The sequence below is a fragment of the Corvus kubaryi genome, unplaced genomic scaffold (genome assembly GCF_017639235.1).
Source record: "Corvus kubaryi isolate FWS band 111438036 unplaced genomic scaffold, C.kubaryi_AGA036_p1.0 78, whole genome shotgun sequence".
Taxonomy (NCBI): domain Eukaryota; kingdom Metazoa; phylum Chordata; class Aves; order Passeriformes; family Corvidae; genus Corvus; species Corvus kubaryi.
In genome coordinates this window covers 6941791-7008936 of record NW_024582065.1, presented here as the reverse complement: position 1 = coordinate 7008936, position 67146 = coordinate 6941791, and the positions used below count along the sequence as shown (strand labels likewise).

Sequence of the window (67146 nt, the reverse complement as noted above, 5' to 3'; positions counted from 1 at the left end):
ATGTGCAGCCTGTAGGAGCCAAACCCAGCATCCTTTTTTCTGACTGCTGCAGGTTAGAACCAGGCCTAAAACCCTCCTGCTGTGTCCCCCCTACCCTGGCGTGAGACTCTCCCACTCCTCACTCAGCCAGGCCGGGTTTGCTGATAAGAGCTGTGTTTGCAGATATCTCTTATCACTCTGATTGCCACAGAATAATTCCTTTATTCCGCGTGCTTTTCGAAAGTGCTGAAGCTGTGCTGACTTGCCGTTGAAGCTAATTGGATTAAAAGTAACATTCTGCTGCCTAAATTTGCGGGGTTTTAATTGGTTTTGATGAATTATTGTGGTGCCTTTCTTTTAAAAACAAATAAAAGCGAACAGCTCAGTGAGGCGGCGGCGGAGTCGTGGATGGAGCCTGGAGGTGGCTCCTGCTCCGAGGAAAGGAAGGAAGAACAATAGTGAAAATCAAGCTGCCATTTCTAATCACCCTGATGCTTTTGTTTCCTCCCCTTTTCCCATTCTTTCCCTCCGTCTGCTGGAAGTTCCCCCGAAAAGCTGTGAGCAAAACTGGGGAAAAGGAATAACAGTTCCCATTTTCCAGGAAAATGTCCCAATAAATGTGTCATTTATGTCTGCAAGGAACCCTTGTTCCTTGGAAACAGCCACAGCCCTCTGGCTCAGTAGAAAGGAAGAGTTAAATTATTGCTTTCGTATCAATTAAAGCTTGCAAAGGCTTTGCAGGTCCTGGTGGTGTTATGGGTGGAAATTCCCATCTTGGGTGTGCTGTATTTGGGGTTTTTTTGCAGTCCCAAGTCACGTAGATGTTCCTATTAATATGGATTTGTTCAGAAAGGCATTGCCCATGTAATCACATCATCGGTGCCTTCTCAAGGGCAAAATTCCAGGCAGATAAAGAGCTGGGAAGATGCTTCAGTGCAGCCAAGGACTGCAGCAAGCTGAGTGCATTTCACCCCCCTGTTGCAGGTTTAGCAGGGGAGGGGGCTGTGGGCACCCACAGCAGAGTCTTGCACCTTCCCACCCCTGGAAGTGCCGTGGGAGCCAAGGGGAGCTTGGGGATGATGCACTCACGGCAATTCCTGCCTCCCACTTCTCTCCCTGGTCGTTCTCTGCTTTTGCAAGTGCTTAAACTCATTAAAACCTGCCCAGGTAAACTCAACTGGTGAAGCAGAAAATACAAATCCCTTGTCCAAACCCCCCTCCTTGTCGCCTCCTCTCCAGTACCTCAATCCCTTTTTCCATTTCCCTCTTGCAGAACTATATGAACCCCCTGAGGCTGGTACTGACTCCCCAAGACATGGAAGCTATTTTTATCAATTTGGAGGTAACATCGTGGGCATTGTGCCTTAAATCTTCGTTCTTTTCACAGCAGCTCAGCCCTCTCCCTGCTTAGGAGGAGGTTTTCTGATTTCCTGTTAGATTTGTGCATTCACCTGGAGAGCTTCAGCTTTTCATGTGCTGTGGAGCTTAAACTGGTTCAGGAGATATTCTTTAACACTCAGTTTTAGAGGTGGGGAATATATGAAGTCTAGGTAAGGAAAAAATTCTGTCCAGTGGATGTTCCAGGGCTGGGGCTGTGGGTTTTAGCTGGTTTAGCTGGTTTGGGCACAGGGTGATGAAGGGATTTGTTTCTACTCTGGTTTGCACAGGGTTTGGGTCCAAACTTGGCACTTCCTCCACTCCTCCCTCCCCATGGTGGGGCGTTTCTCACTGTGTAACCTCAGAAGAATTACACCCCTGTCCTCCAGGCCAGTCAGGGCTGCATCCCACTAGAATAACTTCCTTTAAAAACACCTAAAAGAGGGAAAAACCCTGCCTGATGAAGGAGCGGATGTGCATTTCTTTAGGCTCTGTTTGCCCACTTGCTTTGAATTTGTTTAAAGTATTGACTGTTGCTTGGTTTTAGGACCTAATTAAAGTGCACTTCAGTTTCCTGAGAGCCATCGATGTCTCAATGATGTCTGGAGGAAGCAGCCTGGCAAAAGTGTTCCTGGAATTCAAAGAGAGGTAAAGGAATTCCTGGCTTCAGGCTGCTCCAGTTTTAACAGATTTGGGTTAATATTTCCAGAGATTGAAACAGACCTCTTGTTACTCTCTGCCTTCTCACTCTCTCCTACTGCCTGAAAGGAGGTTGGAGCCAGGTGGGGATCTGTTTTTTCTCCCAAGTAACAACAGCAGGACAAGAGGAAACGGCCTCAAGTTCCACCAGGGGAGGTTTAGATTGGATATTAGTGAAAATTCTTTCACTGGAAGGGTTGTCAAGCACTTGAACAGGCTGCCCGGGGAAGTGGGGGGGTCACCAGCCCTGGAAGTGTCCAAAAAATGTGTACCTGTGGTGCTTAGGGACATGTGGCAGTGCTTGGCAGTGGTTGGAGTCAGTGGTCTTAGAGGTCTTTTTCCACCTTAATAATTCTGTGATTCCAGAAATGCCTTTCACAGCAGCCCAGGTTTGCATCCTCCACAGCAAAATGCTCTCAGGCAGCTGAAACATCCCTCAGTGCTGACATTAAGCAGCCAAATCCATCCACAACTGTGTCAGGTCACCCAGGGCAGAGGCTGGGACATCTCCCCTGTGACCAACCAGGCTCAGCCGTGTGGCTCCCGTGGATCCTTGTTCCTGCAAGCCCCTGGCTGCACCTGGATTTTTCTTGAGCTCAGCATCCCATAGGAGACTGAATATCCAATGTGTTTGTGGGGACACATCCGAGGGGATGAAGATGGGATTTGATTGTGGTGAGCTGGAATGGAGCAAAACCTCACTGGCCTTCAAGGGTTTCTTGTGGTCTCCTGCAAGCAGCAGAGGGCTGTGATGTGGTGGGGTGACTCCTGGGCAGGGGAGACTCAGCCCTGCTGAGATCAAAGTGATTCCTCACTCTTAAAGAATCTCATATTTGGCACAGAGCTCATCCTGCACCTTTTGCACGATGAATAAATGTAAAAGTTGCTTTCACCAACAGAATCGGTCCCGAGTTCTGGCAGCTGCAAGCAGGAGCACCCCAGCACACGGAGATAAGGTTGATAAAAGCCTTTAATATCCTTAATACTAATCAAAGGGTGATTCATTGTGGAGTGGTGCCAGGCTGTTATTTCACTGTGATTAAACCAGTGTCTAGACACAGAAATGCCATTCAGAAGTCAATAACTCCAGAAATACCATCTGCATTAATAACACGCCGTGAGGTCACATATTCCATCATCCCTGGGGCCTCTTGTTACAAAGGACCTTTTTTTCTGGATTAAATTTAAAAAAAAAAAAATCCAAAGAAGAATGCAAATAATTTTAAAAATACTCATAAAACTCACTTAGGTGATTTTGATCTCCTAATTCCTGGCTCAGCTCCATGCATGCCAGTGCCATCCCTGGGGCCGAGCTGTGGACACAGGGAGCAGGGAAGGGACACAGGAGGAGTTGTGGAGGTGGCATTGCTGCCCAGGGAGATCCCATGGCTGTGCAGGAGCACGAGGCTTGGTTTTGAGCTTTTAAATCAATGTTCCATGCAGGTGGGTGAACAAACTGACCCACTTCCTAAGGGAGCTTGCAGACAACTTCCTGAAGCACCTGAAGGTCTTGGAAAGATGTGAGTGAAGGAGCCACAGCAGCTGTGAGGTGGTGATGGTGGGTCTGAAGCTCTGTTGAGTCCATGGGGATTTTGGGGCCCTCAGTGCTGTGGGAAACTGCTGCTCGAGGGGGATTTTGCCGTGGAGAAGTCCCCAAAGCCGGATTCTTGAGGATGAAGAGTTTGGAGCAAGCTGATGTAAATAGTCACATCAGGAAAGTCAGGAATACCACATTTTACAGCAAGGAAATCGAGGAGGAGGAGAAAGTGAGCTTTCTGTGTTGCCCTACCAGGGAGGGAACATGGACCTCCAGAGTCCCCACTTGGACCCTGAATATGAGACCTTCCTTCATCAAATCTATCCATGACAAACAGCTCCTGCTTCCCTCCACATCCTTGGAGACATTCTGGCAAAATGATGCATTGCTCCTGGGCTTTGCAGGGGCTTTTTAAAGGAAATAGTTTGTAAATCTCTTTCTCTGGAAGCCAGAGGTTTGAATTTATGCTCCTGAAGCCTCTTTGAAGCTCTCCCCATGCTGACAAGGTGGATATTATTGTGCCTGTGCAGAAGTTGTCAGAGGGAAAAGGTGGAAGAATAATCTGTACTGGGCGTGGCTCTGCTGTGGCTGTGGCTCCATAAATCTCTTCATTCGCTTCGCTGCGGGGTGTGAGTGTCCCATGTTTATGGAGCAACGCTGGGTCAGTGGCTCCCAGATCATCTCCATGGAGAGACAAGGCCCCCAAATAATGGATGAGTTGCAGTGTGTGATGGAAGATGTGTCTTAGCAGCAGCAGAGCAGTTAACGGCCAGGAAGGGGGAGAAAACCCAAACCTGTCAGGCAGGATTAATGAGAGAAGTGAGGGAAAAGGGGGAATCCACCACAAAACTGCTCTCTTTTGTCAGGTGTTTAAATTTATAGCCCAGGGTGTCCATGCAGAGCTTCACTGTGTTTCCAAAGGCTGTGACAACCTTCTTTTCCCAATTACCCAGGCTCTTGACCTCTAGGTCTCTGTGGCTCTTTCAAGAAGGAATGTTTCTAAAATCTGTGAGAGAATCATCATAGAATGGTTTGGGTTGGAAGGGACCTTAAAACTCATCCCATCCCACCCCCTGCCATGGGCAGGGACACCTTCTACTGTCCCAGGTTGCTCCAAGCCCCGTCCAACCTGGCCTTGGACACTTCCAGGGTCAGCCACAAATTCTCTGGGCAACATTTGACAGTTCGTCACCACGCTCACAAGGAAGAATTTCATCCCACTATCTCATCTAACCCTCCAAAAACAGGCTCCTCTGCTCTGGCCACCTGGGCTTTTGGCTCATCATGAGCTGAATCACCTCCACAGGTTCTGGAAACTTCCAAATGTTCAAGTGCTGAAAATTTAAATGTCAAAAAGCCACACAATAAAAGAGTGTTTATACTTTGCTAAGCAGTTAAATGGGGGAAGAGCTGTTTGCCTGCTCTCTCGCTGTACACACATTTATATATCTTTTATAACAGGCTATAACTGCCAGCATTTCCAGTTAAATCTGTGATTTCCCCCTCTCCAGGCTGCTGATTTATGGCAAGTACTGCAGCCACATGGAATATGCCCAGAACACCCTGAACCACCTCCTTGCCAACCGGGAGGACGTCCGGCAGAAGGTGGAGGTGAGCGGGCGGGGGGACTGAGTGCTGCCCCCCACCCCTTATCAGGGGTTTTGGAAGGACTTTCTGGAGCTGAGAATGGTGTCTGGGGAATGTTTGATGTAGCAGAAGAGGAGAGGGCTGTGAGTGTGAGCATAGAGAGAGCAAAGCTGGGGGTTATCCTGTCCCGACCCCCTCGTTTTTCCCTCATCTCCTCACCAGACCCAAGCTCTGTCCTTCCACCCCAAGTTTCTCCGAGTTAAAACAAGCCAGTGACTTTATTTGAGTGGGACTGGCTGGGACAAGTTCTTTGAGTCGTGCAGGCCCTGAGCATCCCCAAGCCAGGAGCCACGTGGTTTCCCAAAGCCACCGGCAGCATCGGGGACCCTCAGAGGCGAACCCAAGTCCCCAGGCAAACGCCGGAATTCCTGCCCTGGCCTCCTCAGTGTGAATAGGGGCCGATCCAGGTATTAAGGGAATCAAAGGAGCCCCAGAAGGGATGCATTGTTCGAGCTGCTGTTTTTACCCAGCTCTAATTCCTGCTTTGCTCTTGATGCTAATCGGAATTTGCCAGGCTGTCTGTCCGCGTTACCTCGCCTTCCGCAAACGCGCTTTGATTCCCCGTGTAAACCCAATTCAGGGATAAAACTGCGCTTAGGAATTGTTTAAAATGTGTTCTCTGGGTCTCACATCAAGGCTGGAGCATCCAGTGCTTTTCCTGTCTGTCCCTCCCTCGTGGCAGCTCTGGCAGGTCACACAGCAGGGCTCAGCCACGTCACTGAAATGGGTCTGGGCGAAGGTAGTGGTGGCAACACTTCCTGGGACCACAATTAGCTCATCTTAGTGACTTAATGCTCGTCAGAGCCACAGGCTGCCTGCTCAGTGCCAGCCCCTCACAAATCAGCTGCTTTTAGTTTGGCCCAGCCAGGAGGTGGCTGAGGCAAATGTGTTTCGTTTGACATTTCCCCAGGTCTGAGAACATTCCTGCACTGCCCTGATGAGCAGCATCTCGTTAGGCTGGAGTAGCTCACTTGTATGGCAGCAGTGGCTGTAATTTAGGGTCCAGCCCCTGGGATTAATTCCTTGATAACCTCCATGGTGAGAGCCCCAGCCCTGGCTGGGTGGCTGCAAGAACCACAAACCCATGGGCATCAGAACTGAGTTTACAGAAACCAAACAAACATTCTCAAGACTTTAGAGACTTTTTTTGGGTGGGAAATTGTTGTTTTTTCACTGCTGATTTATTGATCTCCTTCCTAGGAATGCACGCTAAAGGTCCAGGATGGGAAATTCAAATTGCAAGATCTGCTGGTGGTTCCAATGCAAAGAGTTTTGAAGTATCATCTCCTGTTAAAAGTAAGGTTTTCAGCACTGGCACTTCTCTCTCTACTGTAGCATCTTTCACCTCTGTCAGTGGAGGGTGAATCTTTGCCAAATGCCGAGCAAGGGTTGGGGTTTATATTCCCCTTCAAATAAAATAATTACTAGAGCCACTTAACATGACATAATATTTGTGCTGTCTCCTAAAGTACGGTGACCCAGGATAATTCTGCACTTGTTATCCATGAGAGGCACTTAATGAATATAAAATAAGCTTGCATATAATCTGATTATGTGTGAAATTCCTCCCGTCAACTCCATGTAACAGATCTCTCAAGCAGCAGCCCTCGGTGTGTTCCCTGTCCTCTGGCCACAGCTGCTTGCCCGGGCATCCCTGCATCCCTGCCACCTCCCTGGTATCCCTGCTGTCACCCAGGCATCCCTGCCACCTCCCTGGCATCCTTCCAGTCACTCTTGGAATACCTGCAACCACCCTGACGCCCCTGTCACCATCCTGCCAACACTCAGGCAGACCCTGCCCGGTGCAAGCAGGGTCTGGGCATCGTTCCTAGCACATCCAAACTCTTCATTTTCATTCATTTATACTTTTTCAGGAGCTGCTCAGCCATTCCTCAGACCGGCCAGAGAAGCAGCAGCTGAAGGAGGCTCTGGAGGCAATGCAGGTACAGGAGGGTGAGAGTGGCGAGGGGGCTGTGCTGGGTTTGGGGTTAAGCTGAGCTCAGGATCCCTCTGCTATGTGAAACAAACACTTGGATGGAAAAACCAGCCAGGAACAGCTCGAGGCAAGGCAAGGTCTCCTCCTTTTGGCCACACCTGTGTGTATTGATTGCCATGTGATGCTACGGCCTCACAACAGATCCGTTGTCACCGCTGTCCCCCTCCCCCGGCAGCTGGGGGAGCTGGGGTTTGTTGACAAGTTATGACTTCTCCCTGATTGCTGTTGTGTGCACGGAGGCTGTGCCAGATCCGGCTCTTGTTCTCACTGGGAGGGATTTGGAGGAGCTCCAGAAGGTATCAGCAAGTCAGGGAGCATGGCAGCAATGAGAGCCTGCGTGTGTGGAGCGTTCCCTGTGTGCTGTTAGCCAGGTGCTGGGTGGGAATCCTTTAATCCACCTTTTTTTTTTTTTAATCAAAACGAAGATGTTTTTTCAACAGTTGATTTCTTTTGGCATCAACAGTTTGCTTTGTTTAAAGTTTTGTTTTCAACTTTTAGCTGAAGCCCCCAAAATCTCAGGAGAACAAGAAATAAAATCATAGGATCATAGAGTCATCCAAATCTCAGATGTGTCTCCCCACACACACATTCACACCACATCCCTTGTCAGCAGAACCTGACTGGATGGAGGATGCTCATTAACTCCAGGTTTTTCCACTGGAGAGCACCTCAGGATTCATCCCTGTGCTCGCAGTCACTTTGTTTTCCACCTCGGCGCTGCATTTCCTGGCACTTACATAAGTTGGGTGACCTTTCCAGCCATTACCCCTGCCAGCCCACGGATCCAGAGCTGCTGTGTGGCTCGCTGTAGAGTTGAGGTTGTTTGAAGGATGTTGCATTCCCAGCCCGCTGCTGTGGCCTCAGATGAACGCTGGACCTGGTGACAGCAGCTGAACCCCGCTCGTGGCCTCATCACCCAGCACCACTGCTGAAAAAGAAATGTGTATTTGCTCTGGCTCTGCTGCAGACTCAGCATTTTTTGCAGGAAGACACTGATAACCATCAGGGAGGTTTCTCTCTTCTCCTCCCCATCACCAGGAGAGTGTGGGAGCAGTTCTGACCACGCTGGGCTCGGGGGGGCTTTGGGAGCCATTCAATTTGGTTTTAATTGATCTGTAAACCAAGGCTTAACTTGCAAGTGATGTCTTTCATCACAAGTCCAGCCTTTCTGTCTGCTGTGCTGGCAGGCAGCAGACATTGCTGCTGTCTGGGCGAGAGCTGTGTAGGGGGGTGGATGGAGTGACATTCCCAAAGGGATTCAGCTCCCTTTTATTTTGCTTGAATAGTTGATTTTGCAAGGTAAGGGCAGGATTTGCACCAAAACAATCGTTTGTGCTGGGGTTTTTTTGGTGCAGGTACCAACCCTCTGCCTGAGAATGCAGTACCAAGTCCCCAGTGATGGTGGGGGAAAGGCAGCTCCCAGTGAAATTCCAGAGCCAACGTTTGCACATTGTTGTCTGAAGTCGTGGTTGATCCTGGGATTGTGTTTCCTTGGGATTGTGTTTCCCTGCTTCAGAAGGCTTTTAGTTGTGTCATTCCTCATCAGCACCCCTGCCGTCCCTGTCTCAGTGATGTTACAAGTATTGTCACATAGATCTGCGATTATGGGCTGTGATTAACCCCTCTTGTGTTGGGGAGCTGAGCAAGGTCTGACCCGGGGGGGATGTCTTAAAGAATCCTCTGCTCAGATTTAATCCAAGTTGACAAGAGCCGTTGTTGAGGTCAAGGAGGGAGCAGATAAGAAGCAAACAGGCACAGCAAATCCACTCTGAAAGGTACAAGAAGTTGTTCCAGTGGAAGGGATGGTTCTTTCTCTTTGATGGATACAAATTTGGGGTTTGGGATGGCTGTGCTGCGCTGGATTCACGCATTGCCATGGATTCATGCATTGCCATCTTCTGGGAAATGGAAAACATTGCAGCACCTGCCTGGCTCAGCGCTGGGAGCACCAACAGCCTCACCTGTCCCAGGCTGCCCTGGAGTCCTGCTCAGGTTCCTGAGGGATTCAGGGAGCCAGGCTCGTGTTTGTGCTCCTGGGTAAGGTACTGGTAAAGTAAAAATCAATATTCACCCTTTTTTTTAAGGACTTGGCCATGTACATCAATGAAGTCAAGAGGGACAAAGAGACTTTGAAGAAAATAAGTGAATTTCAGAGCTCTATAGAAAACCTGGTAAGCTGGAAAATATTGAACCCAATTTAGTCTGACTATTATTAACATATTTGCTTTTTTGGGCAATTACTACTTATTCTGATGTGCTGAAAGATCCCCATGTGTTCAGACGCGACTCTCTCATGTTTTGCTGATCGTTCAGAGGTGGATGCTCCATCACAAAGCTGCTTTGGCTGTGGTGGAGGGTGACTTCTCTTGTTGGTGTTACACTAAAAATGTTTCTCCAACTTTTCATGTTATTGGCGTAGGGAGGACTCAAAAATTCCCCAAGCTGGCTATCTGGCTTCTATTTGAAAAGAGGTTTTTTTTGCTGTTAAGAGGACAGAGGTAAACTGAAAGTGGAGGAGAAGGGCTCATGTAAAAGGGCACCTAATCCCCAAAAATCCCAACCAGGAATTTTAAGGAGAACTCATCCTCCAGACTCCAGAGGTGTCAAACACTCAGCCCCATTGTTGTGCATCAGCAGACCTGGAGGGGCGCTGGGTTTGGAGACTTTAAGCCTTGACTTCATTTGGAAACGATGAGCTTTTAATTGATGGTTATTTAACAGGGACAAAATCCTTAATTATTGTGGAAACCTCTGAAAAATAGCTTATTGGAGGTGGGAGGGGATTGCAAACGTGCTTGAACTGCTGAGCCTTGCCCTGGGGCACCAGTGCTGGAGCTCCAGGGATTTCCTGGGGTCCTGTACTTGTGTTCATGCCCAGGCTCCCCTTGGAGCATCCTCCCTCCCCTCGCTGAGGGTGATGCCGCTCCCAGGAGCTTTGGCAGTCTGATGCAGGGCTAGGGGGTTGGATGAAGGCAGCTTTGGGCTTCCCAAAAGCATCGTTCCAGGCCTGGCTGTGGGTCTGAGCGCTGCTTTGCTTCCTGTAGCAAGTGAAGCTGGAGGAGTTTGGGAGGCCGAAGATCGACGGGGAGCTGAAGGTGCGCTCCATAGTCAACCACACCAAGCAGGACAGGTGAGTGGCAGCAGAATGTCCCCACACTAAATGTGCCCTCATTTAGCAATTCTCCTTGAGCTCATTTATTTAATTACTGCCTGGAATTTCACTGACATAGCCCAGCATCGCTGTGAAATCACAGCAGGGGCCGGGCACTGAACAGCGCTGGCTGGGGAGCTCTGCAGAGCTTTCCAAATCCTTCCCCTTGGATTTTTTAATGAGGTGTTTGACTGGGTTGCTTGTTTATGTGCTTGCTTTGGGCAGGTATTTATTTTTATTTGATAAAGTGGTGATCGTCTGCAAGAGGAAAGGATACAATTATGAGCTGAAGGAAATTATTGAGCTGCTCTTCCACAAGATGACTGATGACCCCATGAATAACAAGGACATTAAGAAGGTAGGTGAACCAGGGATTAGCTCTGGAGAGCATTTTGGAGCTGTTTCAGGGTAGTATGTTCCCATTAGCCTTTTAAAATAGAAACAGGGCTCGCAAAAAGCTGGAAAATAAACGCTCAACTTTCAGGGCAGCCTTAAAGAGCGTTGGGAACTGTTTATTAACGTGGGGCTGGGCTGGATCCTTGACCTCTGTCCTGGCAGAACAGCCCTGAGGAGGCTGGGGTGGTTGGAGTTAGGAGGGAGGAAGCTGCTCCCTGCTTTCTGGCCCAGTGTCAGGGAGCAAACATCAGATGGGCAGGAGAGGAGGGCAGGGAGGGAGGGAAAGTCCAGGATGTTCTTGCTCCCACAAGCTGCGGGGTGGAGGAGCCTGGAAAGGTTTTGCACACCAAAACTGGCACTCGAAGCACTGAAGGAACATCATTTTCCTGTGGTTTGATGCTCACTCTGCAGCTGTGGAGGAAAAACCTCCCAGCTCTCGCTTTAGCAGAGCCCCGTTAGCTTAATCCACTTCCATGCCATGGGAAGAGCTATGGTGCAGATGGGATAAGGGCCACTGGGGTGACAACAGCCAGTTTTGCCACTTGGCTGCTGAGGGAATGCTGCTGGCTTTGTGTTTTAATGAAATCTGTTTCCACTTTGCTCTCCTATGCTTTCTAGTCTCACGGAAAAATGGTAAGCGGAGCACCCCCCTCGCTGTCGTGTGTTTGTGTGCAGTGTGCTGATCAGACAGGCCGAGCATATGTGCAGTGGGCAGGTCAGATGTTCCTCCTGGGCTGTCACTTGCTGTCAGCCACAGACAGAATGGCTGGGCAGGATCCAGTGGAGCAGAAGAACCTGGGTTCTCTTGTCTGCCACCATGAAATCCTGTTTGGCCCAAGTGCACAGCGCCGGGGCAGTTCAGGCATCACTAACTGCGATGTGTTAGAGAAACAGGGAGCTCTCCTTCCTCCTCCCCTGCTGGTCCCTGGCCACAGTTCGGCAGCAAGGGCAGGGGCAGGCACTCAGAGCAGTGGCTGAGGTGTGTGGATGGAAGTGTGGTGTGTTCTGCTCTGAGACCAGCTCTCTCTTTTCTCTTGCAGTGGTCGTACGGCTTCTACCTAATCCACCTCCAGGGCAAACAGGGCTTCCAGTTCTTCTGCAAGACAGAGGAGATGAAGAGGAAGTGGATGGAGCAGTTTGAAATGGCCATGTGAGCATGAGTGGCTGCTCTAGCCCTGGGTGCAGTTCCCAGGCGTGGGGGAAAAGTGTCTTGGGCCATCAGGTCACTGCAGAGCAGCTCTGCTAGCAAAACCTGTGATGAGGGAGCTCATGTGGACTTACTTGCTGGATGGGTTCCTGTGCAGAGGGAGCTTGGAACCATTCTCTGAGCATCCCCACCAAAGCAGCTCTGAAACTGGATTTTATCTCTGACACTGAGATGGGATACTTGGAAGGAATTCTTCCCTGTGAGGGTGGGGATGCCCTGGTGCAGAGAAGCTGTGGATGCCTCATCCCTGGCAGTGCCCAAGGCCAGGTTGGACAGGGCTTGGAACAACCTGGGATAGTGCAAGGTGTCCCTGCCCCCAGCAGGGGTGGAATGGGATGAATTTAAAAGTCCCTTCCAACCCAGACCTTTCTGAGATTCTTGAAAGGACACCTCACCGTGGTGCTGGGCCATGGGGAAGCAGCAGGCTGGGGCTGGAGGAGGGTGAAGAGGGAGCAGGTGCTGCAGGCCCTGGTTCTGAGCAGAGCAGGGCTTAGCCCCATGCCACAGCTCTGGGCTGATGATTGACTCAGGCAAGGGCCAAATCCGTGACTGTTGTCCCAGGGGAAGGTTGATGGACAAAATCCTCTCTCCACAACCCAGCCCTGATCTCCTTTCACATTGGATTTCGTATCTGTCCGTGTGGTGTCCAAGCTCGGACTGAAATGCCAGCAGCCCCGTGGGGACAGGCTGATAACCCCCAGGTCCTTTCCCTCAGGTCCAACATAAAGCCAGAGAAAGCCAATGCAAATCACCACAACTTCCAGATGTACACATTTGAAAAGACAACCAACTGCAAAGCCTGCAGGATGTTCCTGAGGTGAGCAACAACCTTCCTGCTGTTCTGCAGTAAAACACAGAGAGAAAAATCACAAAGCTGAGGCTGAATTAGGATTTTCCGACTTTTTTGTTGTTGTTTTTTGGTGCAGAGGAACCTTCTACCAGGGCTATCTTTGCCCCAAATGTGGAGCAGGTGCTCACAAGGAGTGCTTGGAGATCATTCCTCCCTGCAAGATGGGTGAGTTATTTCATTTTCTGAGCAGCTCGTTGCTGCACGTGAACGATCTGAGAGATTCACTCTACAAAGCACTGATGTTTGTTAATGCATAAAACAATACAAGTGTGCTCCCACCCACCTCCCAGGGCTGGAATTCATGTTGGCTGGGGGTTTAAAAAACAGACAAAGCAGCTGAAATCCTCCAAAATGCAGAGCTGCATGCCATGGGTGGCAGAGGATCACGGCAGCGCTGTGCAGTGGGTGGGATGCTCCAGCTCTTGGGGATGGGCATTTAAGAGACATGATCAATTCTTCATCATTTAACAGTGAAAGCAGGATGGTCTGCAGCAGGGAGAGCATTTCTGATGAGGAGAGAGCTCGTCTCTTGACCCCAGATGTCCCAAAATATGGCCAAAATTTGTGTCCTTGGTCTAAACTGGGTGAAGCTGTGACTCACCTGTGCTCACTCTTGGCAGAACCCTGGTGATGCTCAGTCCAGGGGGTGTCACAGGGTGGCTTTGGAGAGGTTTTGGGTGGGGAGTGGAGGGAGGAAGAAACAAAACTGCAGAACTTTGTGGCAGTGAGGAAATGCCCCTGTCTGGCTGCAGTCACTCCCCAGGAGCAGAGAAATGACTCAGGTGACCCCAGCTCTGCTTTGGGCTTCCTCCATCGAGTTCACACCCTGATGCCAGTCTGTTGATACTCAGAGCATCAAGAGGAGTAGAAAATGGGGTTTGTTGCCTGTTAAATTAACCCCTTATCCCACCATTTCTCTTGCAGGTTCTTCAGCAGAGCAGGTACGTGGTTTGGCCCTTCTCCTCACCCCCCGTGTCTTTGTCCACTCTGGGTGTGGGCAGCTCATGAGAAGAGCCAGCACTGGCCTCAGAGGGGTCCCAGCAAACTGTGGGACAGGACTGGGGACCAGTGGCCTCTTCTCCAGCCTAAAACTGGCCCAGTTTGAGCAGCACCAGAGCCCTCAGGAGGTGCCAGCACCCAGCTGGGGTGAGCACCAAGGGCTGGGGGGTACCAGGGGGGTCTGGGGAGAGGTTTTCTCATCCCAGTGGCATCAGGTGGGTGCTTGTAGAGAGAACTGAGACTAATGTGTCCTCACTGAGACTTTTTCCTCTTTCCTTGCAGGATTCACTTGGTGCAGGACCCGGTAAGGGCATTGCTGTGTGACAGGAGGGCAGGGAGAGGTTGTGGCTGCAGGAATCCCCAACACCGAGTGTGTGGGAGGGGGAGGCTCCTTCCCAAACCAGAAAAGAGCTTTAGGACCTGCAGAAGGGTCCTGTGCACCCTCATGGCCAGCGATGGGGCGCTGGGGGCTCTCCTGTCCCTGCTGCCACATCATTTCTTTGGGTGCCCTCGTGCCCCTGGCCAGCCCTGCTGGGCCAGTAAAGCTTCTGCCCACCACACCAGTGACCAAGGAGAGCCTGGCACAACATCCTTGTGCCAAATCAACCTTCAGAGCAGGCCTGGCATGTCCTGGCAGGGAGATTTGTTGCTGATGGGGAGCATCTTCCTGCTGGCATGTCCAGTGTGCTCAGGGCCTCTGATGGGCCATCAATCACAGAGGTTACTGCAATAATTTTTGACCTCCCTGTGTTTAAAGCTTGCCTGGACAGAGCTCTGGGCCTGCCCTGCCCCTGCTCTGGCTCAGAGGACAAGAACAGTTTGTTTTTGTGCTGTTTCTGATGGAAGAAAGGCCAAGCCTGGCAAAAAGAAACCTGAATCAATTTTGTGGTTAAAAAAAAACCCAACAAAACAAGCACAGAGTGCTCTTGCTGGGCGGGGAGAGGCAGAGGTGGGGAGGCATTTTGAGGATAAACACTGTGGGTTTGGTGCAGTGGGGGAAGTTTATTTAATGTGCAGTTGTTGGCGAGACAAGTGGACTTTGACTGGGAGCTTCAGGGGCGTTTGAGTCCCAGGTCCAGCTGACACTCAGTGGTAGCTGAGTGTTCCCTGGTCCCTTTTGCAATCGTGGTGTCACTGCTGAGCCTGGCAGGGCTTGGTGCTGGCCAGGCATTGCCTGGCAAGAGCTCCTCTGCCTCGGTGGGGCTCAGATCCAGGTGCAGGGCTGGGAGCTGGAGCTTCAGCTCAGCTCGGTCCTGCCTGGGTTTATTTTTGCTCAGGGAGCTCAATCATCCATGGAACTGCAGGAGCCAAGAACATTCACTGTGGACACCATTCCTCCCTGCTTTCATGTTTCCTGCCCCCAAATCCTGCCTTATCACAGGATAAGGAGTTACAGGCTTCAGGAGGGGTGGTTTTGTTTGGGTTTTTTTTCAGCAGGGACGAGGTTGTGAAACTGTTTTGCTTCTCTGCCAGGTCCTAAAATGGTGGCGGTTCAGAATTACCATGGTAACCCAGCCCCTCCTGGGAAGCCAGTGCTGACCTTTCAAATTGGGGATGTGATCGAGCTGCTGAGGGGGGACCCCGACTCACCGTGGTGGGAGGTGAGAGCAATTCCCCTTGGGAAACTCCTGCAAAGTTTTAAACCAGTGACTTCTGCGTTATCCCTTTTATTTGTGGGTTTTCCTGGTGCAGGGGTGTGCTGGGGGTTGGGAGGCAGGTTGGGGCCTGTCCCACCCCTGCACAGTGACACCAGTGCTCCCAGTGCCCGCCCCAGGCTGATGCCCAGCTTGGCTTTGCAGGGGAGGCTGCTGCAGACGAAGAAGTCGGGTTATTTCCCCAGCTCCTCAGTGAAACCCTGCCCCGTGGATGCCAGGGTAAGTGCCAGAGAGGAGATGGAGCTGGGAGTGCCAGGGGGGTGCAGGTGCTGGGGTTGTCCCTGTCACTCTCCTCAGCCTTCTCCTCGACACCTCAGTCCTTCCCTGGACCTTCAGTGAGGCCTCTGCCTCATAGGGGAGGTGGATCCCTCATCCCATGGGTGCAGGGGTCAGGTCAGGGGGTCCCAGCCCTGTTCCCAAGGCTGGGGTTGGTGTGATCACGTCCAGACTCTGTTCCTTCTCCGCAGGGCTGACTCGGGTCAGAGTGCTTGAAATCAGGCCCAGTGCAGGAAAACTGCATTTGGTTTATTTTAATTGCTTTTAGCTGCTTGCTGTAATGTTGTCAGCTGCTTCCCAATTAAAAACCACTCAGGTAAATGAACAAACACAGCCTGCTCATCCCAGCTGGGAGCTGGGAGGCGAATGCTCAGCTACAACACTGCCCTCCGCCGCCCAAGCCCAGAATCCAGGAACAGCTTGGCAGAGGGAAGCCTCCCGTGGAGAGGAGCATCCCACACATGATCCACAGCCCGAGGAGCTGCTGGTTCATCACTAACGAGCCATTCTCAATTTGCAGCCCCCCAACAGCCGACCGCCCTCGCGGGAGATCGACTACACGGCATACCCGTGGTGAGTGGGCAGGAAGACAAAGCAGCCTTGCCTTTCGGTGGTTACCTCCTCAGGAATTCACTCCAGCAAGGAATTCCAAATGCAGACCAGCAGTGCTCTGCATCTTGCCTCGCCTGTGGCTGTGGAGCAGCTGCCACGGTGGCGTTGGGGTGTTGAAAGCCCTGGCAGCAGCTGTGGGGATTTCTTCACTGATGGAGAGGGTCAGAGGCAAAAAGAGAGATGCTGGTCTCTCTTCCCATTTTCTGTGCCCAGAAAATGATTATGGGAGGAAGGAGGCAACTCCTGCCTTGGCACGAGAGGCTGTGCTTGGCTTGCCTGCTGCTCGTTCTCTCCAGCTCCAGCCAGGTTTATGAATTCATGGATATAAATTATCCCTGCTCTCCAGCTCTTGCTGAGGCCTCATTAACCCGGGGACTGATTCCCAATTAGTGGGATTTTCCAGGTGTCAGGTACCTCAAAGGGAAGAGGCTGCTCTCTGTGTGATTCAGTGGCTCAGCAGCTTCTTGTGTACCCCAGGGCACTTCCCTTCCTGCTCGGGATATTTGGGACATTTCTCTCTCTGCCTTCCAACCTTCATGCCTTTAAGAAAAAAGTATCTTTTTATCCAAAACATGCCTGTTTAAGGATACGAGTTTGGTTTAATGAATTAATTGAACTAATTGACCTCTGGGCTCAGGTTTGCAGGGAACATGGAGAGGCAGCAGACGGACAACCTGCTCAAGTCTCACGTCAGCGGCACCTACCTGATCCGGGAGCGGCCGGCTGAGGCCGAGCGCTTTGCCATCAGTATTAAGTGAGTGATTCCTCATTTAGGAATTTAATAATTCAGTATTTCTCACTGGCAGAGGAGAAGCCAGGGCTGGACCACGTGGCTGTGTTTTCTTGAGTGCCTTTGCTGTCATTGGCAGGTTCAACGAGGAGGTGAAGCACATCAAGGTGGTGGAGAAGGACAACTGGATTCACATCACGGAAGCCAAGAAGTTCGAAAGCTTGCTGGTGGGTTTTGGTTCCCCCTCGTAGCACATGCCCTGTCCCTGAAAGTCATGCAGGAGGTGGCAGAGACAGCCAGGTGCCTCTCCCTCCTTGCCAGGAGCTGGTCGAGTACTACCAGAGCCACTCGCTGAAGGAGAGCTTCAAGCAGCTGGACACAACGCTGAAATATCCCTACAAATCCCGGGAGCGCTCTACCTCCAGGACCTTCACCCGCTCCCCAGGTAAAGCCCAGCTTGGGTGTCATGGAAAACCTGCCCCTTCCAGCCAGCTGTAGGAGCAGTGGATGAAGGAATTTACAGCTTTGCTGTAGGGCTTGAGTTCCTCAGTTTGCAGCTAAGTTCTGCTGGGCTGGTGGCGTTTTCAGGATGGGTCTTGGTGGGATCAGGGGGGTCTGGCCGAGCTGGGGCTCTCTGGCACTGCTCTCTGAAGGGACAGTTTTTGCTGGGACGGGCTGGTTCCCCTCCAGTGGTTTTGCACCCTGAGGTTTGCCCACACTCTGGCTGGGAGCAGGGATGTGATGCTCACTTCGTGGGATTTATCCAATCTTTCTCACCCACGTGAGGTTTTTGTGTTTTAATGGATCCAGTTCCAGTGTGACTTGTGGTTTGAATCCTAGTGGGACTCCTTTAATGGAGGTGATGGGTGAAAGGGTAAGTCTGTAAAGAAAAAAGAAGGAAAAAAATCAAAACAAATGGAAAGCAAAATGTGCAATAATGGAAGATGATGTTTTGTCCAAAAGCCTGAGTGCAGAATTAACTGCTTTGTGGGGAAAAACACATGTTAAAAATTTTCCTCTGTGGTATATTTAAAAAAGAATACCAAAGGAAGATAGGGTTTAAAAGTTGATTAAATATCTTTTTGCATTAAATACAAGCCTAGGATGAATTTTGAGCCCCCACAGTGGCTGTGGGGCTGTGGCCAGACCTTCTGTCAGCTGTCCCAGCTCCGAGCCCCTGCACAAGACCCTCTGCATGCTTTGCCCTGTATTCCTCCATCGGCTTTTAAAGCATTGTGCCTTATAATATTTTATTTTCATTTCCTTTTTAATGCGTGTTCTGCCTCTTTCTGTTTCTCTCTAACCTCTTTGCAGCCTCCTGCGCTTCCTACAACTTTTCTTTTCTCAGTCCTCAGGGCCTCAACTTTTCTTCTCAGAGCTCCTCCAGTCCCTTCTGGTCAGGTACCAGTGCCTCTCCCTGCTGGAGAGACCTGCCACCATCCCCAGCTTGAAAACCATCACCAGTGGGACCTGCGGGGTCCCCCCTGAAATAATTCAGTGAATTAACCATGGCTTGGCTGGCAGCAAAATGCTCTCCCTCCCCTCCCCAAAATCAAGGCAGGGAGGAGATGGACTTATTGCTGTTTGAGAAAAGGGGATAAAATTAACAAAAAAAGTGGATGTAGCACTTTGGGATCTCATGATGTACTTCAAGCTCCACCTGGTTACCCCGTGTGTCTCACCCAACGAGCATCAGCATCGCACCCTCTCCCAGTCTGATCCTCCTTGTCCTCCAGGAGAACATCCCAGTGTCCTGCAGGTTTTGAGCTCTGGTATCTGAGGCTGCTCAGGAGCCCCTTGCTGAGGGGACAGGGACACATCTGTGCTGTCAGCTGTGTTCTGGGGCTCGGTCTCCCTGCAGAGAGTGCAGTGGTGCCCCAGCCTTTGGACCCCGTTGATTTAATGTCTTCCAGGCTGGTGTCATCCTCCCCACTGATGGGATCAGAGCAAAATCCTGCCAGTTTTAATTCCTGTTTTAGTTTTTATCTTACAGTCTCTCCTTTAGGCTGGACAGAGAAAATCAGCAGCAAAGCCACGTGTGCCTTCCTTGGTGCTGTGTTTGGGAAGAACGCTTGACTTTTCAAGCATAAATCTGGGAATTTGGGATTCTCTAACTGCATAGAAAGTATTGCAGGAAGTGATCTGTGTAGCAAGGGGCTCTGAGCAAGCTCCTGATGACAGAGCTCAAAGCTGCCGTGATTTTTGTGCGTTCTCCAGCCTGGCTGCCTGGCCAGGCCGGATGAACCCTCCAGTGATTGCACATTGTGTGTCCAAACCGCCTCCATCGCCATCCTCATTTCCTCCCACCCCGAGAGCTGAAAACCTGGGCAAAGCTTTGCCTCAAACTTCGTTCAACCTTGGTTTGCACACTTTTACAGTTGAAATTAACCCTTGGAAATCCCGGGGCAAAGAGGGGAGTAAAGCACAGCATCCCCTCAGGGTGTTTATTTCTTTTTTTGCAAACTGCAGAGAAAGTGCATTTTTCTGCTCCTCTGCCCATCCCATCCCTCCCACTGTTGCTCTCCAGCCTTTTTCCCTCTGCCCAGACCTTGGGGCAGGAATGCTGAGTGCTGCCCCTGCCTTCCCCCCCTCCTTGTGCGTCCCCTGAGCATCCCCTGCCTGAAGTGATGGAGATCTGTGGGGCTGGGGCTGTGCTGGTGCTGGCAGAGGTCGGCTCCCAGGATGGTTCCTGGGGTCATCTCCTCATCAGAAGGTGCTGGTCAGTGGTAGGGTTTGGCACCATGTGGTCAGTAATGGGATGAAGTTCCCAAGACAGGAAGGGACAGGAGCAGGGAGGTTCCAGGTTAGGAGCTTGTTGCACCTCATGGCAAAGCACACGGGATTTGCTCAACACCTCTGGGAGAATCCATTCCCAATAACTCCATTTTTGAGGTACCTTACGTCCAAGTTGATTTACAAAGCCTTTTGACCAGGTGGCTCCATCAGGTGCTGGGAGCTGGGTGGCGGCTCCACAAGGCAATCTCCCAGACCTGAGATTGAGAGCTGAACAGGATTTTTCCGTGATTTCATTGTTGAAGACTGTATATTCCTATAAAATCCTTTCTTTTACCACCTCACAAAAGTACCCTTCACCCCAGTGATCCCCACCAAGCCCCTGACCAGCGGAGAGGGGCTTCCCAAACCCACAGAGCCCTTCAAAGCCCAGCAGGAATCCAGTTTAACCCCGACCATTCCACCCTTGCGAAGCCGAGCAGCTCAGGCGATGCCACCCCTCCATCCCAGCAGCTCCAGCTCTTGGTACCATGCTGGAAAACCCAGGTTGAACCTCGCCAAGCTTTCCCCAGGCTTCAGCCGGTGTGGAGCTGCTCCCAACACGCTGTGCTTTGTCCCCTGGCAGTGTTCACCCCCCGGGTCATAGGCACGGCGGTGGCTCGGTACAACTTCGCGGCGCGGGACATGCGGGAGCTGTCGCTGCGGGAGGGGGACGTGGTGAAGATCTACAGCAGGATTGGAGGGGACCAGGGATGGTGGAAGGGGGAGACCAATGGAAGGGTGAGTGTGTCCAGAGACATTCCTGTCCCGTTCATGCAGTGCCAAATCCTCCCTGCTGTCAGGACAGCAAAGGGCAGGGGGTGTGTCCCGCTCCCTCTCGCTCTTTCCTGGGTTCTGGGTGGGCTGTCACCTCATGAGAGCCACCCCTGCATGGCCATTTGGTGTTTTGTGACAGTGACAGCGATGTCCAGGGCACACAGGTGGATGGGAGCCTGTGGTGGGAGGGTCTGATCTTCCCTAAAGCTGCCCGTGGGGGATGTGTGCAGGCTGTGCAGGGGGAAGGCTCAGCATCCTGGGAAAACCAGTGGGCTGGTGGCATGGCCTGGTGGCCCACGGGGTGTGTGGCACTGGGGACAGATTCCTCGTGCCCTGATCCCTTCTCTATTGCAGGCAGTGTGTCCAAGGGGATGCGGGGGAGTTAGCTCATCCCGAGTGAGGGCGATGGCTGACACCATCGGGATGTGGCACATCCAGCACTGGGAACAGCACATGATGGCAGGGGAATAACCCCAATGACAGGACAGGAGCTCCCTTACAGAACCACAGAGCTCAAAGGGCCCCACAACGATCATGGATTCCAACTCCTGCACAGGACGCTCCAACAATCCCACCCTGTGCTTGGGTTGTCCAAATCCTTGAACTCCAGCAGGTTTTGTGCTGTGTCCCTTGAGCTTCCCAGCCCCCAGCTCACCTCTCCTGTCCCCCCACAGGTGGGCTGGTTTCCCTCGACGTACGTGGAGGAGGAGGGGGTGCAGTGACTGCGGCCAGGGCCGGTGGAAGTCGTCGAGCGCCCAGAGGCAGCAGCTGCAGCCCGAGCACACCGTGACATGCTGTCCCCGTGCCGGACACCTCCCAGGACTGCTCCCGCAGCCCCTCACCACCCCCCTGTGTACAGCCGAGCCTCGGGGCCACCCGGCCTCGCCCCCGTTCCGTGTATAGAAGATTGCTGGGCTGTGGGATGGCGTTGGGAGAGCCCCGGGAGAGCCGCGCGCTCCCCTGCATGGACAGAGCTGAGAGACTCTGGGGGGCCCACCGGGGATGGGCGCCGCACCCGCCTTTGTCAAGGTGTTTTAAAAGCCACCCCAGGATGGTGGTGGGAGGGTGAGGCTGAAGGGTTGTGCCTGGGTGAGAATTTGGGGGTTTCCAGAGCGGGGAGCCCCAAGGAGGTAACGCAGACCCCCTGCCACACCACTCGGGTGGTTCCCCAGGTCGGGATTTTGGCCGTGGCCCTGGCAGCCATGGGCAGCACCGTGCTGTGGCCAGGGCGAGGGGCAGGGTGGGGACACCTGGCCCCGGAGGAGGAGAAGGCTGTGACCATTTTGACCCTCAGGTGCAGGCTGGAAGTGGACCTTTGGGTAAAACACGAGGGGAAAGAGCTGCTTTGGCACCCCCAAGCCCATTTTCTTTACAGCCACCTCAGTCCCACCAGCCTTGCTGCGGGCAGGGGGGGTGCCCAGGGAGCAGGCTGCTCCCACTGGTGAGCAGGAGGTCTCAGTGCGTTGCAGGACTGGAGATGTGCTTTGCCACACAAGGTTTTCCAAGGCCACCAAGGCACCAGGCACATGCAGAGGATGTGTCCCTGGGTCTGTCCTCCCCTCGCTCCCAGCAGGATTCCCCCAAGCCAGGCTGATTTTTCTTGCAGCCGTGACAAATCCCACCTCATGAGCTCAGGGCGAACCCACCTGAGTAAGGGCTACGGTGTCAACTCCTGACTGCTGTCCCCGAGCTGTGAAAGCACCTCCTCTTCCCAGCTGTGTGCACTTTTGGGGGCTGGGAGCGTTGCCTCCCTCTCTTCCTCCCACAGGCTGTTCCTGCTGCTGCTGTCAAGTAAAGGTCCGTCTGTTGTGACATTCCCACTGTGTCCTGAGCGCCGTCTGTCCGAGTCTGCCCTTCCCAAAGTGGAAGGGAGTCCCAGCCATCATTTGCTGGGCACTGGCTTCGCTCTTCAGCTCCAGAATTCTCTTCCAAAGTGCAAATCCGAACAAAATCCACCTTTGGGAGCGTCACAGGGAACAACTTCCCTGTATCTGAGCCCCAGGAGCTGCCTCTCTGAACACGTGGCATTTTGAGCTGGTGCTTCCATGCCCTGATGTCGTTCCCCTGGGATTTGTGGTGGTCCTGCTGTGCAGCATCGTGTTCCTGGTGTGGGATCCTGGTGCAAGTCTGGGAGATGCCAGCGTTGGGCTGGTGAGCGGTGCTGCTGCCCTCAGTCCCTGGCTGCACCCTTGCTGCCAACGGAGCAGCAGAGCCATGCTCTGTATAAGAAATGGAAGAGTTTGGTCCTCTCAAGGACAAGGGAATGATGCGAACTTGGGAATTCCACACTGCTGCTCAGTGGCAAGCCCACAGTCGCCCTGCTGGCTCCCTGTTCCTCCCGGAGCTCTGGGAGTGTCCCCGCTCATGGGGGGTGTGGGGTGGGTCTGGCTGGGGCAGGTGGGAGGTGACAGGGACACGGGGACTCAGGGCTTTCCCAAGATACTGTTTGGTGCTAACCCCTCCCAGCCAGCCCCTCCATGCTCAGTTTGAGGGGAGTAGCCAGCAGGGAACTGGCAATTCCCTGCTCCTTTGCAGAGCAGAGGGTCCCATTCCCATTCCAGAGGCTGGGCTGGAGCTGAGAGGGCGTTTGGGTGGACGGGACACACAAACTCCTGATGGCTCATGTGATGCCTCAGATCCTAAAGCCTTACAGCCCCTCCTGTTTAACGTGGCCAATTTTGTAAGGTGGCAAGGGCACCCCTTGGGAGAGCACAGCCCTGTCACAGGGACCAGGGCACCTCTGTCCCTTCCACCCCAAAAGGACCCCCACCCTCTGCCTGCCCTGCCAAACCCCCTCCCCCCAGAGAGAGCTCTCCCTCTTGTGTTTACTGGTGTAAGAAACTTGTTAAAGAGAGATTGTTCTGGTTTTAAGTAATTATTCAGCCATTTGCCACAAATATATCTGTGAATAAGAAAGGGAAATTTTTTTTTATGATGATGGCGAGAAAATTGTATATATTATTTTAGTTCACCGCAGGTCACTCGGAATTGCAATGGGATACGTTGGAAAATAATATGTAAATTCCTTGGGTTTCTCCTTTGCACTGCACTAACTGGGGTAGGGTGGAGGGGGTTTAAAGATGAAACTGTTTGTTTATGGAATAGTTCATAGCTGGGAATTTGGAAAATCATTTGGAATAGCTTGTAATGCTGGAATAGAAACTTTAGCTGCTACTTAGAAACCCTTTTGCATGTGGTTTTTCCAGGCCTTTTTAAGTTACGATTCATCAAAGTAAATTCCCCAATGGAAAAAAATGAAATAAAGTGTAATTTTGCTGATAGGTTTTTTATTTTTTCCCAGCCATGGTTTTTACTGTGCCAGAGGGCTCGGGATTGTGTCAGGGTCCTTGTCACTAAAACCCCCTTGGCTGCACTGGGGCTCAGGGGTGGCTTGGGAGATGGGTGCTCACAGGGATGGATCCTTCCCCATTCCTGGCATGAACAGTGTTTGTACCCCTCCAAAATTCGGAGTAGCTCCCTCCTGTGGTGCCTGTCAGGTTCCTTCTCATTCCTGGAGCAGCTGCCACTCCAGTTGTCCCATCCAGGAGCTTTCCTGCGACTCCTTTTCTGAGCTGAACCCCTGCTCAGGGATGGGCGAGACAGGCTGATTTTCCATGGCTTTTAATCACTCCTGAATGCCACAGTCCAGAATCCCACGTGGCCCTGCAGGCAGCAGCAGATTCCAGAGCAATAAATAAATAAAGTTGCACAGTTGCTTATAAAAACCTGAGGCTTCACCCCGAGCAGGGCTGTGATGTCCCCGTGAGCTGCCGTGTCATTTAATTAAGAGCATTAATTTTTTCCTGCCCTTGGAGTCCCCAGTGCTTCACTTTTCCCAGGGTCAGCTGGAAGGGGCTGTAGCCGTGAGCAGAGGGGTTTTACTGGGAGAATCGGGATGTGAGCTGGGCCCTAAATTCTGGATGCTGGGTTGGGAAGGTGCTGCCCAGCCGGGTGTTTAGGCTTGGTCCAGGTGCTGATCCTGCCTGGGATAAACTTTCCTTGTGGCTGTTTGGTCTCAGGGGGTCTCTCCAACGTTCACCACGTGCGAAATACCAGGGTTTGGTGCCTGGGCCCTCCCCTGCTGGTGATGAGCCTCAGCCTGGCCCCGGGTGGGTGGAATGGCCGTGGCACAGCTGGGCTGCCAAATGCAGCACTGGAGCCTGGAACCAAGAGCTGGGCTTTGCAAAACCCTGCTCCTGTTCTGTCCTGCCTCTGGGGACACCCCTGCCAGCCCAGGGGCTGGGGACACTGAGCCCTTGGGGAGTGGCTGGAGCTGGCAGCTGGGTGCCTGCACCGAGGCTTTGCTCGGCTTTGTGCCAAAATCTTCCCCTGGGGGTTCCTCCAGTGCAGGGTCTGACAGCTCGGGAATAAATGGGGCATTGTTCCACCGTGCCCAGCCACGGCCAGGTGCAGTAACCACACCAGGAGCAGCATTCCAGGGGCATTAACAGGAGAATAACTCTCCAGCCACGGCCAGCACAGCTGGCTCCAGCCCTGCACAGCCCCTGGCCCGTCCCAGGAGCGGGGGGGGGGGGGGGCACACACCAGGCACGGGGCTTTATTTATTATTCTGGTTTTATCCCCCAGCAAGAGCAGCTGCTGCCAAAATGCCCCTCATGAGCCGGGCTCTGAGCTCTGAGCAAACACGGCGTGGGGGTGGCTGTGTTTGCTGGCTGCCCTCTGCCAACAGCAGTTCCTGCTCCTGTCACAGTGTGACAGCCGCCTGCCCTGGCCCTGGGGTTGCCCCTCGAGCCCTGTGGCCACCGGCCAGTGCGTGGCCACCTCCCTCTGCCACGCTGGGGGTCAGCTCACGTGCTGCCCAGTGCATCCCAAAACCAGGGTCCAAACTGCTGTGCCATCAGGGTGGGGAAACTGAGGCAGGGGGTGGCCAAGAGGAGAGCTCCGAAAAGCTCTGCTCAGCAGGACTCTGTGGGATCCGGCTGCTTTGGGTTCGGGGTCATGTGCTGGTGGTGTTTCCCAAGCCCAAATTCAGGTCGTGGGGCAGAGCTGAGCCCACTGCTCTGATGAGGATGAGGATTGGGGTGGCAGAGGCAATGCTGACAGTCTGCAGCACGCCTGGCTGGCTCATCCCTGCATTAACCACGTTTTCTGTGACCTAGAAAACTCCAGCTGGCGCAAGAACCACTGCGCTGCTTTATTTTAGAATGAACCTAAAAATTATAGGGGCAGATTGAACTGTGTGGGCTCCCTCTACACTGGGCTGATCATCCCAACAAATAACCCCCCTCATTCCTGCTCTGGGGGTCACATCAGCGCTCCGAGGAGCTGTAGCAGCTGCCACGTTTCCCCACTGTCCGTCCTGAGCTTGGTGAAGGGCTCAGGCTGCTGAACTGGACTTGGGCTTGTATTGTTCTAGGTCTGGTCTAACCCAAAGGTCATATTTATAATTAGGACAGGCTGATGAAATGGTTCTGGCCTGTCAAACAGAAACCCCCCACTGCAAACAGGAGTTTAGACTTGTTTGCAGCTCTGTGGTTATTCTGAGCAATTCAGTCCATGGAGAAGCCTGCGGGAATTGGGGCTCTCTGTAAAACTGAGAAACCGGTTTTGTCTTTGGGAGAAGGAGGGGAAATGCTGCTGGAGACGGGGGCTAAAGCTGGAATCAGTGAACCCCACGGGTCCTGTTCAAACCCTTCCCAAACTGGGCGAGTCTGGATGCACACTGGGTACCACAGGGTGTCCAGCAGGCAAGAGCAGAGGGACTGAGGAGCAGCAAGGGGGCAATTCCAGGGTCACTGCCGGATGCTTAAAGCCCCCAAAAATCCATCCCTGTGCTGCTCAGAGCTCTGCAGGGGTGGGTGATGCTGCCTGGGGGATCATAATGCTGCTGGGACCCCAATCCCTCCCAACCACCAGCCAAACCCTGACTCCACCCCGACGTCTGCTTCTCTGAGATACCGGCATGAGGCCCTTCAGCAGAGCCTGTGCATCCTGCCCAGACAGGCCCGAGTTCCAGGGGTGAGCCCTGAGCAGAAGGAACAACGAACCTTCAGGTTTACAGATGGAAATCAAACCCTTCTTTTTCTACCCAGCTCTAAATTAATTTTTTTTTGGTGTTGCCACCTTCCCTTTGAGCTCTCGGATCTGGCCTAGGAGAGGTGTAAATCAATTTTAACTCTGCTCTTCAACTGCAGCCGCTGGGAACTGTGGCAGGAGGGTCAGATGGTGCCTTTCCTCACCGTGTTTGCTCTCTGGCATCCAGCTGACAACTCCAGCCAGCGCCGAGCCAGCCCGGGAGGCTGCGAGTCCCCCTGGCCCCAGCTGGGCTGTTTGTTCTCTGCTGGGCACCGAGCCGGGGAGAAAAGCAGCATTTTCCTCCCTGTTTTGAATTTCTCTGCTCTGCCGGACTTTTTGTCTCGCTTGGGAAGCAGCAGAGCCACAAGAAGGGGGACAAGGGAGGTAAGTCCCTCTTTTCTGTCTGCTCAGGCTGGCTCCGCTCGCCTCTGAGTGCTGGTTAATATTTTTTTGCAGCAGGGGCCAAGGTGACGGAAGAGGAGGAGGAGAAGGAGGAGGAGGAGAGCATCGGAGGAAGGCAAGGGCCCCACGACATCCCGGCAGGGAAAGCCAGCCCGGAGCGAGCCTCGCTGGTGAGTGGAGCCTGGTGGGAATGTGCCGTGAGCTGTCCAGGGAACTCCTGCGGTGTCAGGATTTCCAAGTGGGAGTTTGAAGCTTGGGGTGACACTGTGGGGACACCGTGGGGACACCGTGGGGACAGTGGGTGCTCTGGTGGCCGCGTGGCAGCAAGAGGGGGGTCTCAGTGGGGTGATCCCCAGGGCAGACTCTGGTCATGGCCTGTGGCTGGTGTGGGAGGGGCTCTGTGCTGGCCCCAATGCACCCCTCACGGGCACCCAAAATCCTGTGCCGGGAGCAAATCCCGAACCGTGCCCTCGGCCAGGACCCGCGCAGGGGTTACGGTGTCTGCAGGCTGGATCTGTCCCCGTTTGTCCCCAGCAGCCATTGCACCTCCCTCTGACAGGGAGCAAACCTGGCACCTTCGATGCACCCAAACAGCTCCTGAGCTCCAGGGGGGGAAAATAAAAGCGGTTTCTGGAGGCGTGAGCGAGCACGGGGTGGCCGTGGCCTGGGAATTCCCAAGCCCCTTCTTTAAGGGGGCCCCCCTGGAGGGTGTTTGGGAGCTGCACACTGGAAAGGGATCCCAGCAGCCCACTCAGGGACGTGTCCCCAGGGCTCAGCATCCAGAGATGGGTGGTGAGGTGAGCAGCGGGGCTGGCCAGGGATCCCCTGAGCTGATTTTGGGATTTGCAGGTGGAGATGTCCTACATGAGCCGTGCCTGGCGGGCAGCCGCCCCCCGCCGCCTGCCAGCCCCCTGGAGAAGCCCCCGGCCCTTCAGCAGCGCCTCGGGCCCCACGGCCAAGAAGAGCGTCCCGTACCAGAAGACGCTGCAGGAGGAGGGCCCCGGGAGCGGCGAGCCCAGCCGGCCCCCGCCCGCCTCGGCACAGGTGGTGGTGGTCGGCGGGGGCAGCCTGGGCTGCCAGACCACCTATCACCTGGCCAAGATGGGGGTCAGCGGCGTGGTGCTGCTGGAGAGGGACCGCCTGACCTCGGGCACCACCTGGCACACGGCGGGTGAGGCGCGGGGCGCGGTTCGGGCGCTCCCCGAGGTGCGCACGGGGATGCTCAGGGCTTGGGATGAGCCGCTGTCCCTGGGGTGGATCCATTGCACAGGCTGCATCTGGATGGGCTGGAGAGTTTGGGCTTTAAGTGTTGAGAATTTCTGGTTTTCTTTCCGCCATAACCTTTTTTTAAACGTGTCCCCCCCCCCAATTTCCTTTTTTTCCCCCCCCCCGAGATTTAAGCGGCTGCAGGAAAAGGAAACACTTTATTTCCACAATTTTTCCCCCCTTCTTTCAGCCACTTTTCTTTGGCAGAGAGGGAGAGCTATACAAGCTCTTTCTTGGGGTCACTTTTGGGGTCCATCCCCTCCATAAAACCCTTTCCCCCATTCATTTGTCGCCCGAGGAGGACAGAAACCGATGCTTTGTAGCTTTGCCGCGTATCCACGAGATGGAGCACGAGCCCCGCAGGGTGACACAGGACACGCGCAGGACATGGGGACCCCCTCTGCACCCCGCTCGGGGTGATGGAGAGGTGACACAGCGTCCGTGCCACCCTGGCCGTGTCCCCCGCAGGTCTCCTGTGGCAGCTGCGTCCCAGCGATGTGGAAGTGGAGCTGCTGGCGCACACGCGGGATGTGGTCAGCCGGGATCTGCCGGCCGAGACGGGGCTGCACACGGGCTGGGTGGAGAACGGGGGGCTCTTCATCGCCTCCAACAAGCAGCGCCTGGATGAGTACAAAAGGCTCATGTCGGTAGGGAGGAGCCCCGGGGTGTCCCCGGCAGGGTGGGCTGCAGGAGGGGGGCGGGTTTTGGGAGCAGGGCTGGAGATCCCAGGGCTGTGGAGCCCCCAGGGCTGTGGAGCCCCCAGGTCTCTGAATGTCCCATCCCTCACTGGCTTCCCACTGAAAAGCAGCAAGTGGCCCTTCCAGGGCAGCCTCCTGATTCATAAGGCAGCAAAAATCCATCAAACTGCTCCAAAGTCCGCAAAATTAAATCCAGCCATGGATTTTTGACAGTTCAAACAATGGTAGCATCATTTTCCCCATCGTGCAGCATCATTTTTCCAGCTGCACAGGCAGCTCGAATGCAAATCTGGGGCCATATTCCCTGAAATCTGAGCATCACCCCACGCTGGATTTAGGGTTTGCCTCACATGGGAGATAAACCTGTCCTGGGATTCTCCTCCTCCTCCTTCAGCAGCAAGTGATGAGCAAATGTTCCTTACCTGAGCTCCCGGATTTCCTGTCCCTTGGCAGCTGGGGAAGGTGTATGGTGTGGAGTCCCACGTCCTGACCCCGTCACAGACCAAGGACCTGTACCCTCTGATGAACATCGATGACCTGTATGGCACCCTGTACGTCCCCAAGGATGGCACCATGGATCCCGCTGGCACCTGCTCAACTCTTGCCAGAGCAGCGACTGCCAGAGGCGCTACGGTAGCTCTTAATTAGTAATTACTCATTAATGCCCGTTGGTTTCATCCTCTGCCTTCCCCATCTCGTCCTTTCCCACCAGGGCAGAGCTGCTCCTGCAGATTTGGGTCTTCCCCAAGAAGGGTGTTGTCCTTCTTGGTTGGGTCACAGTGACGAAGCTGGCAGGAACCGTGAGATCCAGGGGAAAGAGAGGGTGGAAAAAAGACTTTTAGGAGCAAGACAAGGTGCTCAGAAGGCTGCTTAGGTTCACTTTTCCCCGATTTGGGGGCTGCATGTCAGGTGAGGTGGGTTGTCCCCCCGCCCTTGTGACCCCGCTGTGACTCTGCCACCTTTCCTCTGCCACCAGATCATCGAGAACTGCCCCGTCACGGGTATCCAGGTGAGAACTGATGATTTTGGGGTGAAGAGGGTGCATGCAGTGGAGACAGCCCACGGGACCATCCAGACTCCCTGCGTGGTGAACTGTGCAGGTACAGGGGGCAGGGCACGGGGGAAGATGTGGGACAGGGGCAGCGGCCACAGCTCACAGGTGGCTTTGCTCCCGTGAGGCAGAAACTCTGTGCCAGTCCTTGTCCCCGGTGTGGCTGTCACCTGCAGCTGTCTGGGGGTGTGGGGGATGGAGAGGGGCTCAGCTCGGGGTCGTTGTTGTCTCTCCAGGAGTGTGGGCACGGGCCCTGGGCCGGCTGGCGGGCGTGCATGTGCCGCTGGTGGGGATGCACCACGCCTACGTGGTGACCGAGCGCATCGAGGGCATCCAGGTCAGTCCTGCACGAGCTGCAGCTCGGCTCTTCTGCCCTGGGGGACAGGGCTGGAGAGGCAGAAAGACCCCTGACCCTTTCAGGAACCCCCAGACCTGTGGGACCCCCCCCTCCTGCCAGGCCAGGCTCTGCTCTTGGGGGAGTGCACACCCTCAGCAGGGCTGGCAGACCACCCTGAACAGAGTCAGATTTAATATTTAACGAGGGTACAACTGGCAGGATAATTTTTTTTCCTCAGGATCTCTGTGTTTGGTGTCTGAAAACAGCCCTCATAAAGATCCCAGACCCTTTCTGAGCAAGCCCCAGGCCCGGCAGGCAGAGGTGTAGCTCTCCAAGCATTCCTAAACCATCCCTAATAATCTGTTCCTGCCATCTGGCTGTGGAGAATTGCTCGGGAGTTGAAGGAGGCTTCTTCATTCTCTCAGGCCCCAGCACTCTGAGGGTGACACATTAATTGCTTTCCATCCTGCTGACACGGTCTGTGTCTGACCTTTCAGCACGAGGTGCCTCGCTGTAAAAATGCCGTGGTCCACGGTTACATTTCTGTCCCAGTAACTCCACGGTGCCCTACGCAGCCAGGAAGACTTCAGAGGAGAGGCTGCAGCTCGCAGACCTCGGTGCCTCCCGTTCAATCCACTTAATTCCACTTGTCAACACGGCTTGCAGCAGGCCCTACACCGATTCTTCAGTGTTATCTAAATGTTTCTCCATCCATTATTCACGAGAACAAATCCCTCATTCTTCGTGCACCAGTGCCTGCGCGTGGAGCTGCCGCATCCTCCTGCAGAGGCGGGTGGCAGAGGAGTGATGATTCCTGAGCTAGGATCAACCACAGGGGCTGCTTGCCGTCCCCAGGGCACCCCTGGGTGCTGCTCAGGTGTCTGTGGAAGCTGCTCTGCGCATGGTTTGGCCAGGTTTGCTGGAGCTGAGCTGGGTGTTTTCCTCTCGGGGCAAAGCAGGTGCCCAAATTTCGGTGCTGAGGGAACACCCAGAGCCACTGCTTGTGCCATCCTCAGCAGGTCACTGCTGCAGCTGCCCACCCTGTGCCCTGGACCTCGCTGGGTGCTGCAGGGGTGTCCCCACAGCTCTTGGCCTCCTCTGACCCCTGCACTCCCCCCTCCCCATTTTTCAGAACATGCCAAACGTTCGTGATCACGACGCCTCGGTCTATCTCCGTCTCCAAGGCGATGCCCTTTCCGTGGGTGGATATGAGTCAAACCCCATCTTCTGGGAGGAGGTGAGTGGAGCCGGGAGGTTTTCTGGGGGAACGAGGCAGGTTTCCAGGGAAGCCACCTCGGAGGAATGGGCGCAGGCGTGAGCGCTCAGCCCCTGCATTCTGCGGGTACCAACCTCCGGTGGCTGGTGGGGAAACCAGGGGGGAGCATCTTCCCTTTGGGGCTGTCTGTGGCACAGATACGCAGTGCAGGAGAGCCAGAAGCCCCTGTGCCCATCCCTCTATCCTTAATTCAGACTTCTGGTTTGTCTGGATTGTTCATGAAAACCCAAAAACCGCAGAGATTCAATGCAGCCTCGACTTATCTTCTCCGAGGCTGCCAGACATGAGAAGGTCTCACATCATCTATTCTGTGTCTTGATTCGTGTTTCTCAACTTTAGGTATCTGAAAAATTTGCTTTTGGCCTCTTTGACCTGGACTGGGATGTTTTCATGCAACACATTGAAGGTGCTGTCAACAGAGTGCCAGTTCTGGAGAAAACAGGAATTAAATCCACCGTCTGTGGGCCAGGTAACGTGGCTGTGGTGGCACCGTGGTGACGCCGTGGTGACACCGTGGTGGCTGGGTTTCTCCGAGGATCTTGCTGGAGGCAAAGGGCAACTTTATAACCTGGGGAGAAGAAGAACTCTCTGAACACAGAGGAAGTGCTGCTGGTCCGGCTGCAGTGGTGGCATCTTCCAAGGGGTGGCATTCCAGGCCCAGCCTGGGTGGAGGAATAGAGTCACACATCCAGAGACTCACAGAATGCTTTGGCTTGGAAGGGATCTCCAAAGGTTATCGAATTCCAACCCCCTGCCATGGGCAGGGACACCTTCCACTGTCCCAGGCTCCTCCAAGCCCTGTCCAGCCTGGCCTTGGACACTTTCAGGGATCCAGGGGCAGCCACAGCTGCTCTGGGCACCCTGTGCCAGGGCCTCCCCACCCTTGTTGGAAATAACTTCTATCTTATCATTTCCTATGACCTTATAGATTTCTTATCATCTCAACTGACCCTCTTTCAGTTTAAAACCATTTCCCTGGGGAGCTGATTGCCTTGTTCCAGTCTGGGAGTGAATGGATTTCCAGCTGATGTTGTGGCTGCTGGACTGGAAAATTAAGGGGCAGATGTTTTTAAGCAGTGGCTGTTATTTTACCAAGTGTTATCTTCTCTAATTATTTTTACTACTTGCTCCTGGTCCAGTGACATGAGATTTACCCAGATTTACATCCCAGGCAGTCTGGTGTGGAGTTAAAGCCATCCTTGCAGTGCCAGACATCGAGCCTGAGCCCTGCACGCTTGGTTCAGCCTTAAAATCCACTGTACACTAAAAAAATCAACTGTAATAAAAGCCCTTTTTGCTGAGGCACTTAAAGGGAAGCTCTTTGGGTTGTATGAGGGGAAAGTGTGGCACATCTCTGGCCCTGCAGCAGATCAAACATGACTGGTACAAGGTGGAGACCTTGGCCCTGGGTCCAGTGGTTTGATTACACTGTGGTGTGAGCAGAGCAGAACTGGCTGCTGGTAGATGAATGTCTCCTCTTTGTGGTGCCATAATTGTCATTTCCCAAGGCTCAGCTCTCCTCCTCTTCTCCTTCTTGATTGAAACCAGCAGCCTGTGGCAGCTGAGTCATGCTGGGCTGAAGCAAATGGCCAAGGCTTTGTCCCCTCTGCTGTGGTCACTGTGCCAAGGTGCCTGGAGCCCTCACCACCCATCCCAGGGCAAAGTCAGCCGTGCTGGCAGGGGAGGTGCTCTGGCTGTTGCTCCATTAACTCCCTGAGTTTGTAGCCTGGAATGTGTGTGCAGGGGTGCTGGCACGTGAGGAGCTGCTCTGGTGACAGTGGAAATATTCTGGCTCTGCTCCTGCCTTCTCTGGAGCAGTGAGACCAGGGGACACAGACTGGGCATTGCTGAGTGGGGAAAGGCCACATTGAACTCAGTCTTCCCTCTCTCCTTCCACATGGATGGATGGATGGATGGATGGATGGATGGATGGACCATCATCAAACAGGGAGGAGGATAGCACACCTCTGTCAGGGGCTTTGCTGTCCTCCCTGCTGAGGATTTGCAGAGGGATTTCCAGGGCTGATGGCCCTGTGGAAAAGCACTGGCAGCAGGAGACATTATGAGCACAGGAGAGACATCCCCGGCAGTCCCTCAGCTGAACCAAAGTCATGAAATCTCCCAGCAGGAACTGATGAAGGTGGAATACAGTCACCACCAGGAAATAGGGCTCAGAGGTTGAAACAGCAACAAACAGATCAGTGTAGCACCCTTGACTGGGGGATTGGGAAGGAAAAAAGAGCCCTCACAGTGTCTCGTGCACCTTCTCCTGCGTGCAGGGGAATTCATTTTGCTTCCCAAATTTTCAGTCTAACTCCCAAAACCTGTGCTGGGAAGTGCTCAGTGTTGGTCCAGTTCTGGCCCCACTGACCTCTCTGGGAGCAGGACGGGGTCAGCACGGGAAGCTGCAGGAAAGCTGTTTGTAAAGCGTGTGACACATCCCCAAGGTGTGTGATCCCCTGTCCTGGCCTCGCTGGCACAGCCCCTCTCTGTTTTTCAGAGTCGTTCACAGCTGACCACAAACCCCTCATGGGAGAAGCTCCGGAGGTCCGAGGGTTCTTCCTCGGCTGTGGCTTCAACAGCGCCGGTAAGAGAGACCTGAGGGGATCACCACCTGCTGGCATCATATCCCAGGCGGATCCTGGCATTCCACAGCCGTGCTTGGCCTCCTGGCATCACCTGCATGCCCCCCTCTCCCCCAGGGATGATGCTGGGAGGCGGCTGCGGCAGGGAACTGGCTCACTGGATCATCCACGGCCGCCCGGAGAAGGACATGTACGGCTACGACATCAGGCAAGTCACCCGTACTGCCCCAGCTCCCTCCTCATCCCTGGTGCTCCTTGGGGACGCTTTCCAGGCAGGGCTGGATGCTGGATCGGGAATGGGTGCCCAGGCAGTGTCTGTGTCCCGAGTGCCCACGTGGGGTTTATCCCGTGTGCCTCACTCCGCTCCCACACAAACAACTTCCAGCAGGCGCGAGGGGATGACGCTGATGGGGCAGGATGGGGTGATTACCTTTGGGTTTTGCTGCTCAGTTAGTGCCGTGCCTAATCCTCTAAGTTAATAATCGGGGGGATGATTTCAGCAGCACAACGATCAGCTTGGCCCCCCTCTGCAGCACCACCCGGGCCGGGGGTTGTGACTGTGCAGATGTTGGCTCAGTAATTGCTTTTGGCTTGCTTGATTACCTTTGATTGGGTTTGGGCTTCCTTACAGGGCTGCAGTGACAGCAGCCACCTTGTTGGGGACAAAGCTTTGAAAATCTCTCGTTGCTTTAGTGGCCAAGCTGGGAAAGGCCACATTGGCTTGGGCTGGGGGACTGAGGGGCCTGCAGAGATCGGGGGGAGATGCCTCCAGCTGCCCCCTTCCACCAGCTGGGCTCGGGATGGGGATGGAGAGATGGAGAAATCCCAGACCAGCACAGCCCCCCTGACCTGCACCGAGGGACCCCAGCCCTGCTCAGAGCAGCCAGGAGCTTCCCAGCCCTTGCATCTGCATTACCCAAACATCTCCCGTGTCCCCTGTGCCCTGTCATCAAGCTGTCAGTCCCATTCCTTCCTTTTGGTGACAATTACCAAGCTCCTCTTTAAATAACTCCCTGTTCCTCACATTTCAGTATTTATCCTCTCAGAACATTTGCTTGTAAATATTTCATCTGGCAGCTGTTGCCCGCTTGCCACTGTCAAGAATTCAGCTCGTTGGTGGAGGGGCTGAGGCTGATGGGGCAACCAGGGGTTGCTGGTGACATGCCATGTGTCACCTTCTGCCAGCAGAAGAGGCAGCTACTCTCAAAACTCTTGGGGAGCATCCCTTGTATCCCTTGCAGGGCTCAGCCCCACTGCTCTGCCTGTTTTCTCCACCCAAGCAGCAAGAAAAGCTGAAAGTATCATTTTAGAAGTGCCTAGAAATGACATCTTGTCTTTCAAGCCCTGCCTGGCTCCCTTTCTCCAGCCCTGGGAAACGTGCGCCCTGTGCCCAGGGCTGCTCTCCCTGAGTTACAGGTCTCTGGGAACAACAACCTGGCCATGGGCTGAGCTGGCACATTCCTTCAAGGAGTTTTCTGTTTGAAAGATGAAAATACGTCAGATGAATTGAAAATGATTTGGGGTGTATTTATATTTCAGCCTGGGGAGAATTGGGTGAAAAATGTAAGGAATGTCCAGGGCTCATTCCCTCATCAGGGCTGTGTTTAAAGCCAGCGTGTGCCCTGAGGCCGTTCCCATGTTGAAGTGGGGCAGAATTAGCCTCAAGACTCATTTTTTTTCTCTTTCCACTGCTCAGCAGGGCTGTCTTCTGCTCGAAGTTGCTCTGGGGTGGGGCTGGGAGCTCGGTGGGGGCTGCAGCTCCGATGGTCAGCACCATGGCACGGCCAGCACCGAGCCCTGCTTGGCTCTTTTGCTCTCCCCACGAAACTGGAGCAGGAAGAGCAATTTTACACCAGCAGCTGCACCCACATCTGGGTCTGGTCAAAAGGGCCATGACCTGGGGGGCTCATCCAGATGTTGCCATCTCCCTGCCTTCCAGGAGGTTTCACCACTCCCTGACCGACAACAACCGCTGGATCCGGGAGCGCAGCCACGAGTCCTACGCCAAGAACTATTCCGTCGTCTTCCCCCACGACGAGCCGCTGGCAGGACGCAATGTGAGGAAGGACCCCCTGCACGAGGTGAGGGCACGACCTGGGCTGGCCCTCACAGCAGCAAAAAGGAGCTCACAAGGAGTGGCTGAAGCTGTGTCGCTCCCCAAAACTGCTGTGCTCCCATCCATCCATCCATCCATCCATCCCGGGGAGATCCCTGCCGGATCCCAAAGCTCACTGTGAAGATTCTGGGGCCATGGGCAGTTTAATGGTAGAGATGCTGAGCATTCCCATGATATTGAACTCAGCAGGTATGGATCGAGGCAAGGGAAGAGGGGAGAGGAGGGCTCCGAGGCTGAGTGGGTGCCAGGGGCAGCTGAGAGGGTGCTGAATGCTCACAGGAATCTCCTGCGCCTGCTCTCCGTGTCCTGCTCACGGTTCAGCAGCAGCTTCTCCCCAGAACAGCGTCTCTCAGTGTGGATGAGGCTGGGACACAAGGAGGGATGTGGGAAGAGGGATGTGCCTCTGGAGATGGTTTTGCCAGCACCCCCTGAGTGGTTTTGCTCCCAGGGCTTCCTCCTTCTCCTGCCTTTCCCAGCCGCTTCCTCACACATATCTCCATAGCTGGATGCTCTCAAGATGCAGCAGTTGAGAGAAAAACCTAATTCCCAGGATTTTGCTGCACCAGCAGCTCAGAGGCCCCCAAATCCCTTGAGGTACTCAGGGTGACTCAGCTCCAGAGCCTCATCCCAGCCCTGGCAAAGCCACCTTTCCCAAGCCCATTCCTGCTTCTGTTTGCCATCACACCGTTCCTCTTCCAGCTGGAGGGCAGAGGCTCAAGCAGTAAAACAGACACCCCTGCCCACCGGCCCCCGGTGTTTGGTTGACAGCTCAGTTGTTTTCTGTCACTGAGGATGCAATTTGTTTTTTAATAGCACGTCTAATAAGCGATGCCCACTTGACTGACAGCCTGGCATTTATCCGTGCAGCTCCAGAACATGTGCTGTGTTTTATAAATAGGCACTGAATGATTTCTGAGATGTTCAACAAAATCCATTCTTTTCCGAGCTGAGGCTCCAAACAGAAATGTCTTAATGGATCCCTAATTAATTGCGTGCAGGGAGATTTTCCTGAGAGCACAGAGGAGGAATGAGAAGGTTGCTGTATAAATATTAGATGTTGTTATATAATTACTCTGTAAACATGGTGGGGAATCCTGCTGTCTGCATGTAGCATCTCCTGGTCACTAATTTGGGCACCCTAGTGCAGGTTTTGGTGGGGTGCACAGCTGGGCTGTGAATCTTTGCCCCTTGACCAGCCTTGAGGAAAATATCCTTCCTGAGGGGGACAAAAATCAGGCAATTCTTAGGTTTGACACTGTTCTAAAAGACAAACTGCAGGGCTGATTTTGGCTGTTGATAGCCAAAGCCAAGGGGTCACAAGTCTGGTCTTGAGCCCACATTTGCACCCAAGGAGGGCAGCCTGGGTGCTGCTCAAAAAGCAGTGAAAAAGCTTTTTAAAAAACCTTTTTGCTCCTGGTTTTTGGTTTTTTTTTTTTTTTGTGTAGGAGCTGTTGCGACAGGGCTGTGTTTTCCAGGAGAGGCACGGCTGGGAGAGACCCGGCTGGTTCAGCCCTGGGGGAGCAGCTCCGGTAAGGACAGCACAGGTTGGGGGGGGTGTTCAGCCTGGAGGGACCAACAGTAGTGGGGATCCATCTCTGAGGGCAGGGATGCTGTGGTAGGAACCCTCACCATTGGCAGGGACGTTGGAGTGAGGATCCATCACTGAGGGCAGGGATTTTGTGGTCAGGACTCATCCCCATGGGCAGGGATGCTCTGGTAGGACTCATGATCATGGACAGGGATGTTGGAGTGAGGATCCATCTCCATGGGCAGGGATGCTGGGGTGAGGATCAATCACTGAGGGCAGCGATGTTGGAGCGAGGATCAGTCACTGAGGGCAGCGATGTTGGGGTGAGGATCCATCACTGAGGGCAGGGATGTTGGGATGGGGATCCACCTCCATGGGCAGGGATGTTGGGGTGAGGATCAATCACTGAGGACAGGGATGTTGGAGCGAGGATCCACCTCCATGGGCAGGGATGTTGGGGTGAGGATCAATCACTGAGGACAGGGATGTTGGAGCGAGGATCCATCTCCATGGGCAGGGATGCTGGGGTGAGGATCCATCACTGAGGGCAGGGATGCTGGGGTGAGGATCCATCTCCATGGGCAGGGATGTTGGGATGGGGATCCATCTCCATGGGCAGGGATGCTGGGGTGGGGACCCATCACTGCCAGGATGGGGACCCACCACCACAGCCAGCTCTCCTGGAGTGGGGTGAATATGGCACGGAGCCCTTTGGCTTTGGCCTCACATCCTCTTCCTCCCCATCCCCGTGCTCCCACCGCTCCCCCAGGTCCTGGACTACGACTACTACGGCGCCTACGGCCGGGAGCGCCACAGGGACTACGCCTACAACCGCCTGCTGGGGGACGAGTACACCTTCGACTTCCCCCCTCACCACGACATCGTGAGTGGGGCGGGCAGCCCCTCCTGCCCTGCCAGGGCTGCTTTGGGTGGATTTGGTGATGCTCAGAGGGAGGGGAAGCTCCCAAACTGGGAAAAATGTTCCAAAAATATGAAGAGAAATGTGTGGCCCGTGCTCAGAAACCTCGGGGGAGAAGCCATGGGAATTATGCTGCTGCTCTCCTAAAGTGTTGAGACCAGCTTGGGGAAAAAAACCTCAATTTGATGAAATTCAGGTGTTATTAATGATAACTGTCACTGAGTTAGTGAGGTAAGGAATGGGATCAGGCACTCAGGATGGCCTGTCAGGCTCGCTCCAGTGAATACCTGATTCTTTCAGGAGCGTTTTGAAGCTGTGCAGCCTTTAAAGGCACCGGGCGAGTGTCCTGGTATCATTTCCCGTTATGTAAATGGTTTGATTTGTGCTTCCCTTTGTGGGCTCGGAGCATGGCTCAGCCTCAGCGCCGTGTTTGCTTTAATTGCAGATCAAGAATGAATGTTTGACGTGCAGGAATGCCCTGGCTCTCTTCGACATGTCTTATTTTGGGAAATTCTACCTGGTTGGGCCTGAAGCTACGAAAGCAGCCGACTGGCTGTTCAGTGCTGATGTGAGCAAAGCTCCAGGTACAGGCTCAGCTCCTCGTTTTGTTGGGGAAATCACACCCCAGAACAACCCAGGGGAACCCAGACTGGCTTTTCCTGTAAATGCTGCCTTTGCAGAGGGTATGGGAAGGGTGTGGGAGAGGCTGCTCTCCCTGTTCTCACCAGAGTCTGGGTCCTGCCTCGTTTGTACAGGGGCTCAGTGCTCGGAGATGCTCCCTCGGGGATGAGGGAGGGGGTTCTGGCCCTCTGGCTCCAGCTGTGGCTCACATCTGGAGCTGCGATGGGTGCTGGAGTAAATCAAGCACAGCCCCCGCCAGCTGTGGTTCGTTGTTCCCTTTTCCGAAGCAGCCTTTCCAAGGATGCAAGTTCAGCTCCTCACACAGGAAGGGGGAAAAAGCCTCGTTCCTTTCCCCTTCCTGCTGCTGGCACACCCAGGGTGGGTCAGGGCAAAGCCATTTAACGATGGGGACGCATCTTGCTGCTGCTGCCCACCTCCCTCCGCCCCACGGCTCCGTGCCGGGGCTGGCTGATGGGCAGCGGTGCCCGTGTGCCCTCCGCAGGCTCCACCGTGTACACCTGCATGCTGAACCGGCAGGGCGGCGTGGAGAGCGACCTGACCGTCAGCAGGATCAGCCCCGGGGCGCCGGGATCCCCCCTGGCCCCAGCTTTTGAAGGTAAAAGCCCCGAGCCCGAGGATGCTGCAGGAGGGAGCGTTCCTGCGGGCGCTGGCTGCGTTCAGTTCCCAGCCTTTCCCGCTGCCTTTTCAGCTGTGTCAATGCACACAAATTTTGGGTTTAACTCCTTAGCTACAATAGAAATGTTGGGGTTTCTAACAGGTGAAGGTAGCTCTTGCTGTGTGCAGCTGCCTCCTCTCAGCTCTGCTGCCTCAGGAAAGGGAATTTTGGTGTTTTTCTCCCTCTGAGAGGGAGCCACGTTGTGCAAGTCACAACGTACCCTTTCCAGTCCTGGGCAGGTTCGTTCCAGCACCTCCTCCATCCCTGCCAAGCTGGAGGGGCTGCAGGCACCGGGGTGATTGCATTTTCCTAATGGCAGCCACCTGGCTTTTTCCACCTCTATCCTCCAGTCCCCGTAACCCGATTACAGCCCCTGTCCCCGGGGCCCTGCACTGCTCATCGCTGTTATTGGGTTTGTCCAGCCCCGGCTGGCGGCTCTGACCTCTGTCCGAGTCCTTATCAGCTGCAATTAAGGGGGATTGAAAGGCAGCAGAGCGGCCCTGGGGGCAGAAATGGCATTAGGCAGCTGCGGAGGAGGATGCTGAGCTCGCCTGTGGCCAAGCACAGGGTGTGCACTTGGGTGGCCGGTGCCACAGAGCCCTGTCCCCACGCTGTGTCACCTTCAGTGCTCTGGGGCAATCTCACCCTGCTTGTCCCAGCAGCGTGGGGTGCCAGTGACTTCATCCCTTCCTTGTGGGAGAATCCTTCTTCCCTCCTGTCTGGGACCCTGGCACAGGAAGCAGGGTGGGAAGTGGCTGGCGGAGCTGCAGGTTCTGTCGGGCGCTGGAGGAGTTTAATCACAGCAAAGTCTATTTTTCCAGTTACAGTAGGTGGCTGCACTTATTACCATTATGACAGAATACCAGAGAGCAATTTCGTAGTGGCAGGAAAGACAGCGGGAAGATTGATTACATATTAATCAGCTCTCAAACACCATCCCTCGGGATTTTTCCACCCAGGATTACTGAGGAGATGAAATTCTTCCTTGTGTACAGTACAATCCCCACACTGGTTATGGGCTGGTCACTGCAGTGATGCCTTAGGTTTTAGATTTTCTATTTTCAAATCCTGCGCTGCCTGGTGTGTAACTCTGGAGTTTCTTGGAGCCTGTTCATTTCTGCTCTCTCGTCCCAGGCAGACGTAACAAAGCCTCTCCAGGCCTGCTCTCCAAGGACACCCAGACTGTCCTAGGCCCAAAAACTATAAACCAAAAGCCTCTAAAGGGAGGGCAAGTGGAGGGAAAATTACCTCATTAACTGAAGCTTTAATTGGAGAATGAACCCTGCTATGCAAATGAACCAAACCTATAAAAGTGTGAAGAACTCGTGCCCTGCCGTCCATCTCGGGGTCCATTTTGAGAACAGCCTCAGGCTCCCCAGGGGTACCTTTGAAGGCCTTTCAAATAAATACCTGCCTTTATTCCCTTACTCCTGTCTCATCTCTGTTTCTAGGAGGCCTCTTAAGGCCTCAGCAGCATTCCCTGCTCCCACCTGTAGCTCACAGCTCCCCCCCCACTTGAGGCTCTGTTCTGTACTGGGACAAAAGTGCTGTTGGTCCCACAGAGTTTTTTCCTGTGATGCTCACACAAACTCTCACTTTTACTGGTTTTCACTGTGCTGAGCCCCACAAAAAGCAGTTAGCAGAGCCCCAAAGCCTTCCCTAATCCCACTACTCTTTAACCCCGGCGGTTTTTTGGCAGTCCCCACTCGGGGCTGTGCAAGCTGGAGAGACTCAGGGCTGCACTTCAGGCTCTGCAGAGCAGAACCCACCCAGGCCAGCACTCTCAGCCCTGAAAGGCTGCCCGGGGCTGTTTTCCAGGGGACGGCTACTACCTGGCTATCGGCGGGGCCGTGGCCCAGCACAACTGGTCCCACATCACCACCGTGCTGCAGGACATGAAATTCCAGTGCAAACTCCTCGACTGCTCAGAGGAACTGGGCATGATGAGCATCCAGGGCCCCCTGAGGTGAGCGGTGTGGCTGCAACCTGACCGTGGGGAGGTGGAGGGAGGGATGCAGGGAGGGATGCAGGGAGGGGTGCAGGGATACAGGGAGAGATCCAGGGATGGAGGGAGGGATCCAGGGATGGAGGGAGGGATGCAGGGAGGGATGCAGGGATGGAGGGAGGGATGCAGGGAGGGGTGCAGGGATACAGGGAGGGATGTAGGGATGGAGGGAAGGATTCAGGGATGGAGGGAGGGATTCAGGGATGGAGGGGATGGAGTGGGGTTTGCCTCAGGTGCAGGTCCCCACGTTGGGCAGGGGTCGGTGTGAGCCCCATGACAATGAGTGCTGATCCAGCTAGGGTAACACTCCATTTTCCATGGGACTGAAATTTCTTTTGAGGCTCCCACAGCACTGCACATCAGCCACCTCAGCTCCTCTTTGGAGTGAGAAGTCTGTCTTGCCAGAAAGATGAGGGAGAAAGTTTTAGGGATAACCCTCAGGGCAGGCTGGGAACTGAGTCCCTTCACTGCACCCACTTTGCTGTTTCCCCACAGCCGTGTTGTCCTCCAAGAAGTGCTTGACACCGACCTCAGCAACGAGGCCTTCCCCTTCTCCACACACAAAATCACCACGGCTGCAGGATGTGAGGTAGGAAGGGGCCATTCCTCGAGCTCCCAGGGAGCTCTGGGCTCTGAGAACCCACCAGCCTGCACAGCCAAGAGTAGAATCCCAGACTGGTTTGGGTTGGAAGGGACCTGAAAGCCCCTCTCATTCCACCCCTGCCATGGCAGGGACACCTTCCACTGTCCCAGGGTGCTCCAAGCCCCATCCAACCTGGCCTTGGACACTGCCAGGGATGGGGCAGCCACAGCTTCTCTGGGCACCCTGTGCCATCTCCCTCTGTTAGGAATGTGTCCCCTCATTATTGCAGAGGTTTTGTTGTGGTTTTTGTTGGAAAAGGTCAAAACCCAGAGTGGGAATGGGGTGTTTCCCTCCCTGACTGCCTGCCAGGTGCCATCCCACTCTCCCAGCCCTCCCAGTGGTGCCACAGCCTGGGCTGAGCTTGGGGAAGGGATGGGGTGACTCATGGCTTTGCAGTGATGCCAGAGGAACGAGAGACGTCTCCATGGATTAGGGTGAGCAGTGCTGATGAGATCTACCTGACACTCCAGACACTTTCCATTTCCCCCTCCTCATAAAAAAAAAGGGGACAACTTAATGTAAATCTTGTCAGGTACTGGCAGTAGGGACTGGGCAGCCTGGCAGCTGCTGTGTTTGGTCACAGGAGAAGCCTGACAGCCCTAAGCTTCCTGTACAGGCACAGATCATCCTGCTTCTGCTCGGGCTCCAGGGCTCACATAGGCCCTGAAGCTGCTGACTGAGCCTGCTTGGAACACCCTAAATAGAAGAGTCGGTGACCATGAAGTGTTATTTTCTCAAAGGAGAAATGTCCTGGGAAAACCTGCACCTGGCAAGTTTGGGTATCGGGGAAAAGCTTTTGCAAGGTTTCCCCCAGAAACTCTGCCTTGCTTTCTCAGTGACGTTTATCCCACATGAAATATTCCTATGGCTGCAAAAACACTTTGGAAGAGAGGGTGGAGTTTGTACCCCATCCTTCCCATTGGAAATCTGGGCAGGCCTTGATCCCAGGGCATCCTTCTCCTGCTGGATGAGCCAGCTGGGAGGAGGGACGGTGCCCAGGACTCACTCTGGCTCTCGGGCTGGTGGGGGATGAAGGAGGTGAAGGTGAAGCAGTAAATCTCATAAAAGGCAGCAGGAGAGCCGGGAGCTGCAGCAGGCTGGATGTTAAGGAAATTGGGTTAAGCCACGTGCGGCCACTTTTCATTCAGAATTAAAATGGCTTTAATTCGACTGCAGCTGCCTGCTGAAGGGATTGCTGCTAAATCAAATTAGGGTGTCTTGATTTATGAGCAAGAGCCTGGCCAGGCCTTAAGGTGGTTTAACTAAGGCACAGATTTTGCCCAAGTCAGATTAATCTCCAGACCATCTCCATGAGTGCACCCTGGGCTTTGGGTGCCCAACAGCTCAACCCACAGCAAGTCCAGGGTCCCTTGGAGGGGAACCGTGGCCTGGGGGACTTCAAAGCCAATCCACTGGTGCAGGTTGTCCAAACTGCTGGATTTTAGTCTCCATTAATCCTCCCCACACCCTCCCTAGTCAGCCTGTAGCAGGCCGATATCATCTTGTAATAATCTGCTTATCCCCCAGGAAAGGAGCAGAAATTCTTCAGTCTCCACAGGTGTGATGAGTTTATTTGCATTTCACCTCAAGTTTGTAAAAAATAATCTGGTCCCTCAAGGGAGACAGAGCTGGCAGAAGTTTTGTGGGTTCTTTGAAGTGTAAACTCCCTGATGGACAGAGAAAAGCTTTCCTGCCTGAGGGGTGTGGGCTGGGAGGGGACTCCCTGCCTGCTGCCAGGGCCACCCTTCAGGAGGTCTCCTTTGTCCCGCTGGACAATGAACACCAGGGACTCCATCCCACGCCGGAATCAGAGTGGGAGGATTTCTCAGGGCAGCAGGCTGAAGCCCTTGCTGATATTATCGCCTTCCAGGGGGATTAAACTGGACCCAACATCTTAAAAAAGTTATCACTGAGATTTCCCTGCATTAACTCGTAGTTGAACAGAATCAGCTGGAGTCAAAGGAGAGTTCCAGCAGTGTTAATGACTCTGGAAATTATGGATTGGTTTGCGAGTTTATATATAGAGTCTCTCATTGTATGGAACAGCAGAGAAAGGTCCCCCTTTGAATCTCACTGCTGGAGACAGGGGAAAGTTCAGGTTTTCCTATTCTACAATACTTAGAATGCTTTTGAATCGCTGCACAAAAACCCAGGAACTGATTCTATTTCACAGCTCCAGCTGAAAAACCTGTTCCTATGGGAATCCAGAAGAACTGCTGAGTCCAGCCCTTGGCATTCCCCTCTGTGGTGGGATGTGAATCCTGCCTGGGGTACACACACGAGGGGGCAACCCCAATCCCTCCCTGTGCCGAGCTGATCACTGGCACCCCAGTTTTCCAAGGATACCTCTTTTCTGTGGGGCACTGCTCTTGCTGGGATGCTCATCCTTACCGAGCAGCAGTGGTTTGAGAGGAAGTTTCTCCTAGGAGTAACTTGCTCTTGGTTGTAAAGAGCACTTTAGCTGCAGTCACAGACAGGGTTAATGAGCCAGGAAGTTGCCTGTCAATCCCCAGAGCATCTCCTGCTGCAATGAAGGCAGAAGGTGGCTTGCAGCAGCCTCATCCCTGGCTGTTCCCTAATTAGATGACACCTTTGTGTAGATGAAAAGCCTCCTCTGAGCCCCCTGTGCCTGTGCCCCTGGGGAAGGGATTGCCAGCCTTTGTGCCTGGCTGTGGGGCTGTGCCAGGACCAGGGCAGGAAGGGGCTCCTGGCATGGCTCCTCAAAATAAATTCCCCATCCTGTGTGTTCCCTCCTCCTCTCCACTCCTACTGCAGAGGTTAAAGCTTCTTACAAGCTGCCTTAAATTCTGCTTGAGGACCTGATTTTTGTGCTTGGGAAAGCAGGAATGGGTTTGGGTTCCCAGCCATGCCCCCTGGCCATGCTGGCAGCACAGAACCCAGGCAGCCCTTGGGCACTTCTGCCTGCTCTGGGCAGCAGCTGCTGGTGTCTGTTTGCATTTGTCCCCGGGATTAGAGAGCACAGCTGGCACCAGAGCTCAGCAAATGGCAAAATGCAGCTTCTGCCCCAACCATGGCCAAGCCAGCCCCAAGGCCACCAGGACCAGCCTGGAAGTGTGTTCTGAGCTGAAAACTGCTTTGTTAAAAGGCCAGGTCACAATCCAGAGCAAAACTCTGGAGTTAATCTCTCTCCCAAAGCGAGCTCTGCCTTTGCAGGGGATGTGTATCTGAAGGGATGAACCAGAGGGGGTTTGTGGGGGAGGAAGAGGAGAAATATGATGGGATGAATCAGAGGGAAAGGCAGCTCAGGCTCAGGGGCTGTCTCCAGGGAAGGTGCCTGCGTTGGGGTGGTCCCAGCTGGCCTGGAAAGCTTTGGGAATGGAGATGGTTTCATAGGGACAGCAGGAGGGTGCAGGCAGGGCTGCCTGGGTGAGAAGCTGGGGGAACATGGGCCTGCAGTGCCAGCATGGTCTGTTCCCTGGGATTGCAGGCAGGCTCCGTCCCCAGGAACGAGGCTTCCCTGGAGAAGCACTGAGTCCCTCGTGCCGATCTGCTCATTCCTCCTTGGGGCTTCATGGATTTGGTGAGGAGCCAATCTGGCAGCACAGCTTTGGGACACGACCTCCGTGGGGAAACCTGAGCATTCCTGGTGGGAATGGGATGTGGGTCAGGACACTGGGCTCAGGCCCTGCCCAAGAGTCTTTGGGTGCCTCTGCTGTGGGAGCACTGTCCAAGAAGGGAACACTGCTGGAGGAGGGACGGCAGTCATGAAGTGCCCCAAAAGTAGGACAGTCCTGCTGGGGACCAGCTTCCCTGTCTCAATGGATCAGCAGAGGGAGACAAAAGCCCGGCTGGAGCTGGAGCATCACATCTAACCCCAGCCCTGGATTCCGTAGCCAGAGGATGCTGCCAGCAGCCACCTCTGCCCACTGGCACTGACGGGAGCTGGGTTTGAGGTGCCAGGCATAGGTCGTGCAGAGATGAGAACTTCAGTCTGACCCTGGCTTTGTGCATGAGGGAGAGCACAGAGCTGCCTTCCACCACAAGGTTCCCACAAGGTTCCCAGGCAAAGCTGGCTTTTCCCCTGATATGGGAGCATGTGGCCTCTGCCACCCTGCCCAGCCCAGCTCCACTGCAGGGATGTTTGACCTCTTGCCTTTGCAGGTCCGTGCCATGAGGCTGTCGTTTGTGGGCGAGATGGGCTGGGAGCTGCACGTGCCCAGGGCTGACTGTGTGAAGGTTTACCGGGCGGTGATGGAGGTGGGAGCCCGGCACGGCATCGCCAACGCCGGCTACAGAGCCATCGACAGCCTCAGCATCGAGAAAGGTCCTTTCCTCCTTCCAGCAGCACTCTCTGCTTTCCCTCCAGCAGAGGAACCAGGGCAAGGAGCTTTTCCCAGCTTCAGGGTGGGTCAGTGTGGCTGGAGGTGCGGCAGAGTCTCAGAATGGTGACACTTGCCCAGTGTAGGCTCCTCTCGAGGGTGTTTCATCCAGGGCCAAGTGAATGAAGGGCAGCACGTGTCCAGGGGGCAGGGCTGATTTCTCGGTGTCCTGGTGCTGTGACAGAGATCAGTGGGTGACCCTGCTTGCTCCCTGCAGGGTACAGGCACTGGCACGCAGACCTGCGCCCCGACGACACCCCGCTAGAAGCAGGCTTGGCCTTCACCTGCAAGCTCAAGTCCAGCATCCCCTTCCTGGGCCGGGAGGCTGTGGAGGCTCAGAAAGCCAAGGGCATCTTCCGCCGCCTCGTGTGCTTCACCACGGAGGAGTGAGTACCCTGCTGGGTCTGCTCCCAGCCCAGGAGCACCCCTGGAGCAGCACCGAGCCCACCCAGCCCTGTGTGCACACACACACACACAGGTGCCACACCTGGGCGCACGTGGGGCTCAGCTTCGAGCCAGCTCAGCTGTTTTCCGTGCTCTAATTCCATCTCTAATTTAAATCCCACCGCAAATCCCCTGGTGGATGTTTAATGGGAGCTGTGAGCGGTGTGACGGGGTTGATCTTGTTTCGCCCCGAGCAGCGGGAGGCTTTGCAGATCGGGCTGGAGGGACTTTGGGTTCAGCAGGGAGAGGTGAATGAGCCTGTGGGCAGCGGGAGCCCTGGCACTTGGGCTGGCCTGGGGCAGAGCCAGGGTCCCCCCAAACCCCTCCGCCCCGCGGTGGGGCTGCGCTGTGGCAGCTCTGCCCGTGCCTTGCAGGAAGGTGCCCATGTTCGGCCTGGAGGCGGTCTGGAGGGACGGGAAGGTGGTCGGCCACATCCGGCGGGCAGATTTTGGATTTGCCATCGACAAAACCATCGCCTACGGCTACATCCGTGACCCCGCGGGCGGCCCGGTGAGTGCGGAGCCCCGGGATGGCCGAGCCCCGCTCCCTGCAGCGGCACGGACCCGCCGCTCTCACCTGCGGGGGGATGCGGGCCAGCAGCTCCCTCCTGCTTCCCCCGTGCCGGCTGCAGGGTGAGGGGTGTCACGGCTCGCTGGTAAAGCTGGTGTCACCCACTGTCACTGTGTGAGGTCCCAGCACGGCTCAAGTGCTGCCTCGGGTGTTAATTGCGACCGAATATTTAATTGCAGTAGTGGATTAACTCACGTTGTAGGGAGCAGTGGGCAATAGGAGCAGGGCAGGCTCTTAATTAACCCTGGGAGGCTCCTGGGTGATCAGTTAGGTGCCCTCATTAAGCGGTGTGCTGTGGGCAGAGGTCGGGGTGGCATCTTCAGGGTTTGTCTCTGTGCCGACCAAGAGCTGTGTGTGTGCTGTGACTCCTGCTCCTGCTTGCCTTGACTTTTCATCCTGCATCCCTGCAAGAGCCCCAAGGCAAGTGGGTTTGTGGGCCGGTTGCCCCAGGGAACCCCCTTTTCTCCCAGTTATGAATGTTCCTCCTCTCCCTCTCCCTTTTCATCTCCTTTTTCCCTTTTCCCCTTTACTTTCCCCTTTTTCCTTTCCATCGTGTACCTCCACAGGGGAAAAAAAAAAGAAACCTAAAAAATTTCAAATACTGTTGGGTTTTTTTTTAAACAGAGTGCTTTTAACAGCTCTTTTCCTCCTTTCTGCACATCCTCTTGGGATGGTAGAGCTGGGTTTTGTGCAGGGAGCAGATCTGTGGGGGTGGGGTGGGAGCTTGCCCAGGGATGGAGATGGGATGCTGGCACCCTACAGGGGTTTGTTTTTCCATGGCTCTGCCTCGCAGGTTTCCCTGGATTTTGTGAAGAGTGGCAGCTACGAGCTGGAGCGGATGGGAGTGACCTTCCCAGCCCAAGCTCACACCAAGTCCCCGTTCGACCCCGACAACAAACGCGTGAAGGGCTTTTACTGAGGCTGCTGCGGGTGCTGAGAGGGAAGAGGAGCTGCCGGCTGAACTCCCGGCCCCCGTGTGCCCCAGCTGGCTCCGGGGTCAGCTGCAAGGGCCTGGCACCCGTCTGGAACTCGCCAAGTAAATTTGGGTCCGATTAGAGGGCAGAGGAGGAAGAGATTCCAAAAAGTCCAAAGGCTCTGATGCTCTCTTCTCCAAGCGAAGTGCTGCCACTGCAGTAATAATTGTTTTTCCCGGGTTAATTGGCCTGCAAACAGCGTTTGGTCTCACTGCATATGAAGTGGTTTCAATTTTTGACTTTGCTGGAAACTCTTTTCCCCCCCCTGCAAAATGTAGTTTCAGGCTGCCTGGAAATGAATTTTTTTTAAACCAACTCTGCTGTTATTACAGCTGGAGCCTCCAAACCTGCCGTCCCTCTGCTCCCTTGCTGCGTCCGTCCCCACTCCCATGGGTGTCACCTCATCCTGGCTGTGCCCTGGGGCTCCGTGCTGGGGTGGGGGCCGTGGAGGGAAGGGGCAGGAGCACAGGGTCATTGTCCAGGCTCACGATGTGGGTTCTGCTCTGCCAGCGCTGTTTGTGCGTCATAAAACCATGGAATCATGGAATTGTTTGGGTTGGAAGGGACCTTAAAGCTCATCTCATTCCATGGGTTCCACGGGCAGGGACACCTTCCGCTATCCCAGGTTGCTCCAAGCCCTGTCCAACCTGGCCTTGGACACTGCCAGGGGCAGCCACAATTTTTCTGGGCTGCTCCTGGCACAGGCTATGGTGTAAGGTGGCCAACGGGGGCACTGACCCCACAGCTGCCCTTGGCCCCATCCACTGGCAGCTCCCTGGTCCCTTGTGGCACCTTCCCGAAGGTCACCTTGGAGGTGGCTCCTTTAATTCCTGACGGAGAGGGGGATGCTGGCAGGGGCTGAGCCCTGAGCTCAAACCCCTGCAGCCTCTGGCAGCTCAGAGCCAGCCTTGGGGGCAGCAGGGAAGGTTTGGCCTCACATGCACACGGCCTGGACTGAAGGGAACGATCAGCAACTCCCAGCCCGTGCCCATCACCATCCCTTGCTCTGGTCCCCTCGCTGGGCTCTCTGCCGAAGCTTTCACCCGCCTGAAGGAATAATCTCACTCCCTGCTCTTCCCTTTATTTCCCTTGACTAGGTTTGCCTGGGTCATACCCGCTTCAGAGCTGATTTCAATTCCTTACCCTCGTGCCACGGGCAAGAGCGTGAACTCTGAAATGCTTTGGTTTTACTGAAAACATTAAAAAACAAGATTGAGATGAATTTCTCTTGAATAGGAGGTGACTGCCCTCCCTCTGGCAGGCAGAGGGCCGGGGAGGGGTGGCTGTGGCCCTGTTCTGAGGGAAGGAGCATTCTGCCTCCCTGCCAAGCCAGGCATCTACTCTGTGCCTGGAACATCAAGTTTTGCTTTCAAAAATCCTTTCTGATGTGCAGTGCTCTGACTTGAGATTTCCCTTACACCTGAGGTGGCTGGGAAGGTGATTTTGGGGGCCACCTGGCCTTGCTCCCACCTGTCCCAAGGCAGCAAGGACAGGCACCAAGCTGGGATGGACACGGCCTCTCCTGCAGCACCTCCAGCCTCTCCTCTGCTCCTCCTGAGTGTTCTCCCTTTGGACCTCAACAGCAAAAAGCAATTTATTTTACATTTAGTTATTTAATGGAGCAATTTTTCCTGACAAAAGATTTGTCATTCCCCCTCCCCCCCTCCCCTTTCCTAAACCCTATCCTAGAGGCATCGTTTGGTCCCAGCCACTGGCATCTGGTGGCATCAGAAGAAAATAATCCCGAGCATGGAGGAGTGGGGGAGGGAGTGTGGTGGGGAGCTGCAGTCCCTGCGGGAGGGAGGGGAGTGCTGGGTGGGTGTTGTGGCACCCCTTCATCCCCCATCCCTCCCTCCCTCCCTCCATCCATCCCTCCATCCATCCATCCATCCCTCCATCCCTCCATCCATCCCTGCCACAGCTGCCAGCGTGGGGGAGCACCTGTGGAGCCATCCTGAGCTAGACGGGACCGTGGGACACTGGCAAGGCTTTTATGCTGCTCCCACGCATTCCTTTGCTCCGTGCCTCAGTTTCCCTGCGGGAAAACAAGCTCCTTTCCCCCGCTCGGGGCTCGGCACAATAGCAAACCTCGCTGTTATTATTCCGGGGGTGGGAAGCAGCATTACTCAGAGCCAGGATTGCTAATAACGCACTAAATATAGCTCTCCCCATCCCCGGAGGACTTTCTGAACCCCGGCTCATGAGCCCCAGCCCCCTCCGGAGGCAGGGCCAGGACACCGGCTGGCATCGCGGCGTGGGCAGCGCAACGGGATGTTCCCCATGGATGCTCCTGCCTGGAGGCGCTTCCCGTCCTGCTGGCAGCACTGTGTCAGACCCTCCGGAGCTGGCCCAGCTTCAGGGGCACGGGGGCAGCAGGCTGAGGCCCCGGGGCGGGCGGGCAGTGAGGGACGGGCTCCGGCAGCCTCTCGGTGATGCTGGGGAGCGGCTGCTTCTCCCACTCGCCCTGCAAGAGAGAGCAGCGCTGTGAGACCACGGCGGGCCTGCAGGTGCTTGGAGGCTCGGTGTTTCTGCCTGCTCGGAGAAATGACGTGAGCTTTAATGTTTGAGGTGGTTTTAGCCCAAATCTGGGTGTTTTCACAAGAGGCATCACTAATTATTCCTAGTGCAGAAGCACCTACACACCCCCTTAGCGGCGCAGACGTCTGAGGTGCTCCACGTTCCACAAACCCATTCCAGCTGGGGTGTTTCCACCTCAAAAATTGTTACCTGCCAAATCAGGTGGAGACAGCTTAAACCAGGGAGTCCCACAGGCCCACCATGCTCTGGAAAATGCTTCCTACCAGATATTGGCTGGAATTTCCAGCATGGATATGCCCGTGGAGCAGGAAGGATGCAGCAGCCTGGCTGAGGGGCCATGGAGCAGAGCTGGGGAAGGGCTGTCACAGCCATCAGGGCTCGTGGTGGCCACAGCCAGGACAAATCCCCCCAGCTCTGTGCATCTGTGGAGGCACCTTGTCTTTGGGGATGCTCCCTGCAAAGAGCAACCTGCCAGGTGCAGGCAGTGCCCGGGGCTGAGCCTGCTGAGCAAGATCTAACTCAGATGTGATGTTGGCCTGGCCTGGTGGCCGGTGGAGACGTGGGCAGGAGCTGGGAGGGCACGGGGGGCTCAGCTGCGGGGCGGTGATGCTCCGGTTCGGCTGCCGGCTGCATGTTCATGCGGAAATGTCAGCGAGAGGCTGAGGCGCAGCGTGAGCAGGAGGAGGGAGGTCTGGAGAGGAGAGGTAGAGCCATGAGTCATCAGCGAGATGAAAGTGGAATTTATGTTTTCAGCTGAAATTTCTCCTGGTATGTCAAGCGAAACGGGCCAGAGCCTGCACCAGCAGCGGGAAAACCCTGGGGAAAGATGGAGTGGGATGGAGGGACCTTTCCAAAGCTCATGGGGAGTGACCAGCGAGGGGACAGCATTGCAGGGGAGCACCAGCTGGAGAAACAACTCCTTTCCTGTGCCCTTATGGCTTAGGGGAGCAGTTAAGCATCTTTAGGGTGCTCCTGCTCCAGGGCTCGGCTCCAGCCCCAAGCCCATCTGCTGCGGCATCTGCCCTGCTGATACATCCCGAACCCAGAGCCTGCTTTTTGGAGAGATCAAAGACATGTGGAGTGTCTTGATAGTTGTTGTTTTCAGTGCTTTCGAGTGGAAATCTGAACAGAGAGAGTTTACTGCGAGCCCTTGCGGCTGCTGGGGACTTGGGGACGGCACCGTCCCCGCTGCCGCTCACAAGTGTTATCTTGAGATTTGGCTCGATAATTAACAGCACTCAGTTCCTTCCAGAAATCATCAGATTTGGGATCACTGAACTGCAAAAACCTGAGCTTAATTAGAAGCTGGTGCTTTTCTCTTGGCAGAAACAGTATGGAATAAATGAGATGTCTCCAAGTTGGGCTCGCTCTGAAACACCAGCGGAGCAGAGGCTCCTTCGCCCTCGCTGCGATGCTCGTGACCCACTTCGTGCCAGCATCAGCTCTGCTCTGCTCGAGTCCCTTCCTGACAGCTCCCCAGACCTCTCTGAAATCAAGGGAGTTGTCTGGGTCATAAATTAAGAGGTTTGACTCATAATTCTGCTGCTGCACAAAACTTCTGCACCGCTTCTCTCCCTGCAGCAAAGCTCTGCATGGCTGAGAGATGCCAGATCTCCAGTTCCAGAAAACTGGAAAGGTTTTTTCCCACTCCAGAGTGAAACTTTGCTAAAGGGAATTTACTGTGGCAGAAAGCTGATGGTGATCCCTTCAATCCAGCTCAGCATCCTCCTGTGCTGCAGTGGACAGCACTGGATCCAGGAACAAGGTATCATCCAAATTTATTACACTGATAAATGGCATTGGAAGCTGATGCCAGCAGTGGTTTTAAATCTTCCTCACCATCATCATCATATCCCTCGTCACTGGGCCTGGTTTTATTTTAAAGACCTCTCCATCCTTTATCCTTCCCCTTTTGCTGGATCACCACGTTCGGAGGCCGCACAGATGCTGTGCATAATGAGCTCACTCTGCTGGGACCTGGGGTGATTTGCCAAAATCCTAAAAACCACCTCACGTTTCTCCTTGGATCTGGCCCTACTTTTGCACTCAGCAAAAGCAGCCTCCAAATCACTTTATGCAAATGCATCTCCTAATTGGATCTGGCTGGAAGCATCCACGGTGGGCTCCAGATGTATTGTCTGAGCACAGGGCTGGGCTGGGCTCCGTGTCCTGCTGATGCCAGCGATTTCCTGGCAGCTCCAGCCCCCTGCCCTGAGCCTGCTGGCTTTGGATGTGTCCTGAGCACCGCAGACCTGACCCTACACCTGGGAATTTTGTCGGGAAGCTTTGGGAGTCAGGCTGTACCTACCGGGAACCGGACGGCGGAGGATTTGTTGCAGTGCATGGAGATGGGAGCAAAGCCATAGAGGGATTTCAGCACATCCCTGTTGAACGTGTTCCAGGGGATGGAGTAAAACTGCTGTGGGACGGAGACCTGTGGGCACATGCAGATCTCCTCGTCGTTAAACCTGGGCGGGAGAAAGGCCACGCTGAAACCCAGCAGTGCTGTCCCCTTGCAGCGCTGGATGTGACTAATTCCTCCCTGCCTGAGCAGTGACCTGGAATGGCTCCGAGGTCGGCGCTGGGCACAGGGAGAGCCTGGAGCAGCCAGCACCTGCAGGGCAGGATTTGGGACCAGCCCATGGGTAGGACACGCTGTGCAAGGTCAGCATCTCCCCTCTCCTCATGGGTGGATGGGCTGCAGCCTCCTCCTGTGGTGTGGATCCTTGGTGTCTGCCTTGGGTTATAAGGAATATTTTGCATTTACGCACTTGGTCACACACTGACTCTTGCTGAGAAGCCCCTCCCCGGGATTGCTCTCCCTTCCTGGTGGCTCTCACTACATAGACATCCTCAAAACCCTGGGTTTGGCTTTTTTACCAGTGCTCCCTGTCCCCCCAGCCCCGCTGTGCAGGGGCTCTTTACCTGTTCACGAGGTTGAAGTACCGGTGCAGGTAGCCCGGATCCACGGCGCTTTTGCACAGCTCCAGCTGGGTCTGGGGGTAGTAGTGCACGTAGTTCACACACATCTCTTCCAGGATGCCAAACCCTCCCTGTGGCACAGGCAGGAAGGTGATGGAAGCGGGCTCTGGCTGGGGCTGCACAGGGGCAGGGAGGGCAGCAGGGCACAGAGCTCACACCCCTGTGTGCACACTCATACGGATCTACATCTATAATCTCTATCTGTTATCTATATCTTGGTATCTGGATATCTAGAGAGATAGAGATAGAGATGACAGAGACAGAGAAGGGTATTCACACCCCTTCAGGTGCATGGCACGGGCAGCTCTCTGCTTGTCTGCCCTCTGTGCAAGGACAGACTTCCAGGCTAGACCGTGTGGTTTACATTAAAATGCAGATTTCCTATAATCCCTCTGCTATATTTAGCCTTGTCCCTGTTGATGGTACCTCTGACAGGCTCTTTTATTTTTTTTTTCACTGCCTATGTAAGGAAATAACATGCACTGTCAAAAAATGCCGCTTCTCTTTAATTACAATTAATCCCTGGTGGAACAGTTTGTGATGGGAATTAGAGTGACACATGCTACTTCACAATTAGCACCTTCACATCCCCGCTGCAGGCAGCAGAGCCTTGTGAGTTCCCTTCTTCCCACCCTCCCTTTGCTTCTGGCTGTGTTTCAGCCTGGCTTCATGCAGGTGCCCACCCTGGGGTGCCCCACAAAGGCAGGGGAGCTGCCCCTGCACTCACCACGGTGGCTCTGCTCCGGTCCTCGGTGTTGTACGTGCACGTGGTGATGAGTTCGTCGCCCTGGGGGGTTCAAACACAGGAAAATTTAGGGACTGGGGAGTGTGCCACATAGAAATCCCTGCTCCCCATATCAGGAGCCTGTTTGCCCACCAGCACCGCCTGCAGCCCCACAGGAGCCCTTGGTAAACCTGCATCCCCTGCGGAGATTCCCCAGGGCTGCATCCCAGGGATGGTGTTTCCTGCTTTCCTCGCTTTTTAAGAATTTCTGCAGGCTTGGAAACACCTTAAAAATTGCACTTAGCAACAGTTTGAAGTGCCAGATCTGGAGCTGACTTGATGGCACAACAGCCTCCCTGCCACAGTCGCTGCTGGGGACCACGGGGACACCCCAGGGCACAGCCCTGGGCATGGTTCCAGTGGGTGCTGAGTGTTTTGAGCAGCCTCGTGGGGCACGGCAGCTCCAGGAGGTGCCTTCAGCTTTGCAGCCAGGTCCTTCCCCATCTGAAGAGCCCTGGGGCACCACCCCTGTTTTCCCACCCACTCCCACTCTGATGCTGAATCTCTTCCTCTCCTTCCATCAAGCAAGGAGAAGGGGCACCACCATGGTTCAGCCTCACCCCCTGAGGAGCCTCCCTCTGCCAGACGAAGCCCAGCTGAATTAGGAGCTTAATTTAGCTCCTGGCTGCCCACACACCAATTCTGTGCCATATGAGAGGGGGCCCGGTGTCCCCAAAGAATCTGCGTGGAGATGGCAGATATGACCCAGGGACCCTCACTCCTGCAGCCCTCCTGGGAGTCCCCAGATGGGATAGGGTGATGGAAGGAGGCAGGGGACTCAGGGCCATGGGATCAGGATGTGCTGTTTGAGAACGGTTTTTGGAACAACTCACCGGGAAAACTGCGACCACCTCCTTCAGCATGCGGATCTCCTGGGAGGGGAGGGACGGGGACACATCAGAGCAATGCTGTGACATCCAGCCAGGCCCCCAGTTCCCCTGCAGCCCCCTGTACCTGGAAGTGAGGGCTGTAGTGCCTGTCAGCGTTCACAACCTGCCGCTCCCTCCCGTCCCGGGACAGCACCGTCACCACTTTCCTCCCTGCCAGGTGCGTGTGGAGCTGGGAGGCGAAGATGCGGATGCCAGCAGTGGGCAGAGCCTGGGGGAAGGAAGGACAGCTCAAGCCCCCGTGCCCAGCCCTGTCTTTCTCCCCTCCCTCACATCCCCTTGCTGTGTGCTGGGAACTCGCTGTCCCTGTTCTGGCTCTCACACGGGGTTTAGGGGATCACTGTACCCCTGGAAAAGCATCTCAGTGAGCTCCTTGCCATGGGACAGACCCTCATTGCTGCCAAACCAACACTCCAGGGCAGCAGGAGCAGCTGAGCCAGATCCTGATTCCTTCCCTGCCCTCGTTAGTGGTGGCACAAATGATTCCTTGTGGGTAGGCCCTACAAAAACACACACCAAAACTTCCCTGAGAGAGCAAGGTGGGCCCTTTGGAACCATCTTCAAGAGAGTTCTTGGCAAGCTCCCTGGAAGCAGGAGCCAATTTTGCCATCCCTGGGAGGGAAAGCACCACTGGGACACGGCCAGCTCGGCAGTGAGTTTCATGGGAATGGTACCCCGGGGAGCTGGAGCAGATGGCTCCTCAGGAGAGCTGCTTCCAGGGGGATTCAGCGCATCCCAACCAGCTGCTCTCTGTTTATTGTACACAGCAGATTTTTCTTTCCAGCACTGCCTCACGGTGAGTTTAAAACTTGGAATTGGGAGCCCGGAGATTGGTGCTGCCTGGGACTTGGGAAAAACCACGGGCAACCTTTCTCCTCTGAGGTGCAGCCGGGTTGGAGGGGACAGCACTCACCAGCTGGGTGCATTTATCAGTGCAGTACCCTGTGAGGATGAAGTTATCCTCTCCAGGGGGAATGGCCATCACTGGCGTGTACACCAAGCCCAGCTCCATGATTCCGGCGTCATAGGGACGCAGGGTGGCCGTGTAGTACAGCCGGATCCCTGAGGAGTCACGGCGACCTGGGGGACCAGAGGACAAGGACAGGTCACTGCAGGGACAAGGTGAAAGGTGAAAAACACAGACAGGTGAAAAACGATGCTGTGCTGCCGTGGGGAGCCTCTCGCTCACAGCGTCCTTCATCTGCTTGAAATTGTTTTAAATCCTACAGATTTTCGTGCGAGTCTTCGTGAGTGGCCCCAGATGGTTCCCTGGCGAGGGCACTGACCTGAGGCTGAATCGTCCCAAGAGAGTGAGGTAAGGGGTGCCTTTGGGGAGGCCAAAGCAGCAGGACAGAGCATGGGGTGCTTTGGAGAACTCCCTCAGGGATGAGACTCATTGCAGCTTCTTTAACAGGCACATCCCAAAATCCCAAAAGGCCATGCAGGCAAAGGGAAAGAGCAGGGTCAGTAGATCAGGAGGGGTTCAGGCCAGCTCTGGACTCCCTGTCTCCAGGCTGGAGCCCACCCAGGGATAAGAATAACGGGGGAGACACTATTGGTTAACAGAAAAAAGCAGCTAAATGATGGAAGACGTGAACTTCGTATTTATAGCCATGTTTCTTCTCGAGTTGCCGAATATGCTATGACTGATCCACAGTACATATGCTCTGGCCTCCTAAAAATATACTTGGGTAGTCAAGAAGCTGCTTGTTTTTATGGTAATGAAGAAACTGGGTTGTTTGGAATCCTTCTTTTTTTTCCAATGTGTCTCCTGACAATGTTATCGAAGCGGGAGAACAGGAAAACAACATCCACATCCCCCCCCTCCTCAGCCATTCTGGTCTCTCTGGTGCCTTGGCACCGCTGTCACTCTTGCTCTGAGCTCAGAGCCAGCCCCACCACCTTGTGTGGAACCTGGGGGGACCCCTGAGACAGCCCAGCTCAATGCTGGTGTTGCCCTGGATCACATCCCTGCAGGAACTCTGCAGGGGCAGTTTTCTGCCTGCAGGCTCCTTTCCCAAGCATCCTTCCCCACCTCTGGGCATGCACTTGTCAGCCTTCAGTGAGGATGACTTTGCTGAGAAGGTGGCAATTCAATGTATTCTTCCTGCAGGGACAGATCTGGACCGTCATCTCTCCACAAAGTTGAAGACAGGGCCACAATTTAGGCCAGAGGGCTCCTCAGAAGGCATCAGTCCTTTCCTGAAATTCCCCCAGCTCTCCTGCCATGGTCTAACAGGGAAGGCAGTGGGCAGCACCACCCAGCCCCTCACCTTTGAACACCAGGGGATTGTGGTAATGGATCTCCAGGCGTAAATATCTGGAGGAGCCTGGGCCACCAAAGGCAAGACCTGCTTCTTCAGGGTAGTAGAAAGCCTGGAAGCAGAAGGGAGGGTGTTAGGGAAGCAGTTTCCTGGGAACAAGGCCGAAAAGCCCAAGGGAACGTGTGGGGATAATCCTGCCCCACACCATGGGCTGAGGGACATGACTTGGGCCCTTGGTTGTGCTTGGAGAGCTGCTCTTGCTTCCAAAAGCTCCTCTCGTTCCAGATGCAGTGGCACAACACCTGAGTACCGTCACAGAAGCACAGAATACCCTGAGTTACAAGGGACCCACAAGGATCCTCAAAGTCCAACTCCTGGCCGCACAGGACAGCCCCGGGAATCCCACAAGTGCCTGAGAGCGTTTTCCAAAGCTTCCTTGAGCTCTCTCAGGCTTGGGGCCATGCCCATTCCCTGGGCAGCTGTTCCAGTGTCCCACCCCACTGATTTATGGCACCAATGAGGAGGAGGGCTGGGGTGAGCTGGGAAATCAGAGACACCTGGGAGGGGCTGGGAAGGTCAGACGGGGCTGGGAAGGTCAAACGGGGCTGAAGCCAAACCCCAGCAGAGAACAGGGTGAGGGCAGCCCCTGCAGGGCAATGGGATTGGGAAGGGCAGTTGTCACCCAGGGGGACGTGTCCCTTGTCACACCCACCTGTGCCCCCATGGCCCAGGCTGCCAGCACGTGCCTGCAGTAGTTGAGCCGGTCTGGCTTCATCTTGGAATCGCAGGGCCCGTTGTAGTGGGGGAAGCTGTCGAACTCGGCCGCACACTGGAAAACCTCCATGTGGTGGACAAGAGCCTCGTTGCCCGCCGTGACCACTGGCTCGTACTGCAAAGCAGGTCCCAGAAGGAGAGGACACTCTGAGAGCCCATCCCTGGGGCCTGCAGGCTCCGCGAGGAGCCAGGGCAGGAATGTCTGTGACCTGGCACCGGCTTCTGCCGCAGGACGGGGAGTGAAGCTTGCTCTGGGCGTGAGGCACCAAGGGCCAAGAGCTTTCAGCTCATATTTTGGCTCCCAAGAGGAGGTTGTGCCAGAGTTAGGCATCTGGGTGCTCCAAAGGGGGACCCACATGTTATTAGTGCCCAAGGAGCATTAGGTCAGTTGTGGAAACATTTCGTTTCTTGGCTGGCTTAGGGACCAACCCAGAGCCCACCAGAACCCACAGAGAACCAGCTCATCCTTTCCCCAGCAACAGATGGGGATCAGCAGAAGATCTTTGTCTGTTTTGTGATGATTGAGTCCTTTACCAGTTTTGCAGGGCTGAGGTGGCCCTGGGGATGTTGCTTTTCCCTAAAAGAGTCCTGACAGTGTTGTTGTTGTAGCTCTGCCTGCAGCTCTTGGGGTTTTGTTTCTATCCAACAGCTGCTTGGGGCACGGGGAGGGGAATTTGGGGTAGAGAGAGTGACTCAAGCCTGAGGAACAGCTCTGGCTAAAAGTGCCAGCTGTAGAAGTGATCTGCAGCAGCGGGAAGGTATCAGGAGTTACACACTTTGTGCTCACACACAGATGATTCACTTCACACCATCTGTTAGAGAGAAAATCCTCCTTCTGAGCCTTCCTTTGCAGCGCCGTCTCTCCCCTCGAAACCACTGAGCGCTCGCTGCAGCTCCAGTGTCTGGAGGTTTTTCTTCTCCCCGCGGCGTGGGTTTGACTCTGGATGTGCCAGGTCACCTCCTGAGCCACCCCCACACCTGCTGGGTGCTCTCCCAGCAGCTCCTCCTTTCCTCGGGGTTACCAGCAGGTTTCTGCCTCTCCTTTCAGGAGGTGGCCCAAGCAACGCGTCTGGGTAATGCCCACAAGTTGCATTTATGTCTGTAACTCTCTTTTTTTCGGTCATTGCCTCATCTTTTAGGAGCCAGTTCCCATCCTGGCTCACTCTGCCCTGCTCTCACCAGCCCTGCTCCTTTGTTTCCCATGTTTGTATGCTCCTCATGGCTCTCTGTGTGCCAAAATCCTGCTGTGGGTCCGTCCCTTCCGCAGGGAGTCAGCTCTGAGCCTGCCCTGGAACCTGCTGGATGTGCCAGCTGGGAAGAGACCTCCTGGCCACTCCTGCTGAGACACTCTAGGAGACATGAGGATGCTACTGACTGCTGGGGTGGGCCTGGAAGATGTTGTTTGGAAAGTTGTCTGGGTCTGAAAGCCTCCCCGTGACATGGCATTTGCGGGATGTGAGCACAATTACTGCCCTGCCCCCTTCTCCTCTTACCATGATAATGTGGTGTTTGGGGAAGCCTGCTGGGAGCTCTGCCATGTAACACCAGTAGGTCGTCTCCTGGCTGGGAATGACGACATTTGGGGCCGTTATCTCCATGGTCTTCATGTCGCTGGGCAGCTCAGGGATGCTGACGTTGGGCTTGAGCAGCTGCACCCTCTGCAGCCCCCCGTGGAGGGCAGAGATGTTGATGGCTTGCAGGGAGTGCACTGGCTCCTCCAGGATCCCATAGATCAGGTGCACGGTGCCATCCTGAAGCGAGAGCAGAATATGTCAGGTGGTTTTCAGGAGCTGCATGGACCATTGGGGACATGAACCCAGAAATGGGTGTTGTGACCCCACCCTGACTGCCCCAGCAGCTCACTTTGCTGTGCTGTCCCAGGAAAACTGGGGATTCCAGGGTATTTCTCCGGCTGATGTGGTCACTGAGGGTTCCCTACCAGGTGGGAAAGTGTGAAAAGTTTTCCCCAGGTAGCATCAATCCCATAAGGGTAACACATCCTCTCTGCTCCTTCAGAGCCCCTCAGGAGCTCCAGGCTGGGACAAACCCATCAGTGCAGGGCTCATCCCACCCTGCAGCCCAGCAATGGCCTGGGGAGCCACAGCAGAAACAAAACTTCTCCCTGAAAATCCTCCCTTTTCTCCCAGGTTCTTTTCAGGGGAAAAGTCCCACAAGAAGCTCTGCTGAAAATGTCTACTGCCAACAAGAACGCAGAGAGCTCTGGACAGGAGATAAGAGAGAAAGGAAAAAGAGAATAATCTCTTCCTAAAGAATCAGAGAATAAAGACCAGCGAGTGTTTTCCTGGTTTGCACACAGAGATTTTTCCCTCCAGGGCTCTCAGCGTTTTGGCAGACGGCAGACACTTCTCACCACAAGACAAGCTTTTGAACACCAGCAGCAAAAACTCGAGGACACTCTGTGCCCACGTTGGCTCTAAAATATCCTGCCCACAAAGGCTTTCATGTGAGATGAGCCTCGCACAGATTCCTGCCTGCAGCCAGGGCCTGTGGCTGAGACCCTGAGCTGTTTGACATCCCCCACTGGGAAAGTTTCCCCCAAATCCCAGCTTGCAGGGGAGAGGTGGATGCAGAGCCAGGGCGATGTCACCGAGCCACGCAGGAGCAGGGAGCAGCACCTCTGTTTGCTGTCCCTTTGTCCCAGCTCCTGTCACAACCCTCTTCTCTGCCTCCTGTTGATACACCAACCCCTCTTCGTAACACTCCCAACAGTTGGCTCCAGACTGCCGAGCAGAGTGATGCAGGAGGGATTTATATAGACCCAACGCATGTTCAGTGATGCAAACGAGCTAAAAGCTACACTTCAGAGAGCTTTCGGAGGGGTTGTGAATAGATGGTGCCAAACATTACTCATGGCCCAGGGCTGACACCTGCAGCTCACTTCCTCTCTGCCTCACACAGCACCAACACCTGATGCTGTGCCCACAGCCAGGCACAACCCTGCGGGATGGGTTTGGAGCCGTGCCCCGGGGCTGGGATGGGGCTGGGAGGTGCCATGGCAGGGTGAGGGCGATGCCATACCTCTATCAGGTAGTCCTTGGGGTCACAGGTGCTGAAGGCTCTTCTGAAGAGGAGGTAGAGCCCCTCAGGAGCCCTGCGAGCCCCGAGGAGCTGGTAGTCCTGCTGGGAATCCATGTGGAGCTGCCCCTTGGCATCGCTCCAGGCATCCTGTGAGAGAAAGAGCAGCCTGCTCAGCCAGGAGGTGCCTCCATAGGTACCACAGGTTCTCCTCCTGTCTACCCTCAGCATCCCAGAGCTGGAGGAAGCCTGTACTTTGGTTGCTCCATGCATTCCCTGGGCAGATCCATGCCGGAATGGCCTCTGCCACAGGATCCCTGGTGCTCAGGCAGACCTGTGAAATACCTGACCCAGCAGTAAGGGTCTGCAGAAAAACCTTTACAAGGCGTGATGTGAGGGGGGAAAGGTCGGGAAGGGAGGGAGGAAAGCCCCCCGGGACACATGAAGGTGTTGCATCAGTCTGTGTTGCATTTTGGGTGTGTTTGTCTCGGGGGCACCCTGTGGACGGGGGTGATGGGCTCTCCAAAACCCTTGGCATAAACCAGCCTCCCACAATTTAAGATCAGACCCTTGCTGGGATGTAATGTCAGCCCTAGAAATTGCAGCCCCTCTGCAAAATCCTTAATTTTTTGTGGTCAGATTGTTCTGGCAGCCCAGCACCACTCATTGTAGAGGATGGTGACAAAGCCACCCCAACAAGCAAAGCAGTAGGTTATTCCTGTGCCTCAGGATTTGAAGGTTTGGAGCATAAAATCCTGTGATAATTTGGATTTGAACAGGGTTGTTTCTTTGATCTTTTGTTTCTCCTGTGGGTCTCTCTTGTTTACTCAGAAAAGGTACCCAGGAAGTAGCTGGCTGTACGTACACAAGTGGCACTGGTTCTCTTATCTTGAGAGGAAAAGCCAGAAGATAGAGGATAAAGCAACTTGGCATCATTTCAGCCAGAACTATAGAGTCATATTTCCAGAACATATTGTCCTTAGAGGGGGAGAGGGAAATCAGCTCCGTGGAGCTCGCATGACATTTGTTTTCATAGGAATATGGAGCACAAGTTAATCTCATAGTACATGGGGGGGCTGAGCGAATTTGGATCTTTTTAACAGCCAACACGCTTATCCAGAAGAAAAGCTGCTGGGAGGGAGAAAACCAGGGCTGGAAAGATTTATTGAGATCTCCTTGCAGGATGCTGTTCAGTGAAAGAGAAAACCCGAGCGCTGCCGGGTGTTTCATTCAGGGCTGTTTGTCTTTGGGCGAGCACACGAAGGCAGATTAGAAATGATCCTTTATGTTTTCTTAACAGGGTGCTGTGAAATCCTGGAGCATTCGGGCCACCACAGACCCTGAAAGGCTGGTAATTAGCAGGAAAACAGCGCAGATAATAAACCCCTCTTTTCATGCTTTCGTTACACTGCGGATCACATTGCGGCTGATTGCAAAGGAATGTGTTTTATGGCTAATTTGAAGTAAGCAGAGAGGTAAAATTTAACTTACTGGAAAGCCTCACACGGGGAAAAATGGGAATTGCTTTCTTCAGCTGAGCACAAGCTCAATCAGCCCAACATGGTGGGCTGGGGATAGGGCTGGAGAGCCCAGGGGTGGGAAAACAACCCAAAGAGGAACCCAACAGCCAGCCAGTGGCAGGAAGGATGGAGTGTGCAGCAGCAGCAATAGCAAACAACACAACTGGAAATGAGTTTTCCCCCCACTCCCATTTACATCTCACCCAAATACATTTGCACCTTTACTTTCTGACAGCATCCCAGGCTGCCCTGTTATCCCACTGATCCCTGTGGATGCAACTCTCAGCTGGGTGCTTCCTGCTGGCAGGAGCAGCCTCTCTGCCTGGTGACTTTTGCCCTGTCTCGGAGCCATTAATGGGAGCTGTGGTTAATTTTTAATGTGACTGAGTGAAGCAGGGTGTTGATGCACCCTCTGTGTGTGTCTTTGCAGCTAAACACAGCAGACACATCCAGCTCCGGGGTCCCTCAGCCTTGCTGATGTGCTGCTGTGTTCATTCTTTTCTTTTTTGGGTTAATCCCTGTGTCAAACCACCTCATCTATGGGTTCCTCAGGGGTAGAAACCCCCAAGACCTGCTGGACCCAGAGCAGTGGGGCCGGTCCAGCGTGTGCCGTGCCCTGTACCCCACTCTACCAAACCACGAGCCAGGTTCACCCGCGGGGGGGGAACCCCAAAAGCCTCCAAGCAAGCACACAAGTGACTCACCCCAAAGTAGGAGTTGTGCCCATCGCTCCAGAGCACAGCCAGGTCGGCGTTCTCAAACTCGCCCCTGTCCGACATCCCGAAGAGGATCCCGAACTGCAGCTCCCTGATGAGGAGCTGGAAATGCACGGCTTGCTCGGGATAGCTGACATTCCAGGAGAGCTCCAGCAGCCCCTGGGGATCCAGAGGCACCTTGTAGGGGAAATCACTCTCGCGGGGCGCCGAGCCCTGCAGAGCCACCACCAGGATGACCAGGAACGCCGCCACCATGGTGAAGTACATGGACGCCACCTCCCGCAGCTTGAGGCTGGGGCAGGAGCAGGGCTTGCTCCTGGAGCTCTGCATCCTGCCAGGACGGCACCCGGCGCCTGGCCATGCCCATTTATGTGCTGGCCCTTCTGGGCAAGCCGGGTGAGTGATACTCTTTAATTGCATTTCATTGTTGGGAAATTGGGCTGGTGTATTGACCCCCGTCAGCTCCTAGCCAAACACTTATCATTTGCTGTCTCCCCTTAATTGGCTCTAATTGCACATGGACATTATCAATAGCAATTGGATTTGACTGGGCTGATGTGATTCGCTCTTAAATCTTCCTTAGTGGCTGGGAAGGGCTGTTTGCTCACAGGCTGCTCTGGCTGAGCCCTCGTGGACATGCTCTGCTCGTGGTGCCTTTGGCCTGGCTGTCCCTATAACCCAGCCTGGGATCACCCCAAAGGTGGCCAGACAGCGAGACCAAAGGACCCTGAGCCTTGTCTGAGCTCCCAGGCATTCAATAACATTGATGGGGTTTGAAATATTTTCCCTGCAAAGCTCAGTGCCAGAGGAAATGCTGATTTCCCCCAAACAGCAAGAGAAGAGATGTCTCCTCTCCTCTCCTTTCTGGCCTTTGTGGGATTTAATTCTGGTGCTTTCAAACCCAGCAAAGCCCAGCTCCTCTCCCACGCCACTTTACATCCACTGAAGCTCCCACCTGCCCAGACCTCTGGATGTGTTCAATATTTGTTATTTCTTTGCTCATGTAGCAGCCGAGACTTTGGCTCCGGTTTAAAGACACCTTTAGTCCCTGTCCCTCCCCCTTCCCGTTTGTTTAAAGTCTGATAGATTCTCTTTCGGTTATTAACTCTCCCACGTTAATTGGAATTATAACGAACTGCCTGGAGCTCTTTGATGCACACACACACCGCCTGGCTTTGGTCTCCGAGTCGGTGGCGTTGTTTTATTAATGCCACCTCACGTGCCGGGCCGTGCTCTCGGATCCCCCCCGTGCGGGGTCCCCTCCGGTCCCCTCCGGGGCTTGGGTTTCACTCCTGGTCCTTGCAGCAATGTCACAGGGGCAGATCCGCCTTTCCCAGCCCTGTGTAATGAGAGGAAACGGATTCAGCCTGGCGTTCTAATGAATCATCAATGTGTGCATCTCGACGTTAAACCCGAGGAGGTTTTACTGTCCTAAGACACAACCATTACTCAGGAATGCGTCAATTGATCCCGGCCGTCTCTCCTTGTCGGGTGACCTGCTGCTCGCAGGTCTCTCATTCAGCTCCGCCAGGCAAAAGGCCAAGGCAGAGGGAGGGATGGAGAGCTGAGCTCTCCCAGATGAGCATCCCTCAGCCCCATCCCTGCCCCCAGTGACTCCAGTGCACAGCCCGGTCCCACACCAGCCCTGCCACTGCTGCTGGTGTCAGCCTTAAAAGCCTTAAAAGCCCTGGATGGATGGCAGGAGGTCACTGGAGCTGCCTGGGAATGCTGCCACCATGGCATCTTTGGGGTTGTGTTCACTGGAGCTGTTCCTGGGCTCTGCCTGAGGAGCCGGACCTGCACCTCACCCCATCCACGCCTCTGTTCACCTTCCTGAAGGAGGATGCAGCATTTTCCCCTTTTCCTGAGGCTCCTGGGCTCGTTCCTGGAAGCACTGAAGGCATCAGATGGATGTCCCTCATCCCCCAGCCCTGGTGCTCGAGCATTACAGAAGCCTGGCTGCCTTACAAAAGCCCCATAGAACAGATTTTTGTCCTTCCTCATCCCTGATCTCCTCCAAGCAGATTCACCCACTTGTCCTCCTCTCTTGGCTTCATTTCCTCGTTGTAAAGAGAAGAAGCTGAGCTGCCAAGCACGGCAGGAAGGCAAAGTGATCCTCACCGGGGGCAGGAGGGGGTCCTCAGCTAACGAGTTCTGTCTCCCTCTATCAGCGATGAAACCCCAGGTTGCTGGCGTGTGCAAGTGCAGCTCCTGAGCTCTCCTGCACAGGAGGAATTTGCAGTGGAACAGCAGAACACGGGCAGGTCAGCTTGAAAACAGCTGAACTTTGCAGATAAGAGGTGAGAATTTATTTGAAGAGAGGAAAAAAATTATGTACATCTCTCTCCACCCCCCCCCCCCCTTCAGTTTCTCCCGAGTCGTGGCTCATAAATCCAGGCAAGGAGCAAGGATCCAGCTTTCCACTCACTGCTCGGGGTGTTTATTTTAAGACTTCAAGGAGATGCAGAAACGCCAGAGTTTCCTGACTCGGAAACTCG

At 54.5% G+C, this 67146-nt stretch overlaps 3 protein-coding genes across 11 annotated transcripts in view; 2 read left to right on the top strand and 1 right to left on the bottom strand.

The window, feature by feature from the left end:
• The window catches only part of VAV2 (vav guanine nucleotide exchange factor 2), a 124050-nt gene extending 100111 nt beyond the window's left edge, over positions 1–23939 (top strand). For 3 of the 8 annotated variants that reach the window (XM_042052099.1, XM_042052093.1, XM_042052095.1), the window contains 23 exons: positions 1253–1321; positions 1904–2004; positions 5104–5203; positions 6440–6535; positions 7114–7182; positions 9320–9406; positions 10280–10365; positions 10612–10744; positions 11401–11415; positions 11823–11932; positions 12705–12806; positions 12916–13004; positions 13764–13780; positions 14121–14142; positions 15312–15439; positions 15638–15712; positions 16290–16342; positions 17019–17135; positions 17251–17338; positions 17433–17556; positions 18426–18512; positions 20470–20624; positions 21335–23939. In XM_042052099.1, coding sequence (XP_041908033.1) covers positions 1253–1321; positions 1904–2004; positions 5104–5203; positions 6440–6535; positions 7114–7182; positions 9320–9406; positions 10280–10365; positions 10612–10744; positions 11401–11415; positions 11823–11932; positions 12705–12806; positions 12916–13004; positions 13764–13780; positions 14121–14142; positions 15312–15439; positions 15638–15712; positions 16290–16342; positions 17019–17135; positions 17251–17338; positions 17433–17556; positions 18426–18512; positions 20470–20624; positions 21335–21382 — 1971 coding nt within the window. In that variant the 3' untranslated portion in view covers positions 21383–23939. Of the gene's footprint in view, positions 1–1252; positions 1322–1903; positions 2005–5103; positions 5204–6439; positions 6536–7113; positions 7183–9319; positions 9407–10279; positions 10366–10611; positions 10745–11400; positions 11416–11822; positions 11933–12704; positions 12807–12915; positions 13005–13763; positions 13781–14120; positions 14143–15311; positions 15440–15637; positions 15713–16289; positions 16343–17018; positions 17136–17250; positions 17339–17432; positions 17557–18425; positions 18513–20469; positions 20625–21334 lie in introns of those variants that run through there. The other 5 variants (XM_042052096.1, XM_042052094.1, XM_042052097.1 and 2 more) reach the window with 4 other exon arrangements.
• Positions 23940–26634: 2695 nt separating this feature from the next.
• Positions 26635–49462, top strand: SARDH (sarcosine dehydrogenase). Of its 2 annotated transcripts, none has more exons than XM_042052091.1 (22): positions 26635–27080; positions 27156–27268; positions 27948–28269; positions 28833–29011; positions 29516–29695; positions 30039–30162; positions 30350–30450; positions 31583–31687; positions 32066–32195; positions 34227–34313; positions 34429–34519; positions 36251–36392; positions 37873–37956; positions 38725–38838; positions 39320–39458; positions 39998–40111; positions 41990–42137; positions 42672–42765; positions 46942–47104; positions 47377–47545; positions 47978–48113; positions 48967–49462. In XM_042052091.1, exons 3-22 carry the CDS (start codon positions 27954–27956, stop codon positions 49090–49092), a joined length of 2742 nt encoding a protein of 913 aa, XP_041908025.1. In that variant the 5' UTR covers positions 26635–27080; positions 27156–27268; positions 27948–27953; the 3' UTR covers positions 49093–49462. The 2 variants fall into 2 exon arrangements, with proteins under 2 accessions (XP_041908025.1, XP_041908024.1); XM_042052090.1 differs by having other exon boundaries at positions 27153–27268.
• A 1062-nt stretch (positions 49463–50524) lies between these two features.
• On the bottom strand, positions 50525–65095 carry DBH (dopamine beta-hydroxylase). The gene is made up of 12 exons (XM_042052089.1): positions 64637–65095; positions 62416–62562; positions 60870–61127; positions 59315–59491; positions 58612–58714; positions 57252–57418; positions 56406–56549; positions 56285–56323; positions 55395–55454; positions 54611–54738; positions 53994–54153; positions 50525–51611 (listed from the first exon to the last, which is right to left on the bottom strand). The coding sequence occupies exons 1-12, from the start codon at positions 65066–65068 to the stop codon at positions 51477–51479; spliced, it is 1950 nt and encodes a 649-aa protein (XP_041908023.1). The 5' UTR covers positions 65069–65095; the 3' UTR covers positions 50525–51476.
• Positions 65096–67146: the final 2051 nt, after the last annotated feature.

Excerpts from the sequence above, each read along its gene's own strand:
- SARDH (XM_042052091.1), top strand. The coding sequence starts at position 27,954 with ATGTCCTACATGAGCCGTGCCTGGCGGGCAGCCGCCCCCCGCCGCCTG. Across the intron at positions 30,163-30,349 it reads CTGCGTGGTGAACTGTGCAG|GAGTGTGGGCACGGGCCCTG; the intron begins GTACAGGGGGCA and ends TTGTCTCTCCAG. Across the intron at positions 31,688-32,065 it reads ACCCCATCTTCTGGGAGGAG|GTATCTGAAAAATTTGCTTT; the intron begins GTGAGTGGAGCC and ends TCTCAACTTTAG.
- DBH (XM_042052089.1), bottom strand. The coding sequence starts at position 65,068 with ATGCAATTAAAGAGTATCACTCACCCGGCTTGCCCAGAAGGGCCAGCA. Across the intron at positions 54,154-54,610 it reads TACTTCAACCTCGTGAACAG|GTTTAACGACGAGGAGATCT; the intron begins GTAAAGAGCCCC and ends TCTCCCGCCCAG. Across the intron at positions 51,612-53,993 it reads CCTCCGCCGTCCGGTTCCCG|GGCGAGTGGGAGAAGCAGCC; the intron begins GTAGGTACAGCC and ends TCTCTCTTGCAG.